General features: G+C 42.5%; 1 protein-coding gene and 1 non-coding gene across 3 annotated transcripts; one reads left to right on the forward strand and one right to left on the reverse strand.

The window, feature by feature from the left end:
• Positions 1-2,034: 2,034 nt before the first annotated feature.
• On the reverse strand, positions 2,035-20,219 carry AQP11 (aquaporin 11). Of its 2 annotated transcripts, XM_003910458.5 has the most exons (3): positions 19,265-20,203; positions 8,261-8,377; positions 2,035-2,390 (listed from the first exon to the last, which is right to left on the reverse strand). In XM_003910458.5, the coding sequence occupies exons 1-3, from the start codon at positions 19,881-19,883 to the stop codon at positions 2,311-2,313; spliced, it is 816 nt and encodes a 271-aa protein (XP_003910507.2). In that variant the 5' UTR covers positions 19,884-20,203; the 3' UTR covers positions 2,035-2,310. The 2 variants fall into 2 exon arrangements, with proteins under 2 accessions (XP_003910507.2, XP_017804280.1); XM_017948791.3 differs by lacking the exon at positions 8,261-8,377 and having other exon boundaries at positions 19,265-20,219.
• Positions 20,220-46,957: 26,738 nt separating this feature from the next.
• Positions 46,958-47,018, forward strand: LOC116269867. The gene has a single exon (XR_004177681.1). It is a non-coding gene; the product is annotated as a U7 small nuclear RNA (small nuclear RNA).
• The last annotated feature ends 17,632 nt before the right edge of the window (positions 47,019-64,650 follow it).

Genomic DNA, 64,650 nt, shown 5'->3' on the forward strand with positions numbered 1-64,650 from the left:
CACCATGTTAGCCAGGATGGTCTCGATCTCCTGACCTCGTGATCCACCCGCCTCAGCCTCCCAAAGTGCTGGGATTACAGGCGTGAGCCACCGCGCCCAGCCAATACTCATTTTTCTTAACCCACAGAAGTCCTCATGCTAAAGATGCAAAAAGACACATTCCTATAAGAAAAATAGCCATGAAACAGTAAGTGAAACTCAGCTTCATGTTTGCAAGACGGGACCATTTTAAAGGGAACAACCATTATTTTGTGTTGTATGGCAGAATTCGGGCCTAGTATCGCAAGGTCTTTGGAATTTTTCTGAGAGCAGCTGGAACTATGGATTTTACTTAATTTCGACTTTCAAAAAAAATACTGTGCAGGCCAAATAAAATAGGTCAGAGACTGCATTTAGTCATTTAGTCACATTTGTTAACTCTGCTTTTTTTTTTAATAAGATGGAGTTTCACTCTTGTTGCCTGGGCTGGAGTGCAGTGGTGTGATCTCGGCTCACTGCAACCTCCGCCTCCGGGGTTCAAGTGATTCTCCTGCCTCAGCCTCCCGAGTAACTGAGGCTACAGGTGCCTGCCACCACGCCCAACTAATTTTTGTATTTTTAGTGGAGACAGGGTTTTACCATCTTGGCCAGGCTGGTCTGGAACCCCTGAACTTGTGATCCACCCACCTCAGCCTCCCAAAGTGCTGGGATTACACGCATGAGCCACCGTGCCTGACCGAACTCTGCTTTTTAAAATACAAAGCTGGCTGCCTTGTTGGGTAGACTTGGCAAAAGGCTGCACCTGTTCAGTCTGCAGATATAAATAGAGTTACTGTCTACAAGCTGATCACCAAGCATCACTTAAATTACCTGGCAAATTATCAGTTGTTAACTGATTATTACTCAAACGGATTATATCTCACCCCATATTATTTTACTTTTTTTTTTTTTTTTTTTTTTTTTTGAGACGGAGTCTTGCTTTGTTGCCAGGCTGGGCATGATCTCGGCTCACTGCAACTTCTGCCTCCCGAGTCCAAGCGATTCTTCTGCCTCAGCCTCCTGAGTAGCTGCGACTACAGGTGCACATCACCATGCCTGACTAATTTTTGTATTTTTAGTAGAGACAAGGTTTCACTATCTTGGCCAGGATGGTCTCGATCTCTTGACCTTGTGATCCTCCTGTCTCAGCCTCTCAAAGTGTTGGGATTACAGGTGTAAGCCATCGCGCCCAGCCTTTACTTTCAATTCTAACTCTGATAATGGAATTTCCTTTGAAGTGAAACACACTTAACCTTTCATGGCCTGAACTTTTAATAAAAAGTAGACCACATACAATAAAAGAAGCCTTCTAATATAGTAAAACTGGAAGGTTCTTTAAATCTCAAAAAATACTAATTTCTAAACAAGTTTTAATGTTATTATAAGTACTTAATATTTCTATGGACCCTTGATTTCCCTTTAGTCATAATCATGACCGAGAAGAATATTTGGATTGAAGTCAAAGACTAGAGATGGTATTTGGCTCTATGTGATCTAAGCCAGGGCAGCAAACCCATCTAGGCTTAGTTTCCTTATCTGTAAAATGGAGATTAAAAATACATGCCCTCCCTACTTCATAAGGTAGCTGGCTGTTGGCTCAAAGGAGAATGTGAAAAGCTTAAATCCTGACTTCGTATGGGTGTTTTGTTTTAGTATATTCTATTAAAGAATAACCACTTGGCTAGAGCTAGTGAGATTGTCTATTTAGAGAAAATATTTTAGATACTAGATTGTAATATACTTAAAATGTAGGAAATTGCTTATATGTGAGTGAATATATATTCTACTTCTAAAAGTGACTTTCCTGCTGAAAGATGACACTGCTTGATGGTATCATTGTGTGAGGTGGTGGCTGAAAGTATCCTCTCGCCAGTTCTGTAAGTTGATGGGTTGTACTTATAGTTAAAAATTCTGTTCATTTGGGTGACACTTGATACACAAATTCTTTGGTCTTACTACCACCATTACTTCCCTTCTCATCCTGTACTCATTTTTCATCAAAGTTAACAATTACCATTTAAGATTGATTTATGTTTAATGTAATGAGGCTTTTCTAGCAGCATTTAATACACCACTCAAAGAACAAGTCTTAACTGAGAAGTACAGGATACCTCATTTTCACAGTAATTTTTTGTTTAAGTCCCAGTGATGAAAACTATAAGGCAGCTTCCTCAAAGGAAGTTAACACTGACGAATCCAGTGCAGCCAGTGTTTTCCATATGAGGTGACAAAATCTTTATCACATCCAGCTGGACTGTCCTGTATGTTAGTCTGAGTCTTTGGAACATTTATTTATTCCTTTTTATTAATTGTATGGTTGTTATGCAGCCATGGAAGGAAAAAGCTGAACATCAAAATCATCAACAATATACCTGAAAGACAAAATACAGTAAAATAAAAAAACAATCTTTAAGGAAGTTCATAATCACTAGGAGGGTATATTTTAAAATTATATACAATTATATACCTAGCTGTTTGGAAAGCTATGCTTAAAGAATTGGTTACATCAATTCTACGTGAAACATATTAGATATTTAAATCTAATATTCTCAGATTATTTTTTCTTCAACTGTGAATCCTTAAAAACAGTATGCATTTGGCAAAACCAATAGGATCTAATGAATTCAAAGGATAAACCAAATCCAAAGATGTATAGTTTTAGTTCTGGCTCTGTTACTGACTTGCTAAGTGAGAAACCCTAGACTTGGGTCTTCATTTTCTTCTCTTTAAAATGGTAACACTCTCCCTTCCCTCCGTGCCCCAGGGACATACCTGGAGAATAAAGCAACTGAAAGCATTTGGAGTTTTCACTGAGAATGCTCAAATAAAAACAATGTTAGGTTACTTCCTCCAGTCTCTCCTTTTTCATTAATCTCAACCATTAACAGCTTTTTTTTTTTTTTTCATTTTTATCTCAACCTTATTTAACTGACAACCGCTTTTAGAGATGTGTCAAGCAAATAAAATATCTAAAACAAAATTTCAGTCGATGGTGGAAGTTTAAATCTTAAATATAATACAAAATTGTTGTTTATTTGTTTGTTTTTGAGACAGAGTTTCGCTCTTTCGCCCAGGCTGGAGTGAAGTGGTGTGATCTTGGCTCACTGCAACTTCTGTCTCCCAGGTTCAAGCCGTTCTCCTGCCTCAGCCTCCTGAGTAGCTGGGATTACAGGCGCCCACCACCACGCCTGGCTAATTTTTGTATTTTTAGTAGAGACGGGATTTCACTATATTGGCCAGTCTGGTCTCGAACTCCTGATTCACCCGCCTTGGCCTCCCAAAGTGCTAGGATTACAGGCGTAAGTCACTGTACCCAGCCCAAAATGTTTTGAAAATTCACATATTAGTAATCTTCATTTCTGAGAATTACAACAGAGAAATCTGGCATGTAAGGCCGGGCGCGGTGGCTCAAGCCTGTAATCCCAGCACTTTGGGAGGCCGAGACGGGCGGATCACGAGGTCAGGAGATCGAGACCATCCTGGCGAACACGGTGAAACCCCGTCTCTACTAAAAAATACAAAAAACTAGCCGGGCGCGGTGGCGGGCGCTTGTAGTCCCAGCTACTCGGGAAGGCTGAGGCAGGAGAATGGCGTAAACCCGGGAGGCGGAGCTTGCAGTGAGCTGAGAACCGGCCACTGCACTCCAGCCTGGGCTACAGAGCGAGACTCCGTCTCAAAAAAAAAAAAAAAAAAAAAAAAAGAGAAATCTGGCATGTAGCTGTTGGTTAATTTTTCAATGTGAAATAGGGACTAAGGAGAGTGAGGGCTCAAGTCACTATCTTGCAAAGTAAATCTGCAGTGGTTAATTTTTCATCTTGATCTGAATGTATTCAGGCTTAGAGCCCTAGATCAGTTTAAATTCAGACTGAAAACAAGTTTTGTCACATGCACATTTGAAATTATGTTCTCTTGTTTGCAACAACAAAAAACCTTAAGGTTTGGCAAGCACTTAGATACCTTAACATATTTGTGAAAGATGAGTCTGTTTGCAACCAAAGGCTTTAAATGAAAAAATATCAGAAACAACCTTTATGTTAACTGACCCACAATTTTTTGGTCATTTTTTATAAAGTCAGAACTAGAAAATAAGATATTACATTTAAAATTTTTTCCAAAAATGGAATTGTAGTTTCATAGAAGCAAACAGAATTTTCCACTTTTCACTGTATGAAATGTATAAACTAGAGAATACTATATATATATATTTTTTTTTTTTTTCTTTTTTTTTGAGACAGGGTCACACTCCCATCACTCAGGCTGGAGTGCAGTGGTACGATCTCGGCTCACTGCAGCCTCGACTTCCTGGGCTCAGGTGATTCTCCTACCTCAGCCTGCCAAGTAGCTGAGACTACATGCATGTACTACCACACCAGGCCACATATGCATCCTTATAGTCATGTTTCTAAATTTTTAATTTGGGAAGATGGCAGGGGCCATTAGAGGAATTATAATTATCTCTGCTATGATGAGAAACAAGAAAGAATATGGACTATGACTCCCAAGAATAGTTTGCTTCCTGCTTGGTCAAGAAGGAAAGAAGGTGGATATCTTGGGATTACTCTTTCCTCTGTCTCACTCCCCTGGCACTGCCTAATTAATGTAACTTTGGTAGTTGAGTGGTGTTTGTTTTGGGGTTTTTGTTTTTATTTTTATTTTGGACTCCTCATCTCTTAACTCTTTGAATGATTCTTTTAATTTATAATTTATTTTTTCCCATTCTTTACAGAGTTATATAATGTGTCGCTTTATTTCTTTATTTCATTTGGAGCCATTTTTTTTTCTCCCCCAGTGAGAAGTTAACTTCAATATATGACAAAATTCAATAGCAGGCTAGAACGCAGTATTCTAAACAAATCATCATTTATTCACATACATGTCTTTTATCTACATATATTGAAGGATGCCTTTATTCTAATTCATAAACCTCAGAAAGAAATATACAAACAGGCCTCTTTAAACCAAAAATATAATACAAATTTTATGTTGGGTCTATTTTAAAAGGTAGGGGTCCTTAGACCAAATAAGAATCTTGGAATACATATTTTCAACAAGCTAAATATAAAAAAGATCATATGAATTCGAAAATGTTTGATCTCAGCCAAGCATGGTGGCTCATACCTATAATCTCAGCACTTTGGCAGGCCAAGGCGGGCGGATCACCTGAGCCCAGGAGTTCAAGACCAGCCTGAGCAACATAGAAACCCTGTTTCTATAAAAAAATACAAAACTTAGCTGGGTGTGGGGGCACACACCAGTAGTCCCAGCTACCTGGGGGGTTGGGACAAGAGGATCACTTGTGCCTGGGAGGCAGAGGTTGCAGTGAGCCAAGATTGCGCCACTGCACTCCAGCCTCGGTGATCACAGCCAGACCAAAAAAAGTTTGATTCCACTTCTATATGTAAGAGATTTGGACTTTTTTTGGGGGGGAGGGGGTGTTTGGATTATTGGGGGATAAGTGGTTCTTTAAAATGTTTTGGCTACATATTAATGTGTTATCTTCCTGTTTGTACTACACAAACAAGAAAAGAATATAGTCACTTTCCCCACCCTATCACACTTTCTGCTCTATAAAAGGGGAAGATTTAGCATTCCTTTTTTATCTATCATGAGGCTTTTTTTCTAGTACATTCTTCCAGGAAGTCATTAAGTGCTGCTTTGGCTGGAAAATGTGTTCTAAGAAAAAAATCAAGGTCCTTTTACAGAGATTGTCATTACTTCAGATTCCTTTTTAAAATTCTTCCAGAAAGACCCTTTTTAAATTTATTTTTTAGACAGGTTGTTTTGCTATGTTGCCCAAGGTGGACTTGAACTCCTGGCCTCCGCCTCCCAAGTAGTTGGTAGCTGGGGCTATAGACATGTGCCACTGTGCTTTTTTTTTTTTTTTTTTTTGGTGAGACTTGCTCTGTCACCCAGGCTAGAGTGCAATAGTGCGATCTCGGCTCACTGCAACCTCCAACTCCTGAGTTCAGGCGATTCTCCTGCCTCAGCCTCCCGAGTAGCTGGGATTACAGGCACGCATCATCATGCCCAGCTAATTTTTGTATTTTTAGTAGAGTTGGCCAGACTGGTCTCGAACTCCTGACTTCAGGTGATCCACCCACCTCGGCCTCCCAAAGTGCTGGGATTACAGGCATGAGCCACCGCACCCAGCCTACCTGGCTACTTTTAATGTTCTGTCAAGTAATGGATGAAATAATTCCTTAACACAGTGATGACTGGTTTCCTGGAAGACAGTTTTTCCATGGACTGGGGGCATGGTTTTGGGATGAAACTGTTCCACCTTGGATCATCAGGCATTAGTTAGATTCTCATAAGCAGCGTGTAACCTAGATCGTTCACATGCTGAGTTCACAATAAGGTTCATGCTCCTATGAGAATCTAATGCTGCTGACCTGACAGGAGACGGAGCTTTGTAAGCTTGACTGCCACTCACCTCCTGCTGTGTGGCCTGATTGCTAACAGGCCACGGACTGTACTGGTCTGCAGCCTGGAGGCTGGGGACCTCTGCCTTAGCCTACTATTACAATTGTAGTTGGAGCATGCTAACAAATAAATCATGTTAATATATGTTAGTCTCCAGACATACTGGGGGGATTTTTTCATATAAAAACTACCAGTAGGCCTGCCCAATTAGACCTTGTTAACTTCTTAACTTCTTTATATTAGTGACCTTTTTAACTTTAAAAATGGATTTTTTGAGACGGAGTCTTTCTCTGTCACCCAGGCTGGAGTACAGTGGCGTGATCTGGGGTCACTGCAGGCTCCACCTCCCGGGTTCATGCCATTCTCCTGCCTCAGCCTCCTGAGTAGCTGGGACTACAGGCGCCCGCCACCACGCCCAGCTAATTTTTTTTAGTAGAGACGGGGTTTCACCGTGTTAGCCAGGATGGTCTCAATCTCCTGACCTTGTGATCCGCCCGCCTCGGCCTCCCAAAGTGCTGGGATCACAGGCATGAGCCACCACGCCCGGCCTAAAAACGGAGAAAATTTTTCTTTAAAGATGTTATCGGAAAATACTAGCACTCAGTAGAACTGACCAAAAGTTATATTACTAGTATTTAAAACCAATTTTTCTTTGATACACTTTATGTTTAGGCCTATAGATATCATTGAGCATAACAATATGATGCCAAGCATGACAATAACATAAATGTGAGATAGAGGAATGGAAGGTAAACAGGAAGAGTAAAGTGTGATTGACTCTTCAAACCTGTTGTGGCACTTCCCTTCTGTGTTCCCTTCTGTGTATGTGTGTGCGTGTTTTAAAGAAAATGACTAACAAGAAACAATATGCTAACTGGATAAAAAGAAGAGTGAATTAATGGAGGGCCAAGCATCTTCATATTCACTTACAGTTATGAGTTATAACCAGGCTTAAAACAGATGACTAAACAAAATCAAGAAATGCTGATAACTTTATATAAGTAATGCATAAGAAATGCATAATAATTTTTTGTATATTGTATAATTTTGTGTTATTTGACCCATCTTTATAAAGAGTTTATATATCTGATCCAAATAGAAATAACTGGAATGTAGCCTGAGCAACATAGCAAGACCTCATCTCTACAAAATATACACAAATTAGCTGGGTGTGGTGGCACATGCCTGTCATCCCAGCTACTCAGGAGGCTAAGGCAGGAGGATTGCTTGGGCCCAGGAGTTCAAGCACAGTGAGCTATGGCTATGATCATGCCACTGCACTCAAGCCTGGGTGACAAAGACAGACCCTGTCTCGAAAAAAAAAAAAAACAAAGCAAAACAAAAACAATAAAATAAAAATAACAGGAATGTAACTTGTGGATAACTTTTAAACTATACTTAATACAGGTATTCACTGTTTCATGAGATGCTCTTCTGTAAAATGAGTCAAATGAACTAAATGATACTTTATCTGGAGATCACAAATGTGAAAAAACAAATTTCTTTAGCAAAAAAAAAAAAAAATTATATTTGAAGGGAAGTAAGCACTCTTTGCTTTTTTGGTGCTCAGATCTCAAGGTTTCTTAAAGTAATAGCGTATCTGAAACTGACTACCCTTAACTAGATACTGTTTCTTTAAAGATAAAAACAGTTTTAAAGGATACTACACAAAGTATCATTTCAGGCATGTTAACTACCTTTTTCATTTTCTGTTTTGTGCCTGCTCTGGCTTTGGAAATTGACATGTTACAATAATATACACATATCATATTTTAAAATACCCTAATCTTTCAGACATACTAAATTAAAATATGCTTACCTAAAGAAGGAGCCAGCCAGTATACTATAAAAAACTGAGGAAATGCTTCATCAAAACACATGAAATGTAGCGAAAGTGCCAAAGCTGGATTAAATACAGCTCCTGTTAGACTTCCTCCTGTAATAGATTTTAAGCAGAGTGATTCCAAATGATTTATCTTACATTTTCTTGTAACTGGAAATAAATGGTTACTTAATGTGACTTTTATTTTAGGTATTCTTAGTCTGTGATCTTCCTTTGCAGAATCACCTGGCATATTTTAGACTATAATCATAGACTATATGCCAGGTACAAAAAAAAAAGGCAAAGGACATTAAAGTTTGAATCCAGTGCTTTTCCTATAGACTATAAAATGGACACTGAAAGTTAATGTGCTCTATTACTATTCCTACAGTTTTATAAAATAGATTTGGCTGCCCTGAACATTCATCAATTTAAATGAATGAATAATAATAAAGGTAAAATGAAAATATAGTTAAATAGATACAATGCCCCAAGATCCTTTGGGTACAAGCATAACTTTGTATTGAAAAGAAAAGGTAAAATGGACCAACAGACCAAAGCTTTATCATTGGTTCCATTTTCACTTGTCAACAGAATCCTTAAGAAGCAACCGTGAGTAGTCATGAGAGATAAGCAGAAATTATAACTGTTGGCTACTTTTTAGGATTTGTGTTCCAGCTCTGCACCCAGGGTATCTCTCTGACGTGGGGCCTAGGAGTCTATAGTCCGACCACACAAGGAAGGAACGGCAGAGGAGGCTGGATGCCTGTCCAGCAGTACTCCACAAAGCTGTGTCTTCGCTTTTCAAAGTCCAGCCTAAGAGCATCCCTCAGACAGTGACATTTTCAGCAGTTTTTCCAAGTGGAAGCTTTCCAAGGCACACCTCTGCCTCTTTTACTTAGCCACAGAGATAGATCTTGAGATCTTCACAAGTTCTATTATTGACGTGCACCACTGTAGCCTGTTTTCATGGAAATTAAGTGGCCCTTTCATAAGATTCCACTACTGAGATTTCACACTTGAATAGGCCGAGAACAATGAAGCTGTGTCGAGATGAAGATATTGAGCAATGAACTAAGCTCACTGGATAGCTACGAGTTTTTTCTAGTGTACCAGCCTCACAGCATGATTCATATTCATGACTCAGCAATTTAAATGATATCATGGACCTTCAGAATCATTCTTGAATAGTCAAATCCTGGAATGTTAAACCTGCAACTGCTAAGGGTGAACAGAATTGTCTGGTTGGCAGCTAGTCATTTCAGTTTGATTCCACAAAAACTTACTGAGTTCCTGTGTACTAGATACCATGGGCAGAAAGATAAAGACTCACACAGACATTTACAATATAACGTAATATGACCTATGATAATATAAATGACCTGTGACTTTTAGGCATGTATTGATAAAAATGGACTGAATCATTACCCTCAATTAGTTTACTTCAGTATTCAAGGCCATGGTATACGGAAGGTTTTCCACTACATCTAAGATGAACACCACCGATCAGTCTTATACCATCCTAAAACTCAAACGACTTCACTTCCTAGTCTTCTCATCCTCACACAGCAGTTCTGATCAGTATGACTTAGTGGTAGCTGCTTCTTCCAGCAAGAGGTTGTCTACTTTCCCTCTCTTGAAAATGAGCTGGCTTTGCAACTTGTGTTGATAGATAGAATGGAGCAGAGTAGGGCTATGTGAATTCTGAATGTGGCAGGAGTGATGCTGTGTGAATTCTAGGTTCATGTCTCAATAAACGCATCAGCTTCCACTTTTTGCTCTCTTGGAAGAATGCCCTGACCATGTGAGTTTGCTGGTCTGGGCTGCTGGAGGATGGAAGGCCACACGGAAGAGAACTGAGGCATCTTAGATGACAGCTGACAACTGCCAGACACATAAGTGAGGCTGCCTTGGGCTTTCCAGCCTCACCACTGTCCAGTTGAATGCAGCTACATGAGTGATCTCAGAGGAACTGCCCATCTATAACCCACAGAATCATGAAAAATAAGTTATTCTCAGTTTTGGGGCCAGGCATGGTGGCTCATGCCTGTAATCCTAACACCTTGGAAGGCTGAAGCAGTTGGATCACTTGAGCCCAGGAGTTTGTAACCAGCTCAGGCAACATAGCAAAACCCCATTTCTATAAGAAATACAAAAATTAGCTGGGTGTGGTGCCACATGCCTGTGGTCCCAGCTACTTGGGAGGCTAAGGTAGGAGAATAACCTGAGCCTGCAGAGGTTGAGGCTGCTGTGAGTTGAGATTGTGCCACTGCTCTCCAGCCTGGGTGACAGAGTGAGAACCCGTCTCAAAAAAAAAAAAAAAAAAAAAAAAAAAAGTTTTGAATGGTGTGTTACATAGCAATAGTTAACTATACAGAAATCCATGTTAGGTGTGGGTTCTGTGTTAACAAAAGCCAAAAACATGGCATTGGCTTTAATGTCTTACTGGATAATTCTTTGTTGTGAGCTGTCCTGTGCACCGTAGTATGTTTAGCAACATCCCTGGCCTCTACTTAGATGGCAGTGGCTTATTCCCTCTCCCCACATTGTAACAACCAAAAATGTCCCCTGGGGGGAAAACTGTCCCCAAGTTGAGAATTACTGTCCTATAGAAACACTGGTATTTGTGTATGAGAAGACATATACACTACATATATATATATATATATATATATATATATATATATATATTTATTTTTTTTTTTTTTTTTTGAGACAGAGTCTCGCTCTGTCACCCGGGCTGGAGTGCAGTGGCGAGATCTTGGCTCACTGCAAGCTCCGCCTCCCAGGCTCACACCATTCTCCTGCCTCAGCCTCCTGAGTACCTGGGACTACAGGTGCCCACCACCACGCCCAGCTAATTTTTTGTATTTTTAGTAGAGACGGGGTTTCATTGTGTTAGTGAGGATGGTCTTGATCTCCTGGCCTCGTGATCCACCCGTCTAAGCCTCCCAAAGTGCTGGGATTACAGGAGCCACTGCACCCAGCTCTACAAGAACTAGCAAAGATCTAGCAAGAACTTTGTAGCAAAGAACTAGCAAGATCTTAAAGTATAATTTTTTAAAAAAATAAATTAATTTTTTAAAAAATTAGTGGGTGTGGTGGCAGGTGCCTGTAATCCCAACTACTCCGGAGGAAAAAGATAAAAGAAAAAAAAATTAGCCAGGTGTGGCCAGGCACGGTGGCTCACGCCTGTAATCCCAGCACTTTGGGAGGCCGAGGCGGGAGGATCACCTGAGGTCGGGAGTTCAAGACCAGACTGACCAGTATGGAGAAACCCTGTCTCTACAAAAAATACAAAATTAACCGGGCGTGGTGGCGCATGCCTGTAATCCCAGCTACTCAGGAGGCTGAGGCAGGAAAATCGCCTGAGGAGGCAGAGGTTGCAGTGAGCCAAGATCGCGCCATTGCACTCCAGGCAGGGCAACAAGAGTGAAACTCTGTCTCAAAAAAAAAACAAAAAACACACACACACACAAAAACAAGCCAGGTGTGGTGGCGGTCACCTTTAATCCCAGCTACTCAGGAGGCTGAGGCAGGATCATTGTCTGAACCTGTGATACAGAGGTTGCAGTGAGCCGAGACTGTACCACTGTGCTCTAGGCTGGGTGACAGAGCAATACTCCATCCCAAAAAAACCCCAAACAACAACAACAACAAAAAAACCAGTTTGGAAGGTTGTAACACAAACATCAGAGACAAGGATTACCCTGGAAATAAGAGTAGACAGGGAAGGAGAGGAGGCAGGCACGGAGGCATGGAGGATGGCAGTCAAAAGGCACTTCAGTCTTTGAATTTTTTACGTAAAGAACATATCACGTATTGTGTCATTAAACATGAATTATTTTTTAAAGAATCATCAGGCATGGAACTATCAGAAGGTGGCTTCAAAAAAACAAGTTACTATTTATTGACATTTGAAGGGGAGATGACAATCATGCATGTTGAAGAGGTATAACCGGGAGATCCAGCTAGTCCACTGCCAAGAGTCAGAGGACACCATGGATTTGGTGAAATAACCACAGCCAGAGGCTAAGTCTCAAATCTGGCCATTTTAGGTGCTAAAGTTTCTTAGTATTCCTAAAGGGAATAAAATTCTCTGTGACAGAAGAATACTAGTTAAAATCACGTAACACTCATGTAGAAGTTGGAAGGTCTCTTTATTAATTTAGAGTGGAAGCTAGCTTTCTAGTAACTGGAATATTTGTCTTCCCTCTCCAGAGCACCCATTTTAATGAGCACGTAAGCAAAGCAAAAGAGTGTTATCAGACCATGATGAGCTCTGATAAAATGTCATTGTCAGGAGTTGAAAATACCTCTCTAATGACAAGCCTGTTTGTTTTCCCCAAATTCAATCTCTACTCCCAGACATTACTGGGCAAATAATTTCAAAGTTTGCATCTCCAAACTCCACTTTTCATTTCTGGCTTGTATTCTGTTGATATTCTAATGTTACTAGCTAAGCTAGGTAGCTAGCTGTTTTCTTTTCTTTTCTTTTTTTGAGAGATTCTCACTCTGTCACCCAGGCTGGAGTGCACTGGTGCAATCTCACCTCATTGCAACCTCCACCTCCCGGGTTCAAGAGATTCTCATGCCTCAGCTTCCTGAGTAGCTGAGACTACAGGCATGAGCCACCATGCCCAGCTAACTTTTGTATTTTAAGTAGAGACTGGGTTTCGCCATGTTGGCCAGGCTGGTCTCAAACTCCTGGCTTCAAGCGATCCGCCTACCTCGGCCTCCCAAAGTGCTGGGATTACAGGCATGAGCCACTGCGCCTGGCCTGTTTTCAAATTAGTTGTTATTCTTACAGACCTGGAAGAGTGACATTAGACTGTTCTCAGATGTTGTGGGGAACACCTAGGGATTTGTACCAAAATCTTTGACTTATTTGCAATGGACAAATTTCTTTATAAAAGTTACAACTTACATTTTCCTGAATTTATCCCAGAAGGAGTTGTGAGCAATAAAACTGATCAAATTATATGCAAAAATGATCAAATTATACTGGAATCCTGTTGGAAATATAGAGGGAAATAATAACAAAAAGTCACTATTTCCCAAGCACTTCGTATATGGCAGGTACTATGCTAAAAACTTGAATTATTATTCCTCATACTAGTCTTATAAGGAAAGTGAGGCCCAAAGTAAGTATGCAGCCTAAGGGCACAGTCTTTTTTTCTTTTTTTTTAAATCAAAACAGATGTCACTCTTTCACCCAGGCTGGAGTGTAGTGATGAAATTATGACTCTATGCAGCCTCAAACTCCAGGGCTCAAGCAATCTTACTGCCTCAGCCTCTTAAGTAGCTAAGACTACAGGTGTGCACCACCATACCTGGCTCAGTTAAAACACTTTTTGTAGAGACAGGGTCTTGCTATGTTGCCCAGACTGGTCTCAAACTGCTGGCCTCATGCAGTCCTCCTGCCTTGACCTCCCAGTCCTGGGATTACAGACATGAGCCACCATACCTGGCCTTAACCACTATATATATATATATATTTTTTTTTTAATTGAGACATAGTCTTGCTTTGTTGCCCAGGCTGGAGTGCACTGGTGTGATATCAGCTTGCTGCAACCTCTGCCTCCCAGGTTCAAGCAATTCTACTGCCTCAGCCTCCAAGTAGCTGGGGCTACAAGCGACCACCACCATGCCAGGCTAATTTTGGTATTTTTAGGAGAGATGGGGCTTCACCATGTTGGCATTAAATTGGTTAAAGAATAGTAGAGTAATGAGGCTAATGAATAGGCTATGGATGGTCATGTTGATTCAGATTATGAATCAACAGGCTGGTCTTGAACTCCTGACCTCAGGTGATCCACCTGCCTCCGTCTCCCAAAGTGCCGGGATTACAGGCATGACCATTACACCCGGCCTTAACCACTATATTATACTGGCATAACAAAATAAATTTTGGACCTTTGAAGGTGTTTTTCATTTGTAAATTGATAATAGCTCCTATTTAAAAGGAACATATGTTCCTTTCTCTCTTTTTTTTTTTTTTTTGACTGAGTCTTGCTCTGTTGCCCAGGCTGAAGTACAGTGGCATGATCTTGGCTCACTGCAACCTCCGCCTCCAGGACTCAGGGGATCCTCCCACCTCCACTTCCCAGGTTCAAGCGATTCTCCTGCCTCAGCCTCCCGAGTAGCTTGGATTACAGGTGTGCACCACCACGCGTGGCTAATTTTGTATTTTTAGTAGAGACAGGGTTTCTCCATGTTGGTCAGGCTGGTCTCAAACTCCCAACCTCAGGTGATCTGCCCGCCTCAGCCTCCCAAAGTGCTAGGATTACAGGTGTGAGCCACCACACCTGCCATATTATTTCTTTCTGTACAAGTTTTTAGAGTAAACAGAATATTTGCTAGTTTGTTCACTTATTCTTAAAATACTGTTTACTTTGTACCAGGTCCTATGCTAAGATCTTGATATACGTTATGACAAATAAAACAAATGTGGTCTATAGACTCAAAGCTTATCATCTGGTAGAGGAAAACAGGTGTTGTGTCAGAAAACAATATAATTTAAAATTCTATGAAAGAAATGAACAGTATGCGGTAATAAAGACAACTGACACGTGTAAAATAACAGATGTTTTTCTTTCTTTTTTTCTTTTTTTGAGATGGTTTTGCTCCTGTTGCCCAGGCTGGAGTGCAATGGCGCGATCTCAGCTCACTGCAACCTCTGCCTCCCAGGTTCAAGCAATTCTCCTGCCTCTGCCTCCTGAGTAGCTGGGATTATAGGCATGCACCAGCATGCCCAGCTAATTTTGTATTTTTAGTAGAGGTGGGGTTTCTCCATGTTGGTCAGGCTGGTCTCAAACTCCTGACCTCAGGTAATCCACCCGCTTTGGCCTCCCAAAGTGGTGGGATTACAGGCATGAGCCACCGCACCCAGCCCACATGTTTTTCAATATCTAATTATGCATAAAAATGAATGCAGCTCTCTCTCAAACTGTTCATTGAACTAACTTTTTCCAGAACCCAAAGAAAGATTTGCTTGAAATCTGATTAACAGTTTATAGCTCTAATATGTTAATAAACCACACAGCTTCTTCTTTCTTTTTTTTTTTTTTTTTTTTACACTATTAGGGGAGCCAGTTGATACATGATACACGGTAATGACATAACTGAGGCTCCATGTGTCCATCAAAATTTGGGGTGCTAAATCAATAAATACACAGACACTTGGTCACTGGCTATCCTAGGAGCCTGTGGCTATGTTGCTGGACGCTTATGTTCTGTAATCCTAAAATACATAATCATTATTTTGATATACTCTGTATTGGTGACTTCTGACTGCCCTCAAAATGCAAGTGATTAAAGAAATCTCCCAATATGCACCTTTGTCAAATCTGTACTTGTAGTATGTTAGAAGTTTTAAAAAGACACTCAAAATAACTTGTAATGATGCCTGACTTAGCCAACTGTCCCAAGACAGTTCTATTTGTAACAACTCTGTTCCAAAGTTATGACTTATAGCCATAGAAAATGAAAGGGAGAGATGGGGCTTAGTGCAGCATTTCCCAAAGTATGTTCTCTTCTGCTATATGCTCCTAGACAAGAGGCTCTCATAAGTTTGAAAAACTGTGCTCCAAATCCTCCTCTTGGAGTTTCACAATACATAGAAGCACAGTAAAGGCTCTATGAAGTCTTAAAATTAGAAAACCTGTTTAATCCAGTGTCTGCCAAATTTATTTGGCAACATCATTTTGTAACTTAAAAATTGTATAAATTGTGGTGAAACATATATACGTAACATAAAGTATGCCATTTTAGCCATTTTTAGGTGTATTATAGGTGTTACATTCACCTATAATACACTTTTCACCATTTCCAAAGGTTTTCATAACATAAACAGAAACTTTGTACCCATTAAACAGTAAGTCCCCATTCCTCTCTCCTCCCCACAGTCCCTGGTAACTCTATTCTACTTTCTGTCTCTATGAATTTACCTATTCTGGACATTTTGTGTACGTAGAGCCATACAGTATTTGTCTTACTGTGTCTGGCTTATTTTGCTTAGCATAATATTTTTGAGGTTCATTCATGTTGTAGTATATATCATAACCTCATTCCTTTTTATGGCTGAATATATTCAATTGTGTCTAGTTTTGTAACTTTTGAGGAGCACACTGTGGAAAGGCTGATAATGAGTCCGTATGAGCTTTAGTGCCATTTGGAACCACGGTTCTAGCACAGTCTAGTTATGTAAGCTTGGACAAGTCATTTCACTTTTCTGGGCCTCACTTACTTTACTTAAAATGGGAAGAATGTATTCATCAATGAGTTCTTGTAAGGATTAATTAAGATAACTCTCATAAATTACCTAGCAAAATGCTTGGCCTGTAACAGCTGACAACTGAATATTCTTATCTCCCTTATATCGGCAGAAAACAAAAAAAGGGAAGATCATACTGCATTATAAATTTCTGTAACTAGAAGTAATCAACAATAGTCTATTTTGTTCTACCCAGGCAAACAGAGTCTAGCACTGTCCAATACTGTAGCCACTAGCTACATCACAATTTGACAACTGACCACTTGAAATGTAGCTACTTTGAATCTAATTTCAGTTAATTTAAGTGAAAATAGCCACATGCTGCTAGTGGCTACTGAATTGCACAGTGCAGGTCTAGACTCCTAAAGCAGTGCTTCTTTATCTTGGTTTCATAATGGGATCACCTGTGAAGGTTTAACATACATCGCTGCCTAGGCCCCTTGCCAGAGCAATTGGATTTTAATCTGTGAGCCCAGAATAAGTAAGCATGTTTAAAGAGCTCCCCAGGTGATTTTAATACAGAGAGAACCACTGCTCTAGTGATCCCTTTATACTCTCCCTCTCCCCCATCAATTAGTACCCTCATTTCAAGAAAAAAAGGGCAGTATTTTTGATCTCTTAAGTTGATATTTTACAGATTCCTTCTAATAACTTTCCTTATATCTATGACTGGATTTATAACTCCAAATATTATCTGTGTCTCTTCTCTCAAATTTTTTGTCACTGATAAAATAGGGCATGGCTAATATATATAGTATTATCTATAGAATCATAAATATGTATTAAAAGTAGACAAAGAATATCAACTTCAGGCTAATCAAGAGAGGGAAGAGGAACATAGGTTTTGAAAAATCCAACTGTAGTTGATGTTCTATTGATTTAAAAATTCTTCTAAGTTTTTACTGCTTTTAATTGTAGAAATACAGAGGTAAACCATGGCATAACTTTTTTGCAGTGACAATTCTGTTCATATATAGGGGATGTTTCTGCTTTAGCTAAAATCTAACACTTCAATAAATAAGCAACTACTCACCAATCCCTCAAATATGCCTGTACCTGTCACTTTTTTTCTTTTTCTTTTTTTCTTTTGAGACAGACAGGGTCTCTATAACCCAGGCTGGAGTGCAGTGGCACTATCACAGCTCACCACAGCCTCAAACTCCTGGAATTTGGTTGATCCTCCCACCTTAGCCTCCCAAGTAGTTGGGACTACAAGTGCGCACCAGCACGCCCGGCTAATTTTTGTATTTTTTGTAGAGATGGGATTTCTCTGTGTTGCCCAGGCTAGTCTCGAACTCCTGGGCTCAAGCGATCCACCCGCCTTGGCCTCCCAAAGTGTGACAGGCATGAGCCACCGCGCCCGGCCCCTTTCACTCTCCTACACCACTTATTTCCATTTATGTCTACCTAAAAAGTGGTACTACACCTAAAGAAGGGGAAATTGATTGGGAAGGCTTTCTTTCTTTCTTTCTTTCTTTTTTTTTTTTTGAGACAGAGTCTCACTGTTGTTGCCCAGGCTGGAGTACAAGGGCGGGATCTCCCCTCACTGCAACCTCCGCCTCCCGGTTTCCAGCAATTCTCCTGCCTCAGCCTGCCGAGTAGCTGAGATTACAGGCGCCCACCACCACACCCAGCTAAATTTTTTTTTGTATTTTTAGTAGAGACGGGCGTTTCACCATGTTGGCCAGGCTGGTCGCAAACTCCTGACCTCTAGTGATCCACCCACCTCAGCCGCCCAAAGTGCTGGGATTACAGGTGTGAGCCACCGTGCCCGGCTGAAGGCTTTCATTTTTACCCTAGAAGGTCAAGTACATGTTTAAGAGTCCTTATAATCTTGAAGTTTGCTTCTAGTCATGGTTTCACTTTTAATGGGCAGAAGATAACTATTACCACAAATTTCCTTTGTTGTAATTTCTGCCTCCACAGTCTTTTATAATTTAGATGTAGCCACAATAAATACATTCTGTTGTAAGCATTTAACATGACACATTTCATCATTAAATACTTATGTTTTGGATTTCCTCCTCCCATTTAGGACTAGATTGCCCACCGCATCTGAGATCTTTCAAAGTAAACAAATGGTTTAAAAGAAATCAACAGATTTCTCATGAGTTATATTTTAAAAAGCATCTTTAATTTGAAGCAAGTTCTCATTTAAACACATTTTTCTTGATAGGTCACTTAAAAGTTCATGTATAACGCAAAATGAATTTTTAAAATAAGAAATTTCATAACTCAAAATGAATTAAGGAAATAAGAAATGACTTTAAGTAATTTATAGGACTAGAATGGAACTACAAAATTCCTACTCTCCGCTGTTATACTAACCAATCATGTGCCTTGTGCTTTAAATCGAAAGGAACTTTGTAAAGCCAGGATCATTTTTCAGTAAGAGTATCCGAAAGGATCTATACCACCTTGGCATAAATAAGTTATCTTTCCTTTCTACCATTAAAACAAACCCCTTGTAGGATATCTGAACCCCTGGCAATATCTCACAATATCTCAGTTTCAGCACAGAGGTGGCTCCTTTCTCTGGTGTTCAAAAAAGCACTGCATGAAGGCCCTACTGGTTAAGAACGGGCTGCAAAATGGTTAGAATAACGGGGATTCCAGCATTTACATCATAGCGGGATAGAGGGTTTCAAATGTATTTTAGTAAAGAACTTACAGCCTCATGTCATAGAGGCTCTGGAAGTGCCAAGTATTTGGTGGGAATGACAAACCTGCATAGACCAAAAAGGTGATGAGTGCAGCCAGCAGGTGGATACGAAGCTTGGTTCGGACCTCCTGAAAGTGCAGCAGAGCGCTGTGGAAAAGAAAGGAGCAGACGGCCTCTGTGATGACCGCTTTGAACAAGTCGACTTGGATGGGATTCTTGCAAGCGAAGCTCCTCTCGCTGACGTGATACTGGGTCAGACCCAAGTTCCACAGGGCGCTTGTGCAGTACCTGCTGCACAGGGCACTAACCAGCTGAGCCAATAGCCTGACCGCGCCCGTCTCTGGGGACATGCCCCCCAGCATCATCTGCATCATCACGCCGCACGGGTTGCTGGACGTGCCCACCAGAGTCAGACCATGCACCAGCGAGAAGAAGTAGACGAGCGTCAGCGTCCAGGTGGGGTGCGCGGGGTGCTGCTCGCTCAGCAGTTGCAGCTCGTGGGTGCAGCAGCAGAGCTGGAAGGTGGCTAGAAACTCCAGGACGAAGGCGTGGGCCACCGGCCTGTGCAGCTGCTGCCGGGCGACCACGCGGGCCAGCCCTATGAGCAGCACCACCGACAGCATCAGTCCCAGCGAGGTGCAGGTGTCCTGCAGCTCGGGCCGGAGCCCTAGCAGTGGCGACATGGCTCTGTCGCCGCCTGAGCGGGTTGCGGGCTCCGGCTCTGGGTAGGAGGCAGTCTCCGGGCCCGAGTCCGAAGTCCGCAGCCCCTCCCCTCCTCACGCCCCTCGGGGCGGGACGAGCGGGAGGCCCCGGGGCGGCACACGTGGGGAGTCCTCCCCGCCTCCCCGGCTCGGCGCTGGGGTGTTGGAACCAGAGCCGGGGAGGCGGGGAGGCGCGGAGCGGCAAGGGGAGGTCGGCTAGGGCGCCGGCCGAGGGGCCAACGGTCAGCCGAGCCCTCAGCGCACTCGGCCTCCGCCCTCCGCCGCCTCCCTCAGGGCCTTGCAGGCGGGTGCGGCGGCGGAGGGCCGGGCGCGGCGCGGACGACGCAGCGCTCTTGGTGCCCACTGCGCACGCGTGCTGCGGCCCGTGCGCGCCTGCGGGCGGCGACTCCAGAGTCCGGGGCGAAGAGGAGCGGGGCGGAGGGGAGCGGCGCGGCAGGGCTCGGACGGTTGCTTTGAAGTGAGGACCTTGGAGTTTTTCTTTCCCGGCTCCAGACTGTAAAACCGTGGAGCTGGAAAGACCGCTGAAGGCCACCTCAGATAGCCACCTCGTTTTTATCAATGGGGCGACTGAAATTGAGAAGGGAGACGCGGCGCAGGGGGCGGGTGAGTTAGTGGGCGTAGACCGGTGCGCAGGGCCTCCTGGAGCCTTGCTTTTCTTCACCTGCCAAAAAAGATTGCTAAAAATGGTGGTAATATATGCCAGATAAAATTCGCTACTTTAACTAGTTTAAGCGTGTTTCAGTGGCATCGATTACCTTCACAGTGTTGTTCAACCATCACCTCTTTTTTCCCAGAACTTGAGCGGTGATTCTTCGAAGTGTAGCCTAGTTTTGGCGTTTCTTTGGCATAAACTCTTTACCTGTAATATGAAACAGTTGCGTCTTACTGTTACATGCAGTCTTCCTACGAGAAGAGGAAAAAACAGGTAACTGGAGACCCCAGGAGTTCCAGGCTGCAGTGAGCCGAGATCGCGCCACTGCTCCCCGCGCCTGGGTCACAGAGTGAGACACTTTTTAGAAACAACAACAACAAACCAGGCTCGGCTGGGCGCGGTGGCTCACGCCTGTAATCGCAGCACTTTGGGAGGCAGAGGCGGGCGGATCACCTGAGGTCGCGAGGTCGGAACCAGCTTGACCAACATGAGAAACCCCGTCTGTATTGAAAATACAAAATTAGCCGGGCATGGTGGCGCATGCCTGTCATCCCAGGTACTCGGGAGGATGAGGCAGGAGAATCGCTTGAACCCAGGAGGCAGAGGTCTCACACCTGTAATCCCAGCACTGTGGGAGGCCGAGGTGGGTGGATCACCTGAGGTTAGGAGTTTGAGACCAGCCTTGCCAACATGGTGAAACCCTGTCTTCACTAAAAATACAAAAATTAGCTAGGCGTGTTGGCACACGCCTGTAGTCCCAGCTGCCCGGGAAGCTGAGGCAAGAGATTCGCTTGAACCCGGGAAGTGGAGGTTGCAGTGAGCCAAGATTGTGCCACTAAACTCCAGCCTGGGCAACACGGTGAGAAGCCATCTCAAAAAAAAAAAAAAAAAAAAGAAAAAAAAAAGGCTTCTGAAGGCATGTCCTTCGGATTGACGTTTACGTGGGCAGAAACATGGGAAGAATTTAAGTAATTGCATTTTAAAAATATTTTATCTTGAAATAATCTCAGGCTTTCAGAAAAGTTGCAAGTATAGTACAAAAATTTTTTTTTTCCCCGAACCATTTGAAAATTAGTTGTTGATACTATGCCTAATTACTCAGAACATTTTAGGGTGTATTTTCTTAAACAACTGTGTCCTACATAGCCATAATAAGACTATCAAAATCAGGAAATTAACATTGTTACCACCATCTACTCCTCAGATCCCATTCAAGTTTTGCCAGTTGTCTCAACATTGTACTTCTTAGCAAAAGGATCCAATTCAGAATTGCACATTGCATTTAGTGTCATGTCTCATGAGTTTCCTTCAATCTAGAGAAGTTCCTCAGCTCTTCCTTGACTTTCATGACCTGGACAGTTTTGAGGTTACAGATCAGTTATTTTGTCAAACCTCCTTGAGTTTGGGTTTGTCTAATGTTTCCTAGATACTAGGTGAAGTGTCTTTTTTTTTTTTTTGAGACAGGGTCTCACTGTGTTGCCAAGGCTGGAGTGCAGGGGTATGTGATCGCGGCTCAATGCAGCCTCACAGGGTATGCATCTTTAACAGGAATATCACAGAACTGATGCCACATTTTTCTCATTGTGTTTTATCAGATGTGTACTCCAAAAATCTGAGACATGTCTCAGTTAATTTAGAAAGTTTATTTCGCCAAGGTTGAGGATGTGTGCCTATGACACAGCCTCAGGAGGTCCTGATGACATTTACCCAAGGTGGTCAGAGCACAATTTGGATTTATACATTTTAGGAAGTCATGAAACATCAATCAGTATACATAAGAAGAACATTGGTTCGGTCTGGAAAGGCATGACATCTTGAAGCAGGAAGGGGGCTTCCAGTTCATAGGTACGTAAGAGAAAAATGGTTACATTCTTTTTTTTTTTTTTTTTTTTTAGGGATTTTCACACATATTTATTTAATTTTTTTTTTATTATTATACGTTAAGTTCTAGGGTACATGTGCATAACGTGCAGGTTTGTTACATATGTATACTTGTGCCATGTTGGTGTGCTGCACCAATCAACTCGTCAGCACCCATCAACTCGTCATTTACATCAGGTATAACTCCCAATGCAATCCCTCCCCCCTCCCCACTCCCTGTGATAGGCCCCAGTGTGTGATGTTCCCCTTCCCGAGTCCAAGTGATAAGTTTCTGATTAGCCTCCTCAAAAGAGGCAGTCAGATATGTTTTTATCTCAGTGAGCGGAGGGGTGACTTTGAATAGAATGGGAGGCAGATTTGCCCTAAGCAGTTTCCAGTTTGACTTTTCCCTTTAGCTTAGTGATTTTGGGGGCATAAGATATTTTCCTTTCACATTTCCCACTTTTCTTTTTAAAAATCTTTTGGAAAAAGCATTTTAGGAGAAAATGAGTTTGTGGTCTCAGGTTTCGTCTGATCTGTCATGGCTAGGATGGTTTACTCCTAGACGAGTAGGTCCTGAGTTATTAGGAAAGTTCATTTTTAGAAGATTGTGAAGTCTTATGTCCTGTGAAAAGAAAACAGGGGGAGCAAGGGAGAAAAGCAACAAACAAAAGAACAATCCTGGAAAATCGTTATAGGCTGGATTACTCTGAAGTCCATACATCAATAGGCAAGTATGAAAGTGGCTTATGTATGTAAATAGATTGCTGTTATTTTCTTCTGAAATTTAAGTTGTCTGGCTTCAGTTTGCAGGGCTTTAAGAAAGCACAGTTAGCTGGGCATGGTGGTGCACACCTGTAATCCCAGCTACTTGGGAGGCTGAGGCAGGAGAATCGCTTCAATCTAGGAAGTGGAGGTGGCAGTGAGCTGAGATTGCCCCACTGCACTTCAGCCTGGGTGACAGAGTGAGTCTGTCTGAAAAAAATTAAAGTAAAAATAAATAAATAAAAAAGAAAGCAAAACTTAGTCTGGACATGGTGGCTCACCTCTATAATCCCAGCATTTTGGGAGGCCGAGGCAGGTGGATCACTTGAGATCAGGAGTTTGAGACCAGCCTGGCCAACATGGTGAAACTCCATCTCTACTAAAATACAAAAATTAGCTGGGTGTGGTGGCAGGTGCCTGTAATTCCAGCTACTCAGGAGGCTGAGGCAGGAAAATTGCTTTAACCCACGAGGCAGAGGTTGCAGTGAGCTAAGATCGTGCTGCTGCATGCCAGCCTGGGTGATAGAGCAAGACTCTGTCTCAAAAATAATGAAAGCAGCATTGCGGCCGGCGCCGGTGGCTCAAGCTTGTAATCCCAGCACTTTGGGAGGGCCGGGAGATCGGCTGGATCACGAGGTCAGGAGAGATCGAGACCATCCTTGGCTAACACAAACCCCGCCTCTACTAAAAAATAAATACAAAAGAAAAAACTAGCCGGGCGAGGCATGGCTTCAGTCCCAGCTACCCGGAGGCTGAGGCAAGGAGAGAATGGTGAACCCGGGAGGCGGAGGCTTGCAGTGAGCTGGAGATCCAGCCACACCTGTGCCTGGGCGACAGAGCCAGACTCCGCCTCAAAAAAAAAAAAAAAAAAAAAAAAAAAGAAAGCACAGCTTAGTTTTCCATGACTTCAAACTAGAAAAAAATGGGGAAAAAAGTTGAAAACTTTATTTTGAATACATGTAGCTAAAAAAAAAAATTAGAATTCTGTCCAAATGGTACCACAATAATGAAAATTGAAAAACATTAGGCAAGACTAGAATCTAACAACAGGTGTACTACAGTTTTTGAAACATAATTTTTCTTTCTCTAGTTTCCCATTTTTACTAAAGACAAGTCATGTCTTTAGTAATTTGATTTGCTTTATTATACTTGGCCTAATTATTTGTATACAATACAGCAAGAATAATTATTTTTCAAATACACTTTTAAATTGGCTTTGATGGAACTTTGTTCTATAGAAGGAATCCCAGATAAGATCTTTTAAAATTTTTTATAATTTCTTTTTTGAGATGGAGTCTCACTCTGTCCCCAAGCTAGAGTATGGTGGCACCATCTGGGGTCACTGCAACTTCTGCCTTCCAGGTTCAAGCTATTCTCCTGCCTCAGCCTCCCAAGTAGCTGGGACTATAGGTGCATACCACCATGCCCAGCTAATTTTTGTGCTTTTAGTAGAGTCAGGATTTCACCATGTTGGCCAGGCTGGTCTCAAACTCCTGACCTCAAATGATCCACCTGCCTCAGCCTCCCAAAGTGCTGGGATTACAGTCGTGAGTCCCTGCACCTGGCTAAGACCTTTATTTAAAGCCAAGACCAGCCATGGATTTGTGCCATTAAATACCTATAAGTTGGATGATCCTCTGCTCTTGAGGTTCCAAAGTAAACTTGGGGCTCCTGGGCCTGTCAGAAAGTGACATTCTTTACTTATCACAGGTCAGGAACGCTGTACAGGGAAGGTATGAGGCCAGTTTCCCCAAGGGGCTTTATTGGCTTCCATAAGTCAAGTTTGATTCCTTAAAGGAAAGCACACTATTACAGTCAGAACCTTGGTAAAATAACCAGTTTCTCCTTTTGTGTCTTGTTGCAAAATGAAAACAGATTCTTTTTTTTTTTTTTTTTTGAGACGGAGTCTCGCTCTGTTGCCCAGGCTGGAGTGCAGTGGCACGATCTCAGCTCACTGCAAGCTCCGCCTCCCGGGTTCCCACCATTCTCCTGCCTCAGCCTCCCGAGTAGCTGGGACTACAGGCGCCGCCACCATGCCCGGCTAATTTTTTGTATTTTTTTTAGTAGAGACGGGGTTTCACCGTGGTCTCACTCTCCTGACCTTGTGATCCGCCCGCCTCGGCCTCCCAAAGTGCTGGGATTACAGGCGTGAGCCACCGCGCCCGGCCAAAAACAGATTCTTACTATACTTGTGCAAATTACTGTATTGCCATAAGGGAAGCATACTCAAAAATGGTTTCCAAGTTCTGGAGAAATCAGGTAGAGAGAAACAAATATGCTCCAAATTTTACTCATAGGAGTATACTAAATTGTTAAAAGCTGTCAGTAGCTCAAAAGAAAAGTTTCCTTGACTCTGAAAAAAAAACAAAGAATCACCAACATTTTTTTTTTTTTTTTTTTTTTGAGATGGAGTCTCGCGCTCTGTTGCCCAGGCTGGAGTGTAGTGGCCGGATCTCAGTTCACTGCAACCTCCGCCTCCCGGGTTCAAGCCATTCTCCTGCCTCAGCCTCCCGAGTAGCTGGGACTGCAGGCGCCTGCCACCTCGCCCGGCTAGTTTTTTGTATTTTTTAGTGGAGATGGGGTTTCACCGTGTTAGCCAGGATGGTCTCGATCTCCTGACCTCGTGATCCGCCCATCTCGGCCTCCCAAAGTGCTGGGATTACAGGCTTGAGCCACCACGCCCGGCAGAATCACCAACATTTAAAGCAAAAGTCAAAAAGATTACTTTCGTTTTCTATCAGTTCAGTTTATGCAATTATCTCCTGTTCTGCTTGATATTCATGAACATTTCAGCTCTCCGTAAGAGGCCTAAAAGTTTCTTTTTTCCTCTATTCTAATGTCACAAATTCCAAAGTTATCAGAAACCTGCATTTAAGAACACCTGTTAGAGTTCTGTAGCTGATTATAAAACTACCCTCTAAAGAGGGCCAAAACAAGACAACAGTTGTCTGTGGATGACAGTTTTAGAGCAGCCATAGTCAAAGACACAATTGACAAGGACATTTGTTACCTCTGTGGCACACAATAATTTAACATAAGAATTATAATTATTATGGATAATGTACACTAAGTTATATCACTAAATGTCTCTCACTATGTACACTAAGTTATAATTTTAGGAGTTTCCCATAATTTTGGAACATATACCAGTAACATATTTGTATAAATGTAGCCCAAAGAAAACCAAACACTATTTTATATGTGACAATGATTCCTGTATAATTTTTATACCAGATAAGCCAAATATGTCATTTTTGGACTTTAGGGAACCTATTAATAATATCTTAAAGGATTAATTAAATCAGAAAAAGACATAATTTATAATTTGATTTTGGAAAGTTTGTCAAATATCAAAGGTTTAAAACACTTGATATCACAAAATAGAATCACAGGTCATTGTTAAATAAGTTATTCATTTAACCAAAGTGAAACTCAAGGATTTCAAAGAAAAGGTGAAAACCTTCATTCTTTGAGAGAGGATATTTAATTTTCCAAACAATAAGCTCTGACAAAAACAGCACAGGCTGGGTGCAGTGGCTCACACCATAATCCCAGCACTTTGGGGGGCCAAGAGGGGTTGGATCACTGGAGGTCAGGAGTTCGAGACCAGCCTGACCAATATACTGAAACCCTGTCTCTACTAAAAATACAAAAAATTTAATCCCAGCACTTTGGGAGGCCAAGGCGGGCGGATCACGAGGTCAGATTGAGCCCATCCTGGCTAACACGGTGAAACCCCGTCTCTACTAAAAAACACAAAAAATCAGCCAGGCCTGTTGGCATGGGCCTGTAGTCCCAGCTATTTGGGAGGCTGAGGCAGGAAAATCGTTTGAATGCAGGAGGCGGAGGTCGCAGTGAGCTGAGATCACACCACTGCACTCCAGCCTGGTGACAGAGCCAGACTCTGTCTCAAAATAACAAAACAAACAAACAAACAAAATTAGCCACACATGGTGGTGGGTTCCTGTAATCCCAGCTACTTAGGAGGCTGTGGAAGGAGAATCACTTAAACCCAGGAGGCAAAGGTTGCAGTGAGCTGAGATCACACCACTGCACTCCAGCCTGGGTGACAGACTTCATCTCAAAAACTAAAAAAAAAAAAAAAAAAAAGTACAAAACCAATTAAATTTGTTTTTCAAAATTGTACAAACACTCTATATAACATTTTAATCTTGATTGTAAGAGATTGTAAGATATAATTTCCACAAGCCTTTTATAACCTTTACTAAGGAGTTAATGCTTCAAGATAATCTTGTTAATCTGACACAGTGACACATATTCTGGTCTTGCATCAATGTGCCTTTGACATTAATGGTTAATTTATGGATGTAATAATCTTAATTAAAAAAATTTTAATCTCAGTTTTTTCCTAAGCAAACCAAAACTTCATAGTAATAGCATAGGAATTATGTTGATAAAATGTAAAATTTATTAAGCTAGTTACCAAAAGGCAAAAGAAAAGATCTTCTGCTGTGTACAGAAAATTATGTTGGAATAAAACATTTCCTTTAGATCTTTAAGAAAATATTGTTAGCATCAGGCCACAACAGACAGAACTTGAGGGAAAAAAAAATGTATATGAGCTGAAAATGAGTTGAAGGAGAGTGTTATAATTTTGCACCTTTTAAAAGGGGAAAGAAAACTGAAAACAGCATGATGAAATAAAAGTTGAACCTTGGGTTAAAAAAATTAAAATCTTTTTTTTGTTTGTTTTCAGATGGAGTCTTACTCTGTCGCCCAGGCTGGAGTGCAGTGGCACAATCTCGGCTCACTGCAACCTCCGCCTCCTGGGTTCACGCAATTCTCCTGCCTCAGCCTCCCAAGTAGCTGGGACTATAGGCGCTCACCACTACACTCAGCTAATTTTTTGTATTCTTTAGTAGAGACGGGGTTTTACCGTGTTAGCCAGGGTGGTCTCGATCTCCTGACCTCGTAATCCACCCGCCTCGGCCTCCTAGTGTGCTGGGATTACAGGCGTGAGCCACCGCGCCTGGCCAAAAAAAAATTAAAATCTTTATAATTTATTAAGAAGTAATCAATCCCTTAAGGACATTTTATTGTTGAATTCTTTAGCGTGTGTGTTTCATTACATCAAACCCAATGTCTAGAAAAACCCATTATAATTTTCCTTTAATTATAGACGACTTGATCATATGAAAATTTTTGTTTTTTTTTTTAGGTAAATCCTTTTATTGTTACTTACACAGACCATTCATGACATGCTTGGACTTTCGGGTTTGTCCTGAATATCTTTCTTTCTTAAACAACCACTCATTTTATTCTTGGTCTAAATTTACCATACAAGATTATTTTTCATATAAAATTATTTCTCAGTTGGGCATAGTGGCTCATGCCTGTAATCCCAGCACTTTGGGAGGTCAAGGCTAGTAGATCACCTCAAGTCAGGAGTTTGAGACCAACCTGGCCAACATGGCAAAACCCCATCTCTACTCTAAATACAAAAATTAGCCGGGCGTGGTGGCAGGCACCTATAATCCCAGCTACTCGGGAGGCTGAGGCAGGAGAATCACTTGAACCCTGTGGGAGGAAGGTTGCAACAAGCCAAGATTGCGCCACTTCACTCTAGCCTGGCAGACAGGCTCATCTCAAAAAAAAAAATTTTTTTTTAAATTATTTCTCTTTAAGCTTTCTTACCAAAAAATACCTCTTTCTTTCTATAATTTTGTTTATACCTCTCTTATTTCCTGGCTCCTTTTACCTTGTTTTATACATGACCTTTAAATAAGCTTTGAATTAGACAAAAATTGTTCATGTTTTTAAAAGGGACACTTTTTTTTAAGAAAGAATGTTTTCCTACGATGTATTTTTATTGAAAAATACTGAAATAATGAAATATTTATAATTTAATTTAATATAACTTTAGATTCTAAATTATGACTAGTTTATCTACAAGTATTTATCCTATTACATTTATCTAATTATTTTAATCATTTACCTACATTATTTATGAAAACTGTGATAGTCATCATTTAAAGTTATGAAACCGCCATTGCAAAATTATAACTGAGACAGTGAAAAAGATTTGCCCTAAGTGACTCCATCTTGCTTCTAAACTCCAAGCTGTCCTTGTTCATTCCTGGGTATGGGCTGAACTAACTTTGCTAGGAACTTAGTTTATAGTTTAGCTTTGAAACAAAAATAGTAACTGTCTTCCCAAAGGAAATCTCTTACTGCCTGTGGACTAGACTGCCTAACACCACAGGATTAGAAGTTATGGTAATCTGGCTGGGCATGGGTGGCCTGTAATCCCAGCACTTTGGGAGGCCAAGGCGGGCAGATCACCTGAGGTTGGGAGTTTGAGAGCAGCCTGACCATCATGGAGAAACCCTGTCTCTACTAAAAATACAAAATTAGCCAGGCATGGTGGTGCATGCGTGTAAACCCAGCTACTTGGGAGGCTGAGGCAGGACAATCACTTGAACATGGGAGGCGGAGGTTGCTGTGAGCCAAGATCATGCCACTGCACTCCAGCCTGGGCAACAAGAGCAAAACTCTGTCTCAAAAAAAAAAAAGAAGTATGGTAATCTTACTAAATTCAAGATGTAGCTATTTTTATTAAACCAATATCAATGTATTATTTATTAAAGATTACACCAGCAAAGATGATTCTGTCTTGGGCTGGTTTTATAGTTTTGTAACCTCTATACCAAATTTTGACACCTTATAGTATCTGGCTGGGAAAAGTATAAAATTGCTTGGTTAGTAAATGCAAAGAAAGATGTATTGCTGGCAAATTCTTAAGACATTTCTAATATTATTTTACCAATAATTTTAAATCCAGCTTATTTATTAAGATTTTACTTAAGTCCCATGAACTTGAAAAAGCATTTGACTAGTCTTTTTTTCTTTAGTATCTGATTTAAGTGCTTTTGTTTTTTTAAGCCAATTAATTAGCTCTTTTATATATTTTCAATAGTGAAATATTGTGTGCACAACACATAAATACCTAGATGTTTTAGGCATGCTGATAGAAGTATATCTTGTAGATTCATAAAGACCTTTTTTTTTTAATCTTAGACTTTCAGGTTCTTGATAACCTGTTTCACAACCCTAGGCAGTTAAATAGCTAAATAGCCTTAAATTTGCATATTAAAGGAAACAACTCAGGTGAAAAGTAACAGAATTTACATCATAAGGTACAGAGAGGAAAAGTCTGGTGTGCTAGAGGGAGATTAAAGATAGATGTCAAATCAAACATAAAATTATAAAAATCTATCATAGGATTGTATAAGGAGACCAATTTTATTTGGGTAGGGACTACCTATCTTTTAACTGGATCTCTGAGCTCTAGGCAGAGCCTATACCAAATCCTCGGTTTCCAAAAAGGGAGAATTATTATGAGGCTAGACCAAATGATGTTTTTACACTGCACTTAAAGATAATTTTTTTTAAACAGACATTTCTAAGTATTGAATACACTATTCCTTAAAAACCCAAGGCTAGCTTCTGTTGCAAATAACTATTTTAGTCAATAAACCATGTAACAAAATACAAAAGCAAGCAGTTTAAAAGCTGAGATGAACTTGTCCGTTTATACTTTTGGTGCCTTCTCCACTTTCTTTTTTTCTTTCTTTTTTTTTTTTTTTTGAGACGGAGTCTCGCTCTGTCGCCCAGGCTGGAGTGGCCGGATGTCAGCTCACTGCAAGCTCCGCCTCCGGGGTTTACGCCATTCTCCTACCTCAGCCTCCCGAGTAGCTGGGACTACAGACGCCCGCCACCTCGCCCGGCTAGGTTTTTTTGTATTTTTTAGTAGAGACGGGGCTTCTCCACTTTCTTAAAGGAACCCAGGCTAAACTATTTCAGGTCCCTCATGCAGCAGAGGGTGCAAGAGAAAGGAGAGACAGCAGAAGTAAATGAAGAAAACAGAATTAAGTCAACTGAGAAGAAAAACCTTGCTCAAAAGAACAACAAGGTCGTAGGAGAGAAAAAAACAAACCATGAAGACCTTTTAATACAAACTCACACACGTATCTTGGATGTTAGCTTTTAATTAAGTTGACTTTAACAAATGAGCTCCTTTAAAAAAAGAAGTTTTTAAATCTCATTACCATATTTCAACTGAGACAAATTGGTGCTATTTCATTTTCTTTTCTTTTTTCTTTTTTTTGAGATGGAGTCTTGCTCTGTTGCCCAGGCTGGAGTACAATGGCACGATCTCGGCTCACTGCAACCTCTGCCCCCAGGTTCAAGTGATTCTCCTGCCTCAGCTTCTCGAGTAGCTAGGATTACAGGCATGTGCCACCATGCGCAGCTAAGTTTTGTATTTCATTTTATTTTCTTTCTTTGTTTTTTTTTTTTTTTTTTTTGAGATGGAGTCTTTCTCTGTTGCCCAGGCTGGAGTACAGTGGTGCAATCTCAGCTCACTACAACCTCTGCCTCCTGGGTTCAAGCAATTCTCCTCCCTCAGCCTCCCGAGTAGCTGGGACTACAGTTGCACACCGCCATGTCTGGCTGATTTTTTGTATTTTAGTAGAGACAGGGTTTCACCATGTTGCCCAGGCTGGTCACGAACTCTTGAGCTCAGGCAATCAGTCTGCCTTGGCCTCCCAAAGTGCTAGGATTACAGGCGTGAGCCACTGCTCCCACCTTTATTTTTTTGTTTTTTATTTTTTGTTTGTTTGTTTGCTTTTGTTTTTTAAATTGCTGCTATTTCAGAAGTACAACCATTGCTCTTTCAGATTGGCCTGGCTAGCTAAAAGGTGGCCTTGTAAATAAAGCCCGTGTAGTACTCAAAATAATAAATCTTTCCTCTTTTTTCTTTTCGCTGGCTGTTTTTCTCCCCCACCATACCAGCTTTTTGTGTGTGTGTTTGTGGGAATTTATGTATTTGAGAGGCCTTGTTCCCCATAATTGGAACTTTCCTTCAGATTTGATCAAGTCTCATAGAGTCGGTCAAACCTAATGGGACAAAGACCAAAACAACAACAAAAACAGAAACAACAATGACAAACAGCTAAGCAAAACAAATGATCATAAACTTACATGATTAGTGAATGCTTTAATGGTAAGGAGAAATTATGATCATCTGGTTGTTAACTTTAGCCAAGACTAAACCTCAATTCAGCTACTTACCTAGGGATGGGTCTCAGGCTGAAGACTGCTCTCTACCATCCTAGAAGCAGGAAAAAAAAATCATCTTCTCTGTTGGAAGCAAGCTCAAACTCATAAAGGAATTACCTGCCTTCCATTGTCATGGAAGCAAGTAAAACTCCAAAAAAAAAAGAGGCAGTTGTACAGCAAAATAAACTTTAGATCTCAACCAAACTTTGGGAGAGCAGGGATTCTCTGGAAATCCTCAAAGAAGTCCTCAGCAAAATATTCATAAAATTAGCTTATGCTGATACCAAACACCAGTAGGAGATTTGTCAAAGTTCAATTGTTCCTCCATGCAGAGTCCCTATGTGGTTACCAAAATGTTAACCCCAGTAATTTGAGACAGGTCTCAGTTAATTTAGAAAATTTGGCCAGGCACGGTGGCTCAAGCCTGTAATCCCAGCACTTTGGGAGGCCGAGACAGGTGGATCACGAGGTCAGGAGATCGAGACCATCCTGGCTAACATGGTGAAACCCCGTCTCTACTAAAAAAAAATACAAAAAACTAGCTGGGCGAGGTGGCGGGCGCCTGTAGTCCCAGCTACTCGGGAGGCTGAGGCAGGAGAATGGCGTAAACCCGGGAGGCGGAGCTTGCAGTGGGCTGAGATCCAGCCACTGCACTCCAGCCTGGGCGACAGAGCGAGACTCCGTCTCCAAAAAAAAAAAAAGAAAATTTATTTTGCTAATTAACTGGGTGTGGTGGCACAAGACTGTAATTTCAGCTACTTGGGAGACTGAGGCACGAGAATTGCTTGAATCTGGGAAGTGAAGGTTGTAGTGAGTCGAGATTGCGTCACCGTACTCCAGCCTGGGTGACAGAGTGAGACTCTGTCTCTAAAAAATAAATAAAAATAGGCCGGGCGCGGTGGCTCAAGCCTGTAATCCCAGCACTTTGGGAGGCCGAGACGGGCGGATCACGAGGTCAGGAGATCGAGACCATCCTGGCTAACACAGTGAAACCCCGTCTCTACTAAAAAATACAAAAAAAATAGCCGGGCGAGGTGGCGGGCGCCTGTAGTCCCAGCTATAGGGAGGCTGAGGCAGGAGAATGGCGTAAACCTGGGAGGCGGAGCTTGCAGTGAGCTGAGATCCGGCCACTGCACTCCAGCCTGGGCGACAGTGCGAGACTCCCTCTCAAAAAAAAAAATAAATAAATAAATAAATAAATAAATAAATAAATAAAAATAAAAATAAAAAATAAAGTTTATTTTGCCACAGTTGAGGATGTGCACCCGTGACAGTCTCAGGAGGTCCTGATGACATGTGCCCAGGGTAGTCCGAGCATAGCTTGGTTTTATACATTTTAGGGAGAAATAAGACATCAGTTAATATATGTAAGATGAACATCGGTTTGGTCCAGAAAGGTGGGACAACTCAAAGCAGGGAGGGGGCTTCCAGGTCATAGGTAGAAAAGAGACAAATGGTTGCATTCTTTTGAGTTTCTGATTAGCCTCTCCAAAGGAGGCAATGAGATATGCATTTATCTCAGAGAGCAGAGGGGTAAGTTTGAATAGAATGGGAGGCAGGTTTGCCCTAAGAAGTTCCAAGCTTGACATTTCCTTTTAGATTAGCGATTTTTTTGTGTGTTGGGGGGCTCATACCTATGAATAGAGACATAAAGTAGAAGGATGGCTTTCAAGTGATGAGGGAAGGGAGGAGTGAGGAGTTAGTGTTTAATGGGTATAGAGTTTTAGTTTCACAAGATAAAAGGAGTTCTATAGATGGATGGTGGTGATGGTTGCACAACAATGTAAATGTACCTAATACCGCTGAATTCTCCATTTGCAAATGGTTAAAATGGGCCGGGTGTGGTGGCTCATGCCTGTAATCTTGTTGTGGGAAACTGAGGAACGGAGAGACCAATTTGCGAGTACTAGAGGGTATTTATTTTAAGGTATGCACTGGCTGAGTGGATTCATATCCAAAAAGCTGAGCATTAAACAAAGAGCAGGGTTTGTATAAGTGGACTTACAAAAGTAAAACAAAAGCAGTTAATCATATAGTGCATAATTTGTGGCTTTGCATAGCTGGTGGCCTTGTAGCTGCGTCAAAAGAAAAACAAGAACTGGCTAAATACAGACATTTGTAAAACATAATCATGCTTAAGAAGCCAGAGAAAGGAGTAACAGTAAAGGAATTTGTCTTTCTCTTTTTTTTCCCTTCAACCTTGTTCTGGAGGGGAGAGGTGTCTGGAGCCCATTCCTTTGGCCTTGGCTTCTCAAACAGCTTTATCTTATAACTGACCTTGAAGTGAGCTTGCTAGGCAGAGGAAAACTTGTTCTTTTCTTTTTAACCCTTGCCTTTCCTGTTACTTTTCTTGGAGTGAATGAATGCATATTTATTTTTAAATTTCTGCCTCAGTTTCCCCCCTTGATGCCTTTTATAAAAGAAGTTTAATAGGAGGCATCACTATTATTTAATTTTGCATGAAGAGACAAGTTTTATTCTTTAGACAAAGGTTGATATTTACATAGAGCCTTTAGCTGACTGGTAGTTTGCCTAGCTACTATTGCCTCTATAGTTGATTGAATGTTTCTAACAAGGAGAGGTAAGAGACAAGGGAGTATTAGGCAACTTCCTAGTATGGCCAGAACCACTCTTATTAAAGTCTTAAAGCCTCCGAAAAATGAAAAACAGCCTCCAAAGAGAGAACTGGAGACCACCCTTTCTATGTTTGAACTGGAACATGGGTTAATTTTCTTATTCTTGCAGTTATTTCCGTAATTGTCTTTCCATTGTCGTTGATTTCCAGGCAGCAATTAGTTAGATTGAATTGTCCACATACTCCTCCTTCCTGGGCTAGGAGGTAGTCTAAAGCTAATCTGCTTTGATAGATAGCAGTCCTCATTTTTGTAGCTTGCTGGGCCAGTAAATCTAATGCATTTGCTGTTTTATTAGTGATCTCAAGCCCTGCCTGTAACCTTATGACGCGCTTAAGCATGTAAGTAGGAATATGGTAACTCCATGACCTATTTTCCGCGTAGGTAGCTGGCCATTTCTGGGTCATAAATTGAATAGGTGATCTCATTGTAAGTACAAGTTCCTAGGTAAGTCCCTGTACACTCATAATAAGTATGGTATAATAGAGTCCTGGTTATACTGTTTTCTGACCATGTAGTATGTGTACAATGGGAACACCCTTCTATGGGTGTTTCTTCTAGCATGGTTAAGGTGGGTAACAACAGCAAAACAATGTACAGTGTATTCATATCTAGTAAGGACAGAAGAGGTCCTTACTTGGGGGAGGAGGTTGAGAATAGTGACAGAACAGTAGTAAAACAGTTAATATTACAAGGAAAACTACTAGTCCTAAGATTTCTAACTGCATTTACTTGCTTGATGAGTCATCAAGCTTTGGCTGTGCATAGACTAGTCAACTTTCAGTGTGTGACTAGAGCAGGGCTTGTTGTTTCCTCAAGCTTCAGTCGTGTGTAGGCTGGTCAGACTCTAGAGTGACCAGAGCAGGGCGGTCATCTTTAGCAGCAGTTCGGTCTCATCTCAGGATCAGCTGGGTTGGATGATCTGGGTCCTGCTGGCTGGTCCACTTGTCTTGAGTTGTCGGTTTCAGCCGACTGTGGTGGATCCAATGCACAACACCTGCAACTTTAACAGTAGTGGGAGTGGATAAGATTACAGTATAGGGCCCATCTCATATGGGTCCTAGAGAAGTTGGAGTCCACTTTTTAACCCAAACAGGATCTCCAGGTTTAAAGGGGTGTTCTGGGTCTGTTAGACTTATAGGCATTCTTTTCTGTACCCAGTCACGAATCTCTTGCATGGCTATTCCTAAAGCCTACATTTGTTTTCTTTTCTTTATCTTTTTTTCTTTTTTTTTTTTTTGAGACGGAGTCTTGCTCTGTCGCCCAGGCTGGAGTGCAGTGGCGTGATCTCGGCTCACTGCAAGCTCCGCCTCCCAGGCTCATGCCATTCTCCTGCCTCAGCCTCCCGAGTAGCTGGGACTACAGGTGCCTGCCACCACACCTGGCTGATTTTTTGTATTTTTAGTAGGGACACGGTTTCACTGTGTTAGGATGGTTTCGATCTCCTGACCTTGTGATCCACCCGCCTTGGCCTCCCAAAGTGCTGGGATTACAGTTGTGAGCCACCACACCCAGCCGCATTTGTTTTCTTAAAGTTAATTCCCCTAGTTCTCAGAGGTTTCCTTTAATTTGACTTATGATTGGGGGAGGCCGAATGAATAAAATCTCATAGGATGAATACCTAGTTTGTTTGGTGGAGGTGCACCTGACTTGGAGGAGGACTATAGGCAAAACCTAATTTCATTTCACATGAGTGTTTTGGCAATATTTCTTCAGTAGCTGCTTGAGTATCCAGTTCATGCATTTTACTTTTCCTGAACTTTGTGGCCAATAGGCTGTATGTAACTTCCAGTTTATTTTTTAACAGTTTTGTTAAATCTTGCATTATTTCAGCTACAAATGCCAGCTTATTGTCTGACTCTAAAGTTAAAGGCAGTCTAAACCTGTGGATAATATCTCTTAACAGTACTATAGTCACTTGTGCTTTTTCTGTTTTGATGGGGAAAGTTTCAACCCACCCTGAGAAGGTGCAAACAGACACTGGCATGTACCGATAGCCTCCAGCATGGGGCAATTCGGTAAAGTCTATAAGTAAGTTTTCACAAGGCATGGCTACTACTTATTGAATTCCTGGGGGCCACGTGGGTCTATGTTGTGGGTTGTTCGGAGCACAGGTTAAACTTTGCACACAGACAGCTCGAGTGATAGCAGAGAGCCATGGCACATAGAAATGACATTTTAATAACGTTTCTAGTGCCGTTTTCCCCATATGAGTTCCCTGATGAATTTGTTTTACAAACTTAGGAGCCAACATCTCTGGAATGAGTAATCTCCCATCGTATAATTTCCACCACCCTCCTTTAATATATTTTTAATCTTCCTGGGCAAACCAGGCTCTTTCATTTGGAGTATAACTTCGGTCCTCTTGGAGGGGGGTTCTGGGAGGAGAGGCATAGCTAAAGCTTCCTCTTTAAAATGTGGCACAATCATTGCTGCCTGCTTTGCCTCTCTGTCTGCCTTTCTGTTTCCTTTAGCTTCTGGCGTTCTTGCCTTTTGGTGCCTTCTACAGTGCATTACAGCTACTTTTTCTGGAGCCTATACAGCCTCTAAAAACTGTAGAATCTTTTTTATACTTTATTTCTTTGTCTCCAGCTGTTAAAAGTCTTCTTTCTTTATATATAGCTCCATGTACATGCAATGTAGTAATAGCATATTTAGAGTCTGTGTAAATATTGACTTTCTTGTCTTTTGGTAGCAACAGTGCTCTCATCAAGGCCATCAGCTCTGCCTTTTGTGCTGATGTTCCAGTAGGCAGAGGCTGAGCCTCTACTACTGAATCCAATGCTACCACTGCACACCTGGCTCGTCAGACACCCTCCAACACAAAACTACTTCCATCTGTGAAGTACTCGACATCTGGGTCTCTGAGAGGTTTGTCTGTAAGATCTTTCTGATTGGAGAATACCTCATCTACTGTTTCAACACAGTCATGAAGGGGAGCTCCCGGTTTGACTGGGAGCGAGGTAGCTGGGTTTAGAGTGTTCAGTTTTTAAAGGAATGTAGGGATTTTCACATAGAAGCCCTTGGTACTGAGTTATTCTCAGGTTTGACAACCAATGGTGCCCTCTTTGGTCCATCAGAGTTATGACTGAGTGTGGCACCCGAATGATTAACTGCTGTCTTTAGAGTCAATTTGCTAGCTTCTTGTGTTTAGCAAGGTGGTGGCAGCTAATGCCTTAACACAGGGAGGCCATCCTAGCATCACAGAGTCCAATTGTTTGGATAAGTATGCTACCGGGTGATGCTATGACTTTTTAACTTGAGTCAGAACTCCTATAGCCATTCCTTTTCGTTCATGAACATATAGAAAGAAAGGCTTAGTTATATCTGGTGGTCCTAAGGCTAGGGCCTGAGTTAAAGCTTCCTTGATTTGTTTGAATACTGTTTTCAATTAGTGTCCCAAAGGAGGGGTTTTTTTCCTGCCCCTTTTGTGGCTTCATATAACGGCTTAGCCATTAATGAAAAATTTGGAATCCAGATGCGGCAAAATCCTGCTGCCCCTAAAAATTCTCTTATTTGACATTGGGTGGTTGGGGTTGGAAGTGCACAAATGGCTTGTTTTCACTTATAGCCAAGCTAGCATTCCCTGTGGCTCGCTATGAAACCTAGATATGTAACCCTTTATGGCAAATTTGGGCTTTCTTTTTAGATACTTTGTAACCTGCTTTCCACAGGAGATGGAGGAGGTCTTGGGTTCTCTGATAATAGTCCTCCCGGGTTGGGGCCGCTAAAAGAAGGTTGCCTGTGTACTATAACAAGGCACAGTTATCATTTGGCGGGGTATAGGCCTTGAGGTCTGAGGCCAGTGTTTCCCCAAAGATTGTAGGGGAGTTTTTGAACCCTTGTGGGAGCCTAGTCCAGGTGAGCTGCATAGCTTCCTTGTCCCATTGAAATGCAAAAATGGGCTAACTGGTGCTAAGCAAATATAAAAGAAAGCGTCCTTTAAGTCTAAGACTGTAAACCTAGTGGCACTTGTTGGAATAAGTACCATTAAAGTATATGGGTTTGGTGCCACTGGATGGATGGTCACCATGGCCCGGTTTATGGCATGCAAATCTTCACCAGTATATACTCATCAGATCTTGGTCCCAGCAGTGGCTTTCATAGTGGCAAAAGTGGAGAATTCCAGGGGGACTGGCATCAGATTAAGATTCTATATTTATAGAGCCATTCTAAATATTTGCAGACACCCTGTACAGCCTTTTGGGGAACCGGGTACTGACGAACCCAGACCGGAGTTGCTCTTGGTTTCAGTTCAACTACTATGACTGGATGCTTTACAGCCAGCCCAGGTGGGTTTTTGTCAGCTCATACCCCAGGAATTTTATTAGCTAGTCCAAATAATAATTTTTCTTCCCGTGTATGAGGCTGCATTGGCACCTGCATTTTCTTTCTATACAATCTCCGTTCCTCACTTGTGGAATGGCAAGGGTTGACACCATGGCTTTCGAGTGACTCAGATTTAAAGTCATTTCTCCCTGCAGGCCAAAAGTAATTTGTGCTTACAATTTTTGAAGTAGGTCTCTTCCTAACAAGGGAACTGGACAATTTGGGAGGTATAGGAATTCATGCTGGACTTCTTGTCCTCCTGTAACACACCTTCTGGGCTCATAGAATGGTCTTTTCTCTGAGACTCCAGTATCTCCTACAATGGTTGTATAGTTCGGCCGGGTACGGTGGCTCATGCCTGTAATCCCAGCACTTTGGGAGGCCAAGGTGGGAGGATCACAAGGTCAGGAGATCAAGACCATCCTGCCCAACATGGTGAAACCCCGTCTCTACTAAAAATACAAAAGTTAGCTGGGTGTGGTGGTGGATGCCTGTAATCTCAGCTACTCAGGAGGCTGAGGTAGGATAATTGCCTGAATCCAGGAGGTGGAGGTTGCAGTGAGCCAAGATCAGTGCCATTGCACTCCAGACTGGGTCACAGGGCAAGACTCCGTCTCAAAAAAAAAAAAAAAAAAAAAAAAGTTGTATAGTTCTTGGATAGTGGCCCTATGGATTGAGCTACTACAGAGTGTTCAGCCCCAGTATCTACCAAAAAGTCCATCAACTGGCCTCCAACTTCTAATGTGACCATAGGCTCCTGAAGGCCCAATGAGAAGAAGCCTGGTGTGTCCTAGTCCTCACATCCTTTAACTCCACCACCCCAACCAGATCAGTATCTGGTTTTTCTAAGGTGTGGCAGCCCTTGGCCGATGGCCTCTTCATCTCATGGCCTTGGCCATTTCTTTCATTGCTTTCTGGATATTCATCCTTCCACTGTCTTTTCTTTTTGTATCTCGCATATTGATCCCTCTCTAGCCTTGGTTGGCTTTCAAATCCTAGTCTAACTTGACTTCTTCTATGGCTACGTCTGCATCCACATCCCCTCACATTGTTAATCTCTTTTTCTATAAGGGCTGCTGTCAACAGATCCGCCTTTTTCTTAAACCTCCGAACTGCTTCCTTCTTTGCCTCCTGGTCATGGTTAACATACGCTTTGGTGAAGTTGGGTAGCATTCATATCTGTAAAACCTAACTTCTGAAACTTTTGTTTGATATCACCCTGGGCCTGTCCTACAGATGAGGTATTCACCATACGCTGATTTTCAGCAGCCTCAGGGTCAAGGTAAAAAGTCAGTATGCCTCACAGAGTCTTTCATAAAACTGGCTAGGGCTCTCATCACTTCCCTGAAGCACCTCTGAAATCTTCCCTGTATTAATTGCTTCCTTTCCACCAGCTCTTAGCCCCTGCAGAAGTGCCTCTCAGTACCTCTGCAGGCACAGAAGCTGAGTTGCATTCTCTGTGTCCCAGTTGGGATCTTGGTCTGGGAACTGACCCTGAGCCTATGCCTGAGCATTCACTTTGTCTGCTGATGGATGGACTTCTACCCAGCAGAGAGCTGTCTGTGTTACTCTCCTGTGCTCTTCACTGTTAAATAACGTGAGGAAGAGCTGCCTGCAGTCTGGCCAGGTTGGATTGTGTGTCAGAAAGATGGATTGCATCAGATCTATAAGAGCTTGGGGCTTTATCCATGTAGGAGGGAGTATGGTGTTTCCAGTTTAAGAGATCAGTGGTTGAAAGGGCTGGTAAATGAAAATCTGTTGCCCCCCCTGAACTTGACCTTGGTCATCATAATAAATGGGCTCTTGCATCTCCTTGAGAGGCATTTGCATAGCTTGAGAATGGCCAGATCTGAGACAGCCTGCTTGACTATCTTGACTTCTTTCCCTGGCCTCTTGAGGCTCTGATCCTCTCCTTCGGGGTGCAACTTGGGGCACGCTGGCTCCTGAGTCTGGTTCCTGGGGGACTGTTGGCCTCGGTAAAGGGGGGTAGGCTGGGACATATGGAGGAAGAATCTCTGTTCCCTCTGGCGGTTTCTGCAAAATTGGCTTTTCTTGTTCTCTCTGGGACTTCCCTTTTAACTTTGTGTCTGCCGGCGAAACTGCTCTTACTTTTTACTCTTGGCTGGGCTCGGGCCACAAGTGTTTTGCAATAAGCTGCTAAAAAGGGCTGGATTCAGGCCGGTCTTATCTGTGCCATATTTAACTGTGAATCAATATAAGGAAATTGATCAGGTTACTCAGGCTGTCCTCTGACTCCTGTCACCATCTTAAATACACAGCCAATTATTTCCCTATCTATAGTTCCTTTGGTTGGCCATCCAACACCAAAAGAAGGCCATTCTAATTCACAGAGAGTTCTCAACCTCTGAGGGGTTAACTTAACTCCGTAATCTGCTGCAAAACCTTTCTTAAAGTTCTGTAACATGGACTCCAATGGAGTAAGTTTTGATGACTCTCCTACCATTCCTCCCTTTACAGCACAGCACATTCACTCTTGCACACTCACTCTTCCCCTTGTTTAGGCCTACTATACCATCTCCTATTACAGCAGTTTTCAGACGCTGCTTGGCTTTGGAGAGATTCTTATTCCTGTTACAACTCTGAGCTGTAGGGCAGCTCCTATTAGCTGTATGCAGATTGCTACTAGTCTTAGTTGGCCCCACACTTTGCTCGGGCACATAGTCCACATGAAGAGATCTGTAACTCCCCACTTCGTGGCTGATAAGCCTATTTAGGCCCCTCCATTCACACACTTTTACACACTTCCCCACTCCCAGTTCCTGTGTTCCTAATTGGGGTGATGAGCCACTCTCGCCACCTCCAGTTTCCTTTTCCTAACCAACTTAGTGAGCCACTCTCGCTTCCTGTGTCAATTAGGGTGTGAGTTTCATCCGAATTGATGAGCCATTCTCATCGCCCCCCAGCCCCTCTGGGTCAGACTATTAGGCACACCCTGGGAGATGATCAGGCTCCCTTTCCATCCTTATGATGGGTCCTGCCTTGGGCCCCAAAACCTTACCACAGTTCCTGAACTGCGCTCTTTCTAGAATCATCCTGTAGCTCCTCTCAGGTTCCGTTGTGCTGCTGGGTAGGGGTGCCTGGTCACAGGAGAGCTGATTTCCCCTCCAGGCTGAAGTTCTCCTGGTGGCGCCTGGGGTCACAGGTCTCCCCTGGCTCAGGGCTGCAGCCCTCCATAGGCAGAGGAGACAGTAAGCCTGTCATCTCCACTCCTGGCTGGCTCGCCAAGAAATGTTACGGGAAACTGAGGAATGGAGAGATTGATATGAGAGTACAGGAAGATACTTATTTTTAGGTATGCTCCGGCTGAGTGGATTCATATCCAAAAAGCTGAGCATTAAACAAAGACAGAACAGGGTTTTTATAAGTGGACTTACAAAAGTAAAACAAAAGCAGTTAATCATATAGTGCATAATTTGTGGACTTGCATAGCTGGCCTTGTAGCTGCATCAAAAGAAAAACAAGAACTGGCTAAATACAAACATTTGTAAAACATAATCATGCTTAACAAGCCAGAGAAAGGAGTAACAGTAAAGGAATTTGTCTTTCTCTTTTTTTTCCTTCGACCTTGTTCTGGAGGGGAGGGGTGTCTCGAACCCGTTCCTTTGGCCTTGGTGTCTCAAACAGCATTATCTTATAACTGTCCTTGAAGTGAGCTTGCTGGGCAGAAGAAAACTTGTTCTTTTGCTTTTAACCCTTGCATTGCCTGTTACTTTTCTTGGAGTGAATGAATGCATATTTATTTTTAAATTTCTGCTTCAATGTTAGCACTTTGGGAGGCCAAGGTAGGTAGATCACGAAGTCAGGAGGTTGATCATGAAGTCAGCCTGGCCACCATGGTGAAACTCTGTCTCTACTAAAAATACAAAAGTTAGCTAGGCCTGGTGGCACGTGCCTGTAGTCCCAGCTACTTGGGAGGCGGAGGCAGGAGAATTGCTTGAACCTGGGAGGTAGACGTTGCAGTGAGCCAAGATCACGCCATGTACTCCAGCCTGGCGACAGAACGAGAATCTGCCTCAAACAAAACAAAACAAAGAAAATGGTTAAAAATGGAAATTGTTATGTTTATTTTACCACAATTAAAAAAAAACAAAGAAATGAGCTATCAAGCAAAGCAAAGACATGGATAAATGTTGAATGTATATCAGTAAGTCAAAGAAGCAAGTCTGATGAATTTTTACTGTATAATTCTTTTTTTTTTTTTTTTTTGGAGACAGAGTCTGGCTCTGTCACCAGGTTGGAGTGCAGCGGCGTGATCTCGGCTCACTGCAACCTCCACCTCCCAGGTTCAAGCGATTCTCTTGCCTCAGCCTCCTGAATAGCTGGGACTACAGGGGCCTGCCACCACGTCTGGCTAATTTTTGCATTTTTAGCAGGGATGGGGTTTCACCATGTTGGCCAGGATTGTCTCGATCTCTTGACCTCGTGATCCACCTGCCTCGGCCTCCCAAAGTGCTGGGATTACAGGCGTGAGCCCCCATGCCTGGCCATGATTCTACTTATATACATTATGAAAGGTAAAACTACAGAGATGAAAAACAAGTTGGTAGGAATTCAGTAAGGGAGGAGGATTGAATAGGTAAATCACAGGATATTTTAGGATGGTGACATTATTTTGTGTAATACCATAATGGTAGTGACATGATACATGACACCTTGCATTTGTCAAAACCCTTAGAACCTAATGTATGCAAATTAAAAAAAAATCATTTAGGAGCTCAGATAGATGATCCCAAGATGAAATAAAGAACGTGACAAAATAATCCAACCATATTATGAAAAAACCTCAATGAAGGAAATGGGAGAAAATTGCTCACCTAAGTAACTTTGGAAATAAGTGGATTCTGTAAAACTAAATGCAAAAGAAATACAGACTGGGGAGCAATATGGCCAAGTGGGGGCCTCCAGAAATTGTCCTCCCTGCAGGAACACCAAATTGAACAACTATTCACACAAAAAACACCTTCATTATAACCAAAAATCAGGTAAGTAATCATAGTACCTGGTTTTAACAGCACATTAAGGAAAGAAACACTGAAGAGGGTAGGAGAAATAGTCTCAAATTGCCTACAGCACCCCTCTCTCGTTGCCTGGCTGTGGCTACATAGCCAACAGAGAGAGAATCTGTGCACTTGTGGGAGGGAGAGTGCAGTGATTATGGGACTTCGCATTGAAACTTAGTGCTGCCCTGTCACAGTGGAAAGCAACACAAGGCAGAACTCAGCTGGAGCCCATGGAGGGAGCATTTGGATCAGCCCTAGCCAGAGGCATGTTGCCCATCCCAGTGGTCAGAACTTGACCTCTGGCAAGCCGCCACCATTTGGTAAAAGTCTCGGGTCCTAAATAAATGTAAAGGCAGTCTAGGCCCTAAGGATTGCAATTTCTGGGCAAGTCCTATTGCTGTGCTGGGCTTGGAGCCAGTGTACTCATACTTGGGTACTTGTGACATGTACATGGAGCCAGGGAGGCCAAGGGAGTGCTTACATCATCCCTCTCCCAACCTCAGACAGTGCAGTTCACAGCTCTGGGAAAGACTCCTCCCCTCTACCTGAGGAGAGAAGGGAGAGTAAAGAGGACTTTGTCTTGCAAGTTGGATACCTGTTCAGCCACAGTAGGATAGGGCACCAGACAGAGTCCTAAGGACCCCATTCTAGGGTCTAGCCATCACATGACATTTCAAGACACACCCTGGACCAGAAGGGAACCCACTGCCTTAAAGGGAAGGAATAATCAGCAGTGGTAACCAGGTATTACTCACCCTGGGCCTTGGGTAAAACTCAGAGCTGTGTTGCCTTTAGATGTGACCCAGCACATTCCTAGCTGTGGTGGCTACTTGAAGAAAGAAGGTGGAGGGGTAAAGGGCACTTTGTCTTGTAGCTTGGGTACCAGCTCAGCCACAGTGGGATAGAGCACCAAGCAGTCTCTTGGTGTCCCCAATTCCAGCTCATGGATGGCATTTCTGGACCTGCCCTGGGCCACAGGGGAGTCTCCTACCCTGAAGGGTGAGTCCCAGGCCTCACAGCATTTACACAAGCTGATTGAAGAGCCTTTGGGCCTTGAGTGAACGTTGGTGGTAGACTGGCAATACTTGCTGCAGGCTCAGGGCAGTGGTGGCCATGAAGAGAGACTCCTGTTTGTGGAAAGGGGAGTGAAGAAGGGGAAGGACTTTGTTTTGTGGCCGGGGTGCCAGCTCAGCAGCAGTAGATAAGATTTCTAAGGTTCTTGGCTCCAGACTCTGACTCTGAGATGGCATCTTTGGATACACCCAGGACCAGGGGGATCTTACCACCCTAAAAGGAAGGACACAAGCCTGGCCCTATTTGTCACCTGCTGATTGTAGATCCCTTGGGTCTTGAGCGAACATAAGTGGTAGTCAAGCAATGGTCACTGTGGACCTTGGGTGAAACCCAGTGCTATGTTTGCTTCAGGTCTGACCCAGGGCAGTCCCAGTGGTGGTGACCACAGGGGAACTTATGTCACCCCTCTCCCAGCTCCAGTCAGCTCAGTACAGACAGAGAGAGACTTCATTTGTGGGGGAAAGTAAAGGATGAGAACAAGAGTCTCTGCCTGGTAATCCAGGGAATTCTCCTAAATCTTACCCAAGACCACTAAAGCACTACCTCTACAAGTCTGCAAGAGCCACAACATTACTGGGCTTGGGGTTCCCCCTAGTGCAGATATGGCAGCAGTGATAAAAAAACTTAAATCACAGCATCCATGTCCCTTCGAATGGCTGGAAATCCTTCCCAAGAAGGACAGGTACAAACAAGCTCAGACTGTGAACACTACAATATACACCTAATTCTTCAATACCCAGACACCGATGAACATCCACAAGCATCAAAACCATCCAGGAAAACATGACCTCACTGAATGAACTAAATAAAGCACCAGCGACCAGTCCCAGCTGTCTCTTAGCAGAACTGATCAAGCAGAAGAAAGAATTAGTGAGTTTCAAGACAGGCTATTTGAAAATACACAGTCAGAGGAGACAAAAAAGAATTAAAAAGAAGAAAGCATGCCTGTAAGATCTAGAAAATAGCCTCAAAGGGTGAAATCTAAGAGTTATTGGCCTTAAAGAGGAGATAGAGATCTGGGTAGAAAGTTTATTCAGAGAGATAACAGATAGTTTTCCAAACCTAGAGAAGGATATCAATATTTAAGTACAAGAAGGTTGTAGAACACCACACAGATTTAGCCCAAATAAAAGTACCTTGAGACACTTAATAACCAAACTCCCAAAGGTCAAGGGTAAAGAAAGGATCCTAAAAACAGCAAGCGGAAAAGAAACAAATTACATACAATGGAGCTCTAATATGCATGGCAGCAGGCTTTTCAGTGGCAATCTTACAGGCCAGGAGAGAGTAGCATGACAAATTTACAGTGCTGAAGGAAAAAAACTTTAATCCTAGAATAGTATATCCAGTGAAAATACCCTTCAAACATAAAGGAGAAACAAAGAATTCCCCAGACAAAAGCTGAGGGAGTTGTCAACACCAGACCTGTCCTACCAGAAATGCAAACAAGAGTTCTTCAATCTGAAAGAAAAGAATGTTAATGAGCAATAAGAAGTCATCTGAAGATATAAAACTCACTGGTAGTAGTAAGTACACAGAAAAGCACAGAATATTATAACACTGTAATTTTGGTATGTAAACTACTCACATCTTCAGTAGAAAGACAAAAGACGAACCTGTCAGTGTTACAGCTTTTTAAGAATTTGTCCAGCAGGCTTTCTTGTTTTTACTGGAAGCCTCCCTCACAAAAAATGAACCTGTCAAAAATAATAACTACAACAACTTTCCAAGATATAGACAATATAGTAAGATATAAATAGAAACAGCAAAAACGTAAAAAGCAAGCAGATGAAGTTAAAATGTAGAGTTTGTATAAGTTTTCTCATTGCATGTTTGTTAGTTCATTTGTTTATGCAATCAGTGTTAAGTTGTCATCAGTTTAAAATAATGGGTTGTAAGATATTATCTGCAAGCCTCGTAACCTCAAATCAAAAAACATACAACAGATACACAAAAAATAAAAAACAAGAATTTAAAACACCACCAGAAAAAATCACCTTCACTACAATGAAGACAGGAAGAAAGGAAAGAAGTAGGTGAAGACTACAAAACAACCAGAAAACAAATAAAATGGCAGTAATAAGTTCTTACTTATCAATAATAACGTTGAATACAAATGGACTAAACTTCAATCAAAAGACACAGAATGGCTGAATTGATTAAAAACGCAAGACCCAATGATCTACTGCCTGCAAGAAATACACTTCTCCTATGAAGACAAACACTGAAAGTAAATGGATGGAAAAAGAAAGGGCTGGAGTAGCTGTATTTATATAAGACAAAATCGATTTCAGGACAAAAGCTATTTAAAAAAGACAAAGAGGCCGGGTGCGGTGGCTCACACTTGTAATCGCAGCACTTTGGGAAGCTGAGGTGGGTGGATCACCTGAGGTCGGGAGTTCAACACCAGCCTAACCAACATGGAGAAACCCTGTCTCTACTGAAAATACAAAATTAGCTGGGCATGGTGGCCCATGCCTGTAATCCCAGCTACTTGGGAGGCTGAGGCAGGAGAATCGCTTGAACCCTGGAGGCAGAGGTTGCGGTGAGCCGAGATCGAGCCATTACACTCCAGCCTGGGCAACAAGAGTGAAACTCTGTCTCAAAACAAAAACAAAGAATATCATTGTAAAATGATAAAGGGGTCAATTTAGCAAGAAGATAATAACAGTTATAAAAATATATGCACTCAACACAGGAGCACCCAGACATATAAAGCACATATTATTAGAGCTGAAGAGAGAGAGAGACCCCAGTACAATAGCTGGAGCCTTCTACACCACATTTGCAACATTGGACAGATCATCCAGACAGAAAATCAAAAAAGGACCATCAGACTTCATTTGTACTATAGACCAAATGGACCTAATAGATATTTACAGAACATTCCATCCAACAGCTGCAGAATACACATTCTTCTCCTCAGCACTTACATCACTCTTAAGGATAGACTATATGTTAGACCACAAAATAAGACTTTAAAAATTGAAAAAAAAACACAAAACCCAGGCGTGGTGGCTCACGCCTGTAATCCCAGCACTTTGGGAGTCCGAGGCTGGCAGATCACCCAAAGTTGGGAGTTCGAGACCAGCCTGACCAATATGGAGAAACCCCGACTCCACTAAAAATACAAATAAAATTGGCTGGGTGTGGTGGTGCATGCCTGTAATTCCAGCTACTTGGAAGGCTGAGTCAGGAGAATTGCTTGAACCCGGGAGGCGGAGGTTGCGGTGAGCCGAGATCGTGCCATTGCACTCCAGCCTGGGCAACAAGAGCGAAAATCTGTCTCAAAAAAAAAAAAAAAAATTGAAAAAAAAATTATATCAGGTATCTTCTCTCACTATAATGGAATACAACCAGAAATCAATAAGGAGTTTTGAAAACTATACAAACACATGGGAATTAAACAATATGCTCCTGAGTGATCATGGGTCAATGAAGAAATTAAAAAAGACATTTTAAAATTTCTTGCAACAAATGAAAATGGAAACACAACATGCCAAAACCTATGGGATACAACAAAAGCAGTATGAAGAGGAAAATTTGTAACAATAAGCGCCAACATTAAAAAAAGGTAAAACATCAAACAAACAACCTAATGATGCATCTTAAAGACCTAGAAGGCCAGCTTGGTGGCTCACACCTTGTGGCCAGCACTTTGGGAGGTTGAAGTGGGCAGATTGCTTGAGCCCAGGAGTTCAAGACCAGCCTGGGCAACATGGCAAAACCCCATCTGTATAGAAAATACAAAAGAGAGAGAGAGGGAAAGAGAGAGAGAGACAGAGAGAGAAAGAGAGACAGAGAGAGAAAGCTAGAAAAGCAAGAGTAAATCAAACACAAAATTAGAAAAAGAAAAGAAATAATAAAGATCAGAGCAGAAATAAATGCATTTGAAATGAAGAAAACAATACAAAAGATCAACAAAATGAAAAGTTGCTTTTTTTTTTTTTTGAGACTGAGTTTTGCACTGTCACCGAGGCTAGAGTGCAGTGGTGCGATCTCAGCTCATTGCAACCTCCGCCTCCTGGGTTCAAGCAATTCTCCTGCATCACCCTCCAGAGTAGCTGAGATTACAGGCATCTGCCACCATGCCTGGCTAATTTTTCTTTTCTTTTTTGGTATTTTTAGTAGACACAGGGTTTCTCCATGTTGATCAGGCTGGTCTCAAACTCCTGACCTCATGATCCACCCGCCTCGGCCTCACAAAGTGTTGAGATTACAGGCGTGAGCCACTGCGCCCGGCCGAAAAGTTGCATTTTTGAAATGATAAACAAAAGTGACAAACCTTTAGCCAGACTAAGAAAAAAAGAGAGAAGTTCCAAATGAATAAAATCAGAGATGAAAAAGAAGACATTGCAACTGATACCACAGACAGAAATTCAAAGTTCATTAGAGACTACTAGGAACAACTGTATGTCAATAAATTGGAAAACCTAGAAGAAATGGATAAATTTCTAGACACATACAACTTACCAAGATTGAACCATGAAGAAATCCAAATCCTGAATAGACCAGTAACAAATAATGGGATTAAAGCTGTAGTAAAGGTCTCCCAGCAAAGCAATGCTCAGGGCCCAATGGCTTTGCTGCTGAATTCTACCAAACATTTAAAGAAAAACTAATACCAATCCAACTTAAATTATTCCAAAAAATAGAGAAGGCAGGAATACTTCCAAACTCATTCTGCAAGACAAGTATTACCTTGATATCAAAACCACACACAGACACATAAAACAAAACAAAACAAAACAAAAAACAAAGAAAGAAAACTACAGGCCAGGCCAGTATCTTTGGTGAACATTGATGCAAAAGTCTTCAACAAAATATTAGCAAACTGAATTCGACAACACATTAATAAGATCATTTATCATGACCAAGTGGAATTCATCCCAGGGATACCAAGATGGTTCAACTTAATCAGTTTGATACATCATATCAACAGAATGAGGGACAAAAATCCTGTGATCATTTCAATTGCTGCCAAAAAAGCATTTGGTAAAATTCAACATCCTTTCATGATAAAAATCCTCAACAAACTGGGTATAGAAGGAACATGCCTCAACACAATAAAGGCCATATATGACAGACCCACAGCTGGTATCACACTGAATGGGGAAAAACTGAAAGCATTTTCTGTAAGTTCTGGAATAAGACAAGGATGCCCACTTTCACCACTGTTTTCAACATAGTACTGAGCAATCAGACAAGAGAAAGAAAGAAAGAAAAAGCATCCAAATTGAAAAGAAAGAAGTCAAATTGTCCTTGTTTGCAAATGATAAGAGCTTATATTTGGAAAAACCTAAAAGACTCCACCATAAAACTACTAAAACTGACAAACAAATTCAGTAAAGTTGCAGAATACAAAATCAACATACAAAAATCAGTAGCATTTCTATATTCCAACAGTGAACAATCTGAAAAAAGAAATAATCTTATTTATAATAGCTATAAATAAAATAAAATATCAAGGAATAAACTTAATCAAATAAGTGAAATATCTCTGCAATGAAAACTATGAAACATTGATGCAAGAAATTGAAGAGGACACCCAAAAAGTGAAAAGATATTCCCTGTTCATGAATTAGAAGAACAATATTATTAAAATGTCTATATTACTCAAAGCAATTTACAGATTCAATGCAATCCCTATCAAAACATAAGTGACATTCTTCACAGAAATATAATCCTAAAATATATATGGAACCACAAAAGACCCAGAATAGCTAAAGCCATCCTGAGCAAAAAGAACAAAACTGAAGGCATCACATTACCTGACTTCAAATTATATTACAGAGCAATAGTAACCAAAACAGTATGGTGCTGGCATAAAACCAGACACATAGACCAGTGAAACAGAATAGACAACTCATAAACAAATGCATATAACTACAGTGAACATTTTTTACAAAGTTGCCAACAACATACCTTGCAGAAAGGACAGTCTCTTCAATTAATGGTGCTGGGAAAACTGGATATCCATATGCAGAAGAATGAAACTGGACTCCTATCTCTCACCATATACAAAAATAAAATCGAAGTGGATTAAAGACTTAAAGCTAAGACCTGAAACTATGAAACTACTAAAATAGAACATTGGGGAAACTCTGCAGGGGTATTTTGTGGGTCTGTCATAGATGGCTTTTATTTGTAGCTATTGGGTAAGGATTTCTTGAGTAATAGCTCATCAGCACAGGCTACCAAATAAAAATGGACAAATGGGATCACATCAAGTTAAAAAGCTTCTACACAGCAAAGGAAACAATCAACAGAGTAAAGAGACAACCCACAGAATGAAAGAAAATATTTGCGAACTATCCATCTGACAAGATATGAATAACCAGAATATATAAGGAGCTCAAATAACTCAATAGAGAAAGATATAATAATCTGATTAAAAACTGGATAAAAGATCCAAATAGACATTTCTCAAAAGAAAACATACAAATGGGAAACAAGTGTTTAAAAAGGTGTTCAACATCACCTATCATCAGAGAAATGCAAATGAGAACTACAATGAGATATCATCTCATCTCAGTTAAAATGGATTTTATCCAAAAGATAGTCAATAACAAACACTGGCACAGATGTGGAGAAAGGGGAACCCTCATACACTGTTGATGGGTGTATATATTAGTATAACTCCTATGGAGAACAGTATATAATTTCCTCAAAAAACTAAAAATAGAGCTACCATATGATCCAGTAATCCCATCGCTAGGTGTATAATCAAAGGAAATCCGTATGTTGAAGACATCTGCACTCCCTTGTTTCCTGCAGCACTATTCACAATAGCCAAGATTTGGAAGCAACCTCAATGTCCATCAACAGATGAATGAATAAAGAAAATGTGGTATATATACACAGTGGAGTACTATTCACCCATAAAAAAGAATGAGATCCTGTCATTTGTAACAACATGGATGGAACTGGAGGACATTATGTTAAGTGAAATAAGCCAGGCACAGAAAGACAAACTTCTCATGTTCTTACTTATTTGTGGGAGCTAACAGTTAAAACCAGTGAACTCACAGAGCGTGTGATGGTTACCAGAGACTGAGAAGGCCAGTGGGTGAGAAATGGGGATGGGTAATGTATATAAAATATAGTTAGATACAATGAATAGGATCTAGTGTTTGATAGCACAACAGGGTGACTGCAGTCAGCAATAATTTGTTGTATATTTTAGAATAACTGAGGGAGTGCAATTGGAATGTTTGTAACACAAAGAAAGGATGAATGCTTGAGGTGATGGATACCCCATTTACCCTGATGTGATTACTACACATTGTATGCCTATATCAAAATATCCTATACACTCCATGAATATATATATACCTACTATGTACCCATAAAAATTAAAAATTAAAAAAAAGCAAAATAAATTTCTCTAGCTTTATCTTACATGTTTTACCACCAGCTAACCTATATAATATTAATAATTAACATCCCAGGAATAATCCATTACTAAAGACCCAATGCTCCACCAAGTGAACCTTGCCCTCCCATGAAAGAACGCTTTAAGAAGCTACTGACTACTCACCATTGCTCTAGTGCAGCACTACCACCCTTGGCCCTGGGCAGACAGGACCCCATCCCGCTGTGGAGTACCTACCTTGAAATTTTAAGTTTCTCTCTTTTGACTGGCACCGGCTGGGACTAGTAGTGTTCTCCAGGTGGGATGCTCCAAACTCAGTTTCTCCCCTTCAAGTGCTCTCTAACCTTCTTCCTAGTGCATGGGGTCAAACAGATGTCCTGAGGAGCTGCAGAATATGTGCCTGTGGGGTTGTCTCAGAGCCCAGTGGCCAGGCCACATTTCCAAAAGGACAGCCTGTGGGGCAGATCACGCCTGCTGGCCAACACAATATTATTTTATTAGCTCATGTGAAGTTGGACCATTAGGATGGTGCTGATGCAGATTTCGGTTGACTGTCACAAGCAGACACTGAGTTGCTATACCTTACACTTGGTCAATCTTCCCCCTCATATATCTTGGAATTTCTGCTGCTTCTCTACTACTGACCTTTTGGCTTGGGCTGCATGTGTGGGCCTGTCCACTGACTCTTGCCTGTGTACACTGTGACACCTCCTATCCAGAGCACCCGTGTGCAGGTGGGCCACTCATCTATTCTGCCTGCTGATGAAAGGAAAGGGTTCTACTGACATTGAAGAAGATTACATTCAAGGAAATGCAATGATAACAGCCTAATGAGTTCAAGAGAAGACATAGTTGGAAGGTGAGTTGTGTGTTTGTGCCATAAAATCTGAAATGATAGGCTGGGCATGGTGGCTCACGCCTGTAATCCCAGAACTTTGGGAGGCCCAGGCAGGGGGATCACCTGAGGTCGGGAGTTTGAGACCAGCCTGACCAACATGAAGAAACCCCATCTCTACTAAAAATACAACGTTAGCCAGGCGTGGTGGCGCATGCCTGTAATCCCAGCTACTCGGGAGGCTGAGGCAGGAGAATCACTTGAACCTGGGAGGCAGAGGTTGTGGTGAGCCAAGATCACACCATTGCACTCCAGCCTGGGCAACAAAAGCGAAACTCTGTCTCAAAAAAAAAAAAAAAAAAAAAAAAAAATCTGAAATGATAATTTAATATCACCAGAAAAGTAGTTATCATTTCCATTTAGACTCTGGGTAAGACGTGCATTTGTGTTAGTCATCAATGAAGCATGATAACAATCTTTATAACAGAGTCACTGGAGCCACATGTGTATGGTGGATGATTCAGTGTCATGAGTTAAAGGTTTTGAGGGTCAGCAGAGGCCAAAATGTCTATATTGCTTCAATACAAACAGGTTCCAAACAGTCATGGCATTGTGAGTAATAACAGCATTGCTACCTTCTTCAGGAGTGGGAGCTATGAAACCAGCAAGGAATGGTGCATTTGCAAATACAGAACATAAAAAGATGGTTCTCAAACCAGAACAGAAAGACACAGCACCTGGACACTACAAAGAAGATTCATGTGAGCCGGGCGCAGTGGCTCACGCCTGTAATCCCAGCACTTTGGGAGGCCGAGGCGGGCGGATCACGAGGTCAGGAGATCGAGACCATCCTGGCTAACACGGTGAAACCCCGTCTCTACTAAAAATACAAAAAATTAGCCGGGCATGGTGGCAGGCGCCTGTAGTCCCAGCTACTCGGGAGGCTGAGGCAGGAGAATCGCTTGAACCCAGGAGGCAGAGGTTGCAGTGAGTCGAGATTGCACCATTGCACTCCAGCCTGGGCGACAAAGTGAGACTCCGTCTCAAAAAAAAAAAAAAAAAAAGATTCATGTGCACTGACTTGACAACAAATACCTGAATACCTCTTCTCTACTCATTCTAAATCTTCATCAGTAAATCACCATAGCTCACATGAGCTCATGAGTTTTGCAATACCTTTTAAAACATATTGCTAATATTAACATTCCCCCCACCCACGTACACACTCACACACACTGGCCCAGGGCCTTGCACGTTCCAGGGAAATAGTTTTCTGTGGAAGGTGGTGGCAGCAATTTTGCACCCCACCCCACTGCCCCTTGGGGCATTTGGCATTGTCTGGAGACAGTTTTGATTGTCACAGCAGGTGGGAGCAGGGATTGCTACTGGCATCCAGCAGGCAGAGGCCAGGGATCCTATGAAACATCCTGCAGTGCACAGGACAGCACCCAGGACAAAGAATTGATTTGGTCCCAAATGCTATTAGTGCCAAAATTGAGAAACTGCCCTAAAGGCATCCCTGTTCTAGTAAACTCATTCTTAGGCTTATCTGTTCCCCCACAGCGTGTTTTTCAAAAGGAGCCACACACCACTGCCTCAGACTCACATGGATGTCATTTAAAATGCCTACTTACAGATCCTTACTCAGATATCTGTGGATGGGGTCCTGGAATAAGCTCCCAGTGACTCTTGAAACTGTGAGAACTAGTGCTCCGGAAATGGCCTTGGCCACCCATCTAGATTCCCTTACCTGGGGTTTTTGTTCATTCTCTCAACGAATATGAATTGAGTGCCTAGTCTGTGCCAGGCACTGTGCAAGGCACTAGGGACAGATGAAGTCTCTGTCTTCAGGTGCTTAAGTTGGGGCAGGGAGCCAGAAAATAATAAACATATAATATGAGATGAGTGGTGGAGGTGCTGGAAATTAAAACTACACGGGTCAAAGGGGATAGAAAGGGACTGGGGATGGATTTTTGTGTTAGTGCTACTTTGTGAGAGTATCTAGGGGAGCCTTTCAGGCAGGGGAACAGCAAAAGGGAGGAGGCCAGTGGGCAGAGCAGGGTGAAGGAGAGGCATGGTGTTGGAAACTGAGGCCAGAGAGAGAGCTGTGTATCAGGTCACCCAGGGTCGGGCGGGTGAAAGGGCCAGGGGTAAGAGATAAGCAGAGTTGGAGGATACAGACTCTGATAGGATCTTGGAATGGCTATGAGTAATGGGGAAACCGCTGGGGGCGGTGGGGGGAACTCAGAGGGAGGGTTTTGTATTGCAATACCCACAACAGCACGAATGCTTAAGTGGAGGAACGTTTGGCCACATTTGTCAAATGCCTACAATTTGCCAGGATTTTACACACGTGTTCTAATTTGAACTTAAAATACTAATGAGATGAGTGTTACTGTCCCCATTTTATAGATAAGAAAATTTCAGACCCAGAAAAATTAACCTGACAAAGGTTATACAGACAAGTTATTAGAAGGAGGACTGGGCGCAGTGGCTCATGCCTGTAATCCCAGTACTTTGGGAGGCCGAGGCAGGCAGATCACAAGGTCAGGAGTTCGAGACCAGCCTGGTCAACATGGTGAAACCCCGTCTCTACTAAAAATACAAAAATTAGCTGGGCATGGTGACTTGCGCTTGTAATCCCAGCTACTCAGGAGGCTGAGGAAGGAGAATCGCTTGAATCTGGGAGGTGGAGGTTGCAGTGAGTTGAGATAGCACCACTGCACTCCAGCCTGGGTGACAGAGCGAGACTCCATTTCAAAAAAAAAAGGAGAAGGTCTTATTATTTGATCCTTAGAGGACTTTATTATTTGATCCTCAGTTCTTATTTATTTTCTCGTGTTGCTGTCATTGATTCCTTCTTAGTATTAAATTTGAAGAAAGAAAATGATGTTACCGGTAGGAAGGCACTGGAAAGATGGCAAAACAGCAGGTGTGGCTAGAGTTTCGTGTGCTGGGCTGTCCTCGCTAATGCTTACTTACACACTTGGCCTGGCCCAAAATGCCACAAGATGGCAGCATCTTATACTCATTTGTTTGGTGGCCATTCATGCCCCACAGTTGACTTTTTCAGTATGAAGATACTGAATAAAAAATAACACTTTGGGAGGCCAAGGCAGGAGGATTGCTTAAGTTCAGGAGTTCAAGACTAGCCTGGGCAACATGACAAAACCCCATCTCTACAAAAATATAAAAACTGGCCAGGTGTGGTGGTGTGTGTCTGTAGTCTTAGCTACTTTGGAGGCTGTGGTTGTAGTGAGCTGAGATCATGCCATTGCACTCTAGCCTGGGTGACAGAGCTAGACTGTGTCTCAAAAAAAGAGGGTTACAGCCCATATTTGGAAATGGAGGCATTTTAACAAGAAATATTTATCTGGAAATAGAGTGAAAGCCCCTAAGTTCACAGAAATATTTTACCCATTCACAAGCATTAGGCATTTGCCTCCATCCAAGTAAGCAAAATTTTAAAAAACCATTTCCAATGCCATGTGAGAGTTATGCAAAATAGTAGAATGCAATAATTTCAAGTTTCCATTTGGGGCATCAGAGAGAACTGTGTAAAAATTCTAGCTCTGACACTTGGTTACATGATGTTGGGGAAATGAAAATAATTTCAAACTTATTTCTTCATTTGTATAATTCCTACCCCTTAAGTTAACTGTGAATATTAAGTAGCACACATAGAGCTCTAGGTGAAGTGCTTGACACCACTCAATGTGTAGTAACCATTATATAATAATCATTCATTGTTGTTTTTCTCTAGCTTCCTAATGCCACAATGGTAGGAAACCTTAGAGATTATCTAGTCCAATGCCTCTCCATCTTGGATGCACTTTGGAATCACTTGGGGAGCTGAAAAAGTCTGCTGCCTAGGGTCCCAGCCCGAGGCTCTGGTCTGGGGTGCAGCATAGGCATTAGGAGACAGTCTCCTTCTGTCACCCCAGGCTGGAGTGCAGTGGCAAGATCATGGGTCATTGCAGCCTCGACTTCCTGGCTCAAGCCATCCTCCCACCTCAGCCTCCCCAGTAGCTGGGACTACAGCTATGCACCACCATACCCAGTTGAGTTTTGTATTTTTTGTAGAAATGGGGTTTTGCCGTGTTGCCCAGGCTGTGAACTTCTGCCTTCTGCGATCCACCTGCCTTGGCCTCCCAGAGTGCTGGGATTACAGGTGTGAGCCACTGCGCCCAGCCCATTGGGATTTCTTAAAGATCTCTGGATGATTCTACTGCCAGGCAAGGTTTCAGAGCCCCAACACCGGCAGTGGTCGACTTGTGGGTTGGTAAGAGAATTTACCGGCAACAGTGTAGGTTTGAAAAAGGAAAGTTTATTAGAAAGGAAGAATGTTGCAAAAGGGTGCAGCGGGGTGCCTCAGTGAGAGGACTGAGAGTGCCACCCTCCATGGGTTTTTCCTTAGGGGTATTTATGGTTGTCAAATGAGTTTCGGCATTCCAGAGGTGTATAGAAATTTTAGTCACTTATAGGTTTTTTTCGGGGAAAGAAATCTGAAACCAGAAGCCTGCTTTAGATAATAGGAAAGTCCTTTTGGCGAGGTCTTGGCTCACTGCAACCTCTGCCGCTTGGGTTCAAGCAATTCTTGTGCCTCAGTCTCCCAAATAGCTGGGACTACAGGCACCTGCCACCAAGCCTGGCTAATTTTTTTTTGGTATTTTTTTATTAGAGGCGGGGTTTCACCATGTTGGCCAGGTTGGTCTCAAACTTCTCACCTCAGGTGATCTGCCTGCCTCAGCCTCCCAAAGTGCTGAGTTTACAGGCATGAGCCACCACACCCTGCAGGGAAGTCTAATTACTTCTAATTTTCCCCGAGATAAGGAGTTTTGCCTCTGTATGACCTGTTTGATGGTCACCAGCTGATCTTTCTTCCCTTCTAAATTCCTCAGATTAGGAGTTTTTGTCTCTGGGGCCTGTTCAGTGGTCACCAGGTGATTTTCACTCTCCTCATTTTCCCCCAACCAATATTTTGATCAAATCTTTGACCCTTTAATTCCCCCATGCTCATGTCTACCCACTGCCTACTGGTGTTACATGCATCTCTGTGAAGAGACCACCACACAGGCTTTGTGTGAGTAATAAAGCTTTTTAATCACCTGACTGCAGGTGAACTGAATCCGAAAAAGGAGTCAGCAAAGGGAGAGAGATAGGGGTGGGGCAGTTTCATAGGATTTGGGTAGGTAGTGAAAAATTACAATTAAAGGGGGTTGTTCTCTTGTGGGCAGGGGCAGGGGTCACAAGGTGCTCAGTGAGGAGCTCCTGAGATTCATTGCCCAGGAGAAGGAGTGTCACAAGATCAGTTAGGGTGAGGCAGGAACAAATCATAGTGGTGGAATGTCATCAGTTAAGGCAGGAATTGGCTACTTTCACTTCTTTTGTGGTTTTTCAGTTGCTTCAGGCCATCTGGATGTATATGTGCCAGTCACAGGGGATATGATGGCTTAGCTTGGGCTCAGAGGCCTGACATTCCTGTCTTCTTATTTTAATAAGAAAACCAAAACAAAATAGTGGTGAAGTGTTGGGGTGGCGAAAATTTTGGGGGGTGATATGGAGAGATAATGGTGATGTTTCTTAGGGCTGCTTTGAGTGGGATTAGGGGCAACGTGGGAACCTAGAGTGGAAAAGATTAAACTGAAGAAAGATTTTGGGTTAAGGGGTGATATTGTGGGGTTGTTAGAAGGAGCATTTGTCATATAGAATGATTGGTGATGGCCTGGATGCGGTTTTGTATGAATTGAGAAACTAAATGGAAGACCCAAGTCCAAATAAGAGAAGGAGAAAAGCAGGTATTAAAGGACTAAGAATTGGGAGGATGCAGGGCATCCAATTAGAGAGTGCCCAAGGGGGTTTAGTGTAATTATTTGCTTGGTTGGCGAGTTTTTGGGCTCTATCCTTGAGGTTGTTTTTTTTTTTTTTTTTTTTCAATGTTGTCATATCCAGGCCAGACTGATTTAGGTAAAAACAACACTCTTCATTTAAAAATATACAGAGTCTTTTTTGAGCAGTAAGTCAAGGCCTATTCCTGTCTTCTTATATTAATAATAAGAACAAAACAAAATAGTAGTGAAGTGTTGGTGTCATGAGGGGAACAGGAAGCTGTTCAATGCTATTTGCAAATTGATTTTTGAGGGTAAGGAAAACTAGTGTACATGTGCCTGTTCAGTTAACAGGTACACACATGTAGGCGGAGGAGCCACAGAGGAAGAAGAGACCTTGCGTAAGGCAAAACTGGAAATGTAAAGTGAAAAGATGAGAAGGAGAAAAACTGGCCATGAGGGACAGAAGTTGGAATGCTAGCTGCTTCTTTAGCTACCTTATCAGCATAAGCGTTGCCCTGAGCGATGGGATCTGATGCCCTTTGATGCCCCTTGTAGTGAATGACCCCAGCTTCCTTGGAAGTAGAACAGCTTTAAGAAGAGTTTATTTATTAAGGAGGCATTAATGATGGAGGACCTTGTGTAGTGAGGAAACGTCTTTCTGCCCATATAACAGCATGGTGGCAAAGGATGTGGAGGGCATACTTAGAATCTGTATAGATATTGACACGCAGTCCCTTTGCAAGAATGATGGCTCAAGTTAAGGCAATGAGTTCAGCTTTTTGAGAGGTAGTGGAAGGGCGCAGGGCTATAGACTCAATGATAGATGTGGGAGACACTATAGCATAGCCTGCCTTTGCCGGTGATTAGTGATTTGGCCTGGAAGAACTACCATCAATCAACCAAGTGTGGTCTGGGTGGGGAACAGGAAAGAGGGAAATATGGGAAAATGGGGAGAATGCCATGTGGATTGGAGAGATACAGTCATGGGGTTCAGATGTAGTAGCAGGAATAAGATGAGAGGCCGAATTGAAGTCTGGCCCAGGAACAATGGTAATTGTGGGAGATTCAACAAATAGTGAGTACAGCTGAAGGAGCCAGGGGGGCAGAAAGTATATGCGTCAAACATGAGGAGGAAAATAGATTTTGAAAGTTATGGGAACTATAGAGAGTAAGTGGAACATAGCTTTTTATTTTAAGGGCCTCTGAAAGTATTAGAGTGATGGCAGCTGCCGCATGCAGACATAAGGGCCAGCCTAAAACAGTAAAGTCAAGTTGTTTGGACAAAAAGGCTACAGTGCACAGTCCTGGTTCTTGTATAAGAATTCTGACTGTATAGCCCTGCACTTCAGCTGTGTGTAATGAAAAAGGTTGGGATGAGTCAGGGAGAGCTAGTGTGGGAGCAGTCTCTACAGCTGTTTTCCAGGAATGGAAAGAGGAGTGGGGAAAGGATTTAGGATCTATGGGGTCAGCTAGGTTTCCGTTTGTGAGTTCATATAATGGTTTTGTTAGGATGGCAAAACCAGGTATCCAAAGATGAAAGTATCCAACCATGCCCAGAAAGGAAAGGAGTTGTTGCTTTGTAGAATGGGTTTGGGTTTGGGTTTGAGAGATCAGCCGGACACAACCGGCAGAGAGAACATGTGTGTTTTCATGAAAATTATGCTGAGGTAGGTAATGGGTGGAGAAGAAATTTGAGCTTTGGAGGGGGATACCCGATATCTCTTGGAGAATAAATGTTGAAGGAGCAGAAGGGTGTCTTATTGAGAAGATTCAAAGGAGGGGCTACAAAGTAGAAGGTCATGAATATATTGAATAAGGTGAGAAGCACAAGGGTGGAAAGAAAGTTAATCATGAGAAAGAGCTTGGCTAAAGTAATAAGGGCTGTCCCTGAAGCCTTGTGGCAGTACAGCCCAGGTAAGTTGCTGAGACTGATGGGTGTCAGGGTCAGTCCAAGTGAAAATGAAGTGGGATGAAGGGTGTAAAGGAAGAGTAAAGAAACCATCTTAGAGATCCAAAACAGAAAAATGGGTTGTGGAGGGAGGTATTGAGGATAGGAGAGTATATGGGTTTGGCACTATAGGATGGATGGGAAAGATGACTTGATTAATAAGGCAAAGATCATGAACCAACCTGTAAGACTTGTCTGGTTTTTGGACACATAAGATAGGGGAGTTGTAAGGAGAATTTGTAGGCTTTAAGAGGCCATGTTGTAACAGGCGAGTGATAACAGACTTTAACTCTTTTAAAACTGCTGTGGGATGGGATATTGGTGTTGAGTAGGGTAAGGGTGATTAGGTTTTAATGGGATGATAAGGGGTGCATGATCAGTCACCAAGGAGGGAGTAGAGGTATCCTATAATTGTGGATTAAGGTAGGGAGATACAAGGGGAGGATGTAAAAGAGGCCTTGAGTTGGGTAAAAGTACAGCAGTAAGATGTGGCTGTAGCCCAGGAATAGTCAGGGAAGTAGATAATTTGGTTAAAATGACTCAGCCTAATAAGGGAACTGGGTAGGTGGGGATAACTAAAAAAGAGTGCATAAAAGAATGTTGTCCAAGTTGGCACCAGAGTGGGCGAGTTTTAAGAGGTTTAGAAGCCTGGCCGTCAATACCCACAACAGTTATGGAGGCAAGGGAAACAGGCCCTTGAAAAGAAGGTAATGTGGAGTGGGTAGCCTCCGTATCAATTAAGAAAGGGATAGACTTACCCTCCACTGTAAGAGTTACCTGAAGTGTCTGTGATGATCCAGGAGGCTTCCGAGGCGATTGGGCCACATCAGTCTTCAGCTGCTAAGCCAAGAAGATCTGGGAAGGAGTTAGTCAGAGAGCCTTGGGCCAAAGTTCCAGGGGTTCTAGGAGTGGCTGCCGGGCAAGTTGGACAGTCTGATTTCTAGTGGGGTCCTGCACAGATGGGACATGGCTTAGGAGGAATCCCGGGCTGTGGGCATTCCTTGGCCCAGTGGCCAGATTTCTGGCACTTGAAGCAAGATCCTGGGGGAGGTGGTCCTGGAGGAATGCCTGGCTGCTGCGGTTTGGGCATTTTGAAGTTCTTGTGTGCTGGAGATGTGGCTGGGGATTCTCTCATAGTGGAGGCAAGCAATTGCAACTCAGAAATACATTGCCCCTGGGTGCCTCTTCTCTATTATTGTACACCTTGAAGGCAAGGTTAATTAAGTCCTGTTGTGGGGTTTGAGGGCCAGAATCTAATTTTTGGAGCTTTTTCTAATGTCAGGAGCGGATTGGGTAATAAAATGCATATTGAGAATAAGACGGCCTTCTGGCCTCTCTCAGTCTGGTGTGATAAAGTGTCTAACGGTTGCTGCCAAATGGGCCATGGACTGGGCTGGGTTTTTATATTTGATGAAAAAGAGCCTAAATGCTAACTGATCTGGGAGAGGTCAGCTAAAGAAAAAGGAGCATTAACCTTGGCTATGCCTTCAGCTCCAGCCATCTCTGTAAGAGGAAATTGTTGGGCAGGTGGGGGAGGGCTCGTCATGGAACGAAACTATAAGCAGGACGAGGTGTCAGGAGGGGAGGTGATAGAAGGATAGGGTTGGGGAGCAGAGGCTGAGGAAGAATTGGGACCTGGCTCAGCCTGGCAAGGAGCAGCCTGGGGAGCGGGGGAAAGTTGAGATGGGTCTGTAGAGAAGGAGGGTTCAAAGGACTCAGAGCTTGGGATGGAGCCTGAAGGAACAGACAGGGGAGAAAGAAGAAAGATTTGGGACGAGTTGCGTTGGGAGCAGAGACTAGGGAGGGACCGATGTGTAAAGAATGCCTAGATGTCAGGCACCTCAGACAATTTGCCGAATTTTCAACCAAAATTATCTAGGTCTTATAGGATAGACAAATCGAAAATACCATTCTTTGGCCACTTGAAACTATTGTCAAGTTTGTATTGGGGCCAAGTGGTATTACAGAAGAAAATAAGATGTTTAGGTTTTAGGTCAGGTGTTAGTTGAAGGGGTTTTAGGTTTTTAAGAACACAGGCCAAGGGAGAAGAAGGGGGAAAGGAGGGCAGAAGGTTGCCCATAGTGAAGGAGGTCAGTTTAAAGAGAAAGGTAGAGACACGGGGTCGGGGGCAGGGGTGAGCAGCGCTGGGCTAGGTATAATGTGGGTGAGCAGCCAAAGCAGGCATCCCCACGATTGACTTGCCACCAAGGAAACATGGGTAAATGACCAAGGCAGGCATCCCCGCGGTGATCAGACACCAATGGAATGTGGGTGAATGATCAAGGCAGGCGTCCCTGCAGTGATCAGAAACCAAGGGAAGACTTTCTTCCCAAATCCATGACTGACGTTGGAGTTTTTGAGTTCATGGATAAAATGTGTCTCCTTTGTCTCTACTAGAGAGGAAAAAGAACTGGAATTGGAAGGACAGGGAGATTGAAGGGTAGCGAGAGAGACTGGAGAAGAGAGTGAAGAGACCACTTACCTGATTTGAAATTGGTGAGATGTTCCTTGGGCTGATTTGAGGACCCAAGGTTGTAGGTGGATCTCCTCATGGGTGAGGACAGGGGACCAGTCTCCTGAAGGAGTCCCCCTGTCCCGGGACTTCAGCACCAAATGTTGCAGGTATCCGTGTGAAGAGACCACCAAACAGGCTTTGTGTGAGCAATAAAGCTTTTTAATCACCTGGGTGCATGTGGGCGAATCCGAAAAAGGAGTCAGCAAAGGGAGAGACATAGGGGTGGGGCAGTTTTATAGGATTTGGTGGGTAATGGAAAATTACAGTTAAAGGTGGTTGTTCTCTTTTGGGCAGGGGCGGGTGTCACAAGGTGCTTGATGGGGAGCTCCTGAGATTCATTGCCCAGGAGAAGGAATGTCACAAGGTCAATTGATCAGTTAGGGTGGGGCAGGAACAAATCACAGTGGTGGAATGTCATCAGTTAAGGCAGGAACTGATTATTTTCACTTCTTTTGTGGTTCTTCAGTTGCTTCAGGCCATCAGGATGTATATGTGCCAGTCACAGGGGATATGATGGCTTAGCTTGGGCTCAGAGGCCTGACAATTGGGGTCTCAAGAAAGGGAAAACACCACAGTGAGGAGGGGTGTGGAGTGTGGCTACTTCCTGCTGAAAGGGGGCATTGAAGGCATAGGTTGCATTTTTTCCTTTCTTGCTCTGTCATGAAGGGAATGAAGGGTCATGAAAAACTTGTTCAGGACAGGGAAAACCGGATTCCATCAAGAGGCCCCATGCAAACGGAAGTTGCTGTTACTGGCCAGTATTGGGATTGCATAGCCATCTGTAGGTGGAATCTTTGCAATCTGGAAGA

Source organism: Papio anubis, chromosome 12, assembly GCF_008728515.1.
Source record: "Papio anubis isolate 15944 chromosome 12, Panubis1.0, whole genome shotgun sequence".
NCBI lineage: Eukaryota > Metazoa > Chordata > Mammalia > Primates > Cercopithecidae > Papio > Papio anubis.

Bases quoted from the DNA above. Each gene is read 5' to 3' on its own strand.
- AQP11 (XM_003910458.5), bottom strand. From the start codon at position 19,883: ATGTCGCCACTGCTAGGGCTCCGGCCCGAGCTGCAGGACACCTGCACC. The intron at 8,378-19,264 runs GTTTGTCATTCC...AATCTATTACAG, and splicing joins CACCTTTTTGGTCTATGCAG to GAGGAAGTCTAACAGGAGCT. The intron at 2,391-8,260 runs GTAAGCATATTT...TTTGTCTTTCAG, and splicing joins CTGGCTGGCTCCTTCTTTAG to GTATATTGTTGATGATTTTG.